A 58,697-nucleotide genomic window follows, 5' to 3' on the forward strand; every position below is an offset into this window, starting at 1 on the left:
AGGTCAAACCTGCACATTTTGTATTTGGGCTGGCTTGCCATGATACCTTTTTCCTATGCTTCCACTTGCACTGTTCCTTTACAAGTTACTAGGTAAAATTGACTGTCTTTCTTTAATTAGATGCAGCATCTTCCATCTGAAATGCATTGTTTACATTTATATATAACATTATTTCGTATGTAAATATGTCACAGAGATTAGCTCTCCTTGAATCCTCGATGTCATCATCATCATTGCCATAACAGCCATCATATAGTTACATTCCATGAAACGGAAAACTTTAAATTTAAGCTGGCCAGGTGACAACCCACAGGCAGTTCTGAGCTGAGCTTCAGTGTGGGTGAGGTTTTGGCTTCATATTCTCACATCTGGATCAGATTAGACATTCCAGTTCAGGATGGCTGAAGCTTTGTTCCTCCCTCATTTCTGCCCCAACGCCTGAGTGGGCAGACAGCAGTGAATTCCAGGATAAAAAAGAAGACTCATTCTTTCCTCATATCTGCAAATTCAAGAGAATTGGTGTCCTCTTCCACCGTTTGCACAAGTCTGTGCAGAGAAGGAAACACCATGGAACTTTGGACTCTGATGCAGCTGCTGCTCCTGGGGACACAGCTGGGTGCAGGTCAGGGACAAGGAGATGAACTCAGCTCCGAAGAAGAACGAAAAGCTCTGATGCTCAAGGTGAGAAAAACATTGTGTTTGCCCTGGGATCTCTGACATCAGCGGGGCTGTTTACCTAATAATTAGGCAGCTTCTTGGGCCAATCAAAGATGCTTCCTTGCTTGCTAGAAAGAGTGAATCTTGAGTTGCTTTGTAAGTAGCTTAAATAGGTGTCACACCCAAAAAAGAGAAAAGAATGATTTAGAAGTCATTGAACCATCCCAGGAGATTCTGCACTGAAATTAAGAAGAACCAAGTAGTCCTAAAATAAACTTGGCCGACTCTGGCATAAAGATCTTCCTCATCTTTGCTTGGCAATAGTCTTACAAAATTCATGCAGCCATTTTATGTAACAGACTTTCCTTCCTAGCAAGTTACACTTTACTATAATATCTGGCAACAGGAACAGGCATCCAGTCTCTCCAGCTCCTCCAGTTATGTTTTTTCCCAACTTTTATCAGGAAAAAAAATTGGAATTTGCAGGTCTTTTGTTTCCTTTCCCACATGTGTGGAATGGTGGCTAATGAATCTCCTCTTTCAGACTTAAATTCTGGCCAAGCAATTTGACAAGTACCTCTTTAAACCTGAATCAGTCCTTGTGACACGCTAGTCTTTGGCAAGGAAAAACTAAAAAAGAAGCCTATTAACAATATTCGAAATCACATTGATATAGCAGGGAGCCAAGGAAACAAGAGAAGAGCCTGAAGCAGATTCTTCGAAACTGGGGTCCTCACACAATTTCTAGCCTTTCCTTGAGTCATAATCTCTGTACATTTTGAGGCCAGCAGGTTGAGAATATTGGCAGACGCGGAGTGTAGGTGCTTGGGTTGTGAACAGAGGAATCTAGCCAACCTTCCCTTCTTCCTTCCCTCCCTCCCTCTCATACAAAGAATTTTATTTTGGAAGAAAATTAAAACTAGAGCCCATGAAAAGAGGGGGCACATGCTTTTCAATGTCATATATTTCTAAAGCAGTGCTTATACAAATGCATATCAATGTAAGTTTTTTGTAGCTGCTTATCCACATATTACAGCTCTCCTATAATTAAGTACCTTATCTCAAGACAGAGGTGCCATCATTTTTGGCAAATGTGAACATGATCATGAGTAGATATTGGCCTTAAATTTTGGTCACTCTAAACCAGAAATGATAGTACTCAGATTTAGGCAGCTCACTTAACCATAGGTAAATCACAGAAAAATGTCATGTTTTGTGAGGAACAATGCAAAGGATTAAAACGGTGGCTCATGCCTGGAAAAATGTAGCATTATTGCTGCCTTTATCAAAACTAGGTATGCAGGCCAGGTGCATTAGCCAAGTTATCAAAGCTCTTTGAAATCTGATTGGGTGTAGAAGGCTCCATGTGAACTATTTTTAGGGTCCCATCATCCAAAATCTGAAGCAAAACTATGATTTTGATTCCTCCTCCACATGTGTTAACAGAATATTAGTTCATCCTTTTTGAGAATTCTTAATCTGTATTTGATGCGTGCTAACAATGTGCCCAACTACAAAGCTGAAGCCCAAAGATTTTTATATTGAAATCTGAATAAACAAAAGCTAACATTTCTAACATTTATGTAAACACTGGATACAATTCTATTCTTTTTTCCATCTGTAATATAGATAGATTCACAAGCACAAACCTCATTTATCTCTTCCCTAGATCACCATATTTAAACTATGTTGTAACCTCATTGTTATTTCCACACTGCATATAGGCACACACAAATAAAAATATTGCCACGAGTACCACTGACTATATTTTTGGTGAGGGTGGATGTATAGTATCTACGGCAACAAGAAAGAGGAAGTAGAAACTTGGGGGAGCATCAGTGGACTGGGATTGAAGAGACTATGCCAAGTTTCTAATGATAGTAGCCTAGGTTCTCCTCTCAAATAGTTTAGTAATATGGTCAGGCTTTTTTCCACTTTGTTAGCATCATAACACTGTAAGAAAGATTTTCTTCATTCTTAACAGACCAAAAGCATTTGCTTGTTTTCTATTAGGTATGTGTATACTTATGGAAATATGATAGCAATATGTGTGTCAAGTAATATATTCATTTATATTGCATCAGGAAATCACGCCATACCTTTCTTTACAATTCTTTTAATTCTACCTTAGTTCTTCTTTGTTAGTATTTTCCTATTACAATTCTCTCTATTGCAGTGCTGTGTGTGTGTGTGTGAATCTGCAGTGTGTGGGGGTATGTGGGTGCACCTTCAGTCCACATTGATTCCTGCTGACTCCCTGGATAAATTGTCTCCTTTCTAGAGATTAGAGAAAGTGACTGGCTCAAGGTTTTCCAGCTGGCTTCATGCTGAAAATGGGCCTAGAACTCAGTCTATCTGTTTCTAATTTGGTGCTTTTAATCATTATACCAAATTAGATCTCAATAAAATTACCGTGCCTTACATACCTTTGCAGAAATTTGGGGTAGAATCTTAGAACTTGAGTTCAGATTACTCAGTTCAACAACTTTTAAAGATGTTGGCCTAGAAACCAAGAGACTATTTATCAACTATCAAGGAGATCTCACTTAAGCATGAAAACCAACTGGGTGACTTTGAGCTGGTTGGTCTCTCTCAGTCCAACTCACATCACAATTATTGTTCTGTGGAAAATAGAAGGTTGAATTATAAGGTATGTTTGCCACCTGGAGTTGGCTATACCTATATATTACTAACATTCTTTTGATTGTTTGTTTGCACCACCGGTTAGCCAGGAGGAAGTCAGAAGTTGCTCCTACTTTAGTATTATGCCACAATAATTTTGGAATAAAGGTTAATTTTAAAACCAAACTAATAGCAATACATAATATAAATTTAACGCCCATTCTGGTTCATAAGATTGCATGACCTTTTGCTCAAAATATGATCAACAAGTCACAGGTTGTCTAATATAGATAAGTGTATGTATGTAGGGAAGTGTGAGTATATAAATGTATCTGGGTGTGGGTGTATAAAATATATATATCTCTTTCTCCCTTCCGCCCTCTCTCTCAATTAGAGGAACCAATTTGCTTGCCTACTAAGCTGTAATGTTTAAAGGAAGGGCATTTTGATCCCTTTTCTTTCTAGAAAGGTGTTTTCACATGAACAAGACCACGTCTTGATTGCTCACTGATAGATGCCACAATGTTCATTCTATTCACTGGTTGAAAATGAGAATAAATTCTGGATCTTTGAGTCCTGTTTAAATAATTTTAAATTTGTTTGCATTCTTTTGCATTTATTTTTTGATGCTAGGCTTATTGTTTTATTACAGAACAAATACAATTGTTTAAATACCTAGCACTTTTAACTGGGTGAATTTTAAACTTATGATATACTGAATGCATCTATTAAGTTTTTTAATCATAGTACTCCATGTTTCCACAATTGACAACACAAAAAGTAAAAGGACCATAGTCATGAGCATTGTGCATCAGTTTTCTGTTTAGGTCCCTGCCTGGCAAAGCAAAAATTGGAAAATAGTTCAGTGCTTGACACACAGCAAGGTGTGGTTTCTAACCACGTTTTAAAATTCGTAAATAATGCAGCTCTATGTTGCTACATAAATCAATAGCAGAAATGCACAGAGAGAAGTTAAATAATGTAATGCACTGTTTCCTAAAATTAACAATTTTAAGAAACCCCGGACTTCAGTTTCCCAGCCAGATGGGAATTAAGATTTACACATCTTAAAGTTATCAAGTTTGAGAAACACTGGTAGTAGATGGAGGTGATAATACTGATAGTAGATGGGATGGGCTTCAGGTTATATGCAAGACTAGATAAATAATATTTTTCTTTTTAGAAAACAAGTATTTCTGCAAAAGCTACTGTCCCTTTCCAGGCTAGAGGAGGCTGGTAGAAGTTTCTTTTTTCCAGTCAAAATTGGCAGTGGATTCCTGAGAGTAGTAGGAAAAGCTGAAGGAGCAGATTTTTCCTGGTACTAAGTTCTGAAAGTACTAGAATTAAAAGTACAGATTAGGCAGGAAAAAATATAAGCAAAAGCGTAAGGATTTATTTTATTATATTTTCAGCATTGTTTGATTTTGCTCTGTAGATTTGCCTTCAATCCCATGGTTATCCCTGTTTCTAAGTTTGTCTGTTTGATTGATTGATTTCTGGTACTTGTATACAGTGTGGAATAATTTGGTTCAGCTATCTAATCCCCAACTGTCTATTTTGTCGCATTTACTAAAATAAAATGCATTTATTAATTGTTCTGCTGGCATTGGTTTATACAGTAGTAGTACTGCATACTCCAAAACTACTTGTAAACAACAACCATGAAAGAAGGGGTATCTCTTGTTCTGCCTTACGTAGATTTAAGGTAAAAGGGAAGGAGGGCTACATCCACACTCAAGAACCGATAGTACAAATTTAACAACTTAACCCACATAGAAGTTTAGGAAGCAACTACATCCAGAACTCAGTTGGGAGGATGCAAACCTCACAATGGCAGTTCTGAGTGTCCAATCAAAGCCAAGCCTTTTTAACAGGCCTATATAATGGGCCAGGCTTCAATCAGATAGTTATATTGTCATGTTGACATTTATTGATAACCAAGTCAAGGTTGTAGATGCCCCCTATAAAGCATGGGGGGGGGGAAAGGATGGGTCACATTAATTTTTTTGTGGACTCTCTATATAAAAAATAAGCACGCACACACATATGTCAAATAATTGATTAAAAATGTGTGCCTAATTGATAGCCAAATCTCATCCTAGGTTCTGCCTTGGTTTATTTTTCCAATACGCAACCAAGTCGGAAGATCATTTAGAAGCAGCTTATTAGGGTACCCTGATAAAGTGGGATCTCTCTATGGAAAGAGAGAGCCCCAAGACCCATCTTACATTCCTTTTTATAGTTAATACAAAAAAGAAAATGAAAAAGGAAAGTTGATTGGAAAGGATAAAAGTAACAAGCTCTGAAACAGTGGAAAGAATACAAAGAAGAAAAGCAGAAGCTTCAATTTTTTTTGATCTTCGGGATCAGTGATGGCAATTGCCTGAAATGCATGTCAAAAGTGGCATGCCATGTGTTATGTCCCTGGAACTTACCAAAGTTCCCAACCAGGTCCGTTCTTACTGTAGGGGCGTTGACTGCTCCTCATTGGCTGACTCACCTCAGCAGCCGGCTATAAAAGCCAGCTGCAGGGTCAGGTCAGCCGCTGTTCATTGGAAGCCTGCTCCCAGCAGCGCTGACATTCATTGAATAAAGTCTTGTTGCTTTAATGCCCTGGTCTAGCCTCTCATTATTCAATCCACAACACTGGCGACAAAGGTGGGATGGCTACCAGAGGCAAGCAGCAACAGCTGAAATCACTCCATTGCTGAGCCGCAGCCGCGCCGTTGGAGAGCTCGGCCAGCAAAAGCGAAAGTAAGGAGCGTCTGTAGCCGCGCGGTTAGCAAGCTACAGGGAAAGTGAAACGCTGCAAGCCGCAGCCGAAAGTGAAGCGAAAGTAAGGAGCGTCTGTAGCCGCTCGGTTAGCAAGCTACAGGGAAAGTGAAACGCTGCGAGCCGCAGCCAAAGTGAAGCGCTGAAGCCGCAGCCGCTCAGCACAAAAAAGAGCGCGAAATTCAAACGGCTGTCGTTTGAATTTCTTGCCAGAATACAGCGCGGTGCTGTTACTCCGAGTCACTGACGCCACGCAGGCGCGAAATTCAAAACGCTGCCAACGGCCGTTGCAGCAAGCCACGTTCGTTAACCCAGAGAGAGAGAGGTTCTGTGGAGCCTCTCCAGAGCTGAAGCACTAGTCTGGCAAGCGCTGTAGCCACAGCAGCCACGCTCACCAAGGAGCACACAGGGTTGTTTACCCAGAGAGATTTAACAGCCCTATCACTAACCCGGCAAAAAAAAACAACGCTGCAGCAGCAGCTGCCTCACTCACCTGGAGCACACAGGGTTGTCACCCAGAGAGAATTTACAGCCCTGAAACCAACTGAAGTCACAACATGAATTCCAATCCAGCCTTCCCACCGTTCAAGCCTGATGAAGAGAAGTGGGAGTCGTACAAAAATCGCTTTAACCACTACATCGATGACATTGGCCTGGCTGATGCAGGAGAGCACAGGAAGAAGTCATACTTCCTCAGCTACTGTGGAGCCACAGTCTTTGATACCGCCACAGCACTCGTCGCACCACGTGAGTTAAAGAGTGTGCCCTGGGCAGAGTTGCTGGAGACCCTCACCAATCATTACTCCCCCAAGCCTTCGCAGATCGCCAGACGCTTCGCATTCCGGATGAGGAAGCAAACTGGAGGGGAAACCATCAACCAGTACATGGCTGCCCTGAGGACTGCTGCCCTCCACTGCGAGTTCAGAGACTACTTAGATGACATGCTCCTCGACCAGCTCGTCTGCGGGGTCAAGGACCTTCATCTCCAAAGGCGGCTGCTAGCCAGGAAGGACCTCAACCTCTCCCAGGCCGTCGAGGAAGCCTTGGCTGCAGAACTAGCAACCCAGTCAGCTGCAGAAATCCAAGGCCCAGTCTCCAAGCCCAGCTGTGCCACCATCCACTCGGAAGTGGTAATCAACGAAGATGACCCCAGCGATCAGACAGACGTCCACCGCCTCGCCCAAGCCAAGCGATCACAGGCGGCAATCAGACAGGAAAGCAGCGGGGCGCCCAAGCACATCACCTTGTGCCTATCCTGTGGCGGACCTCACGCGAGGGCCTCATGCAGATTCAAGAGTGCCACGTGCAACAATTGCCACAAGAAAGGCCACATCGCCAGAGTCTGCCAGGCTGCGCACAACCCAGCACCAAGGTATCCTCCTTTTTCCCATCCTGGCTCGCAAAGGCAAGTACTAAATTGTCGCACTTGTTTCCATGCTAACCACACCTGTCATTCTATCAGTAAAATCACACTTTCCATTTTATTAGAAGGTAAACCTTGCCGCATGGAGGTTGACACGGGGTCAGCGCTCTCAATCATTTCGTGGAACACACTCAAGAAGATCCAGCCCACACTATCCAGAAACCAGCTCCAGAAGTGCCAACTCACCTTGAGGGACTACCAGGGGAAGGACATCTCGGTACTTGGCAAAGGCAAGTTCCTTGTTAATTTTAAGGCTTTCAAAGGCCATCTGCCTCTAGTGGTAGTTAACGGCAACCTCCCCAGTCTCCTGGGGCTTGATTGGTTCCCCTATCTCGGCCTTGAGGTAACAGGGGTCCATGCTGTCTCGGCCTCTGACACTGACTCCTTATTCACTGACTACTCCGACGTATTCAGCAATGAGTTAGGGTGTTATAACGGAACCCCCATCTCATTTTCAGTAGACCCCAAGCAGTTCCGTGCGGCGGTGAAGCCACGTAGGTACCATTCGCCATTCGGCTTAAGCTGGACGCGGAACTAGACAAACTGTTAAAGCAAGGAGTCATTGAACCCCACAGACTTCGCCAAATGGGAGACACCAATTGTCACTCCCCTTAAGAAGGATGGCAGTCTGAGAATTTGTTCTGATTACAAGACAACAATTAACCGTTTCCTACAAGTCAGTGCTTACCCAGTTCCGGTTATTCAGCATTTACTGCACACTTTTGAGCCTGGCACCATTTTTGCCAAATTGGACATGTCGCAAGCGTATCAACAGTTTCCTGTTGACAACCAAACAGCCGAATTACAAACAATTGTGACCCACAGGGTGCATTCAGGTGCAGGCGTCTCCAATTTGGCGTAAGTGTTGCCCCAGGCATATTTCAGTCCCTGATGGAACGTATCCTACAGGGCCTCCCTGGCGTGGTACCCTACTTCGACGATATATTGGTCTCGGCCAGGGACAGACCCCAACTCTTCCAGAGAGTCAGAGCAGTGCTAGACAGGTTCAGACAGCATGGTCTCAAGTTAAAAGGGAAAATGTGCCATTGCCACTAGACAGGTGGACTTTCTAGGCTATAGAATTGACGCATCAGGCATCCATCCCCTAGAATCCAAAGTCAAGGCAATCCATGAGGCACCCACTCCAACCTCTAAAGCCGAGCTACAAGCCTTTTTGGGATTATTAAATTTCTATGCATCGTTTCTACCTCACAAAGCCTCAATAGCAGAGCCCTTACACAGGCTTTTAGATAAAAAATCACCATGGCACTGGGGACACAAGGAAGACACCGCATTTCATGCAGTCAAATCGCTACTCACATCAGACGCTGTCCTCATACAATTTGACCCACGACTTCCTTAGTATTAAGCCACAGACTATCCAACGGCTCCGAGGCACCAATCGCCTTCTTCTCCAGAACACTCTCAGCAACAGAGCGTAATTACAGCCAAATTGATAAGGAGGCTTTAGCCGCAGTCGCAGCGGTAAAGAAATTTCATGAATTCCTTTTCGCCACGACTTTCAACTCATCACAGACCATAAACCTCTCCTGGGTCTGCTTTCCGGAGACAAGCAGACCCCCAAGTGTTGTCCCCAGGATGACGAGATGGACCTTGTTCCTGGCGGCATACTGCATAAACTCATCCACCGCCCAGGAAAACTTTGAGCCACGCTGATGCCCTCAGCCGCTGCCCCTGCCAGCTCCAGCTGAGGATCCAGCCCTGTCCATGCCATCTTCGATGTCACCGAGATCAACCTTCCCGTCACCGCCCTCGACATCGCCACCAAATCTAAGGCTGACAGAACAATCGCCCAGGTACTGGACTGGGTGAGGAGGGGGTGGCCGGGCACTAACCTTGAAACCAATTCACACCTTTAAGACCCGTCAACAGGAACTATCTAGCTTACAGGGCTGCCTGTTGTGGGGCACCAGAGTCGTTATCCCGGCCGCACTGCGCACGCCAGTCCTAGAGGCACTGCATGAGGGACACCCGGGCATCGTCCGGATGAAGGCGTTAGCTCGGGTTACGCCTGGTGGCTCGGCCTGGACCATCGACATCGTCAAGTGGGTAAGCTCTTGCCAGCCCTGTCAGGAATCCAGACCAGCCCCTCCAGTCACCACTCCCACCAAGTGGGAGAGCGCCAGTGCACCATGGTCTAGGCTTCACATCGACCTAGCCGGGCCAATGCAAGGTAGAACCTTCTTGGTGGTTGTAGATTCATACTCCAAGTGGATCGATGTGGCCCAACTATCCACCACCACCACGCAAGGAGTTACTAAGGCCTTGACCCAGCTATTCGTGACACACGGTCACCGGACACTATAGTCTCGGACAATGGCCCCAGTTTGCCTCAACGGAATTCAGCCGCTTCGCCACCAACCTTGGCATTCGACACATCCTCACGGCACCTTTCCACCCTGCCAGCAACGGATTGGCAGAGAGAGCCGTTAGGTCCACGAAGGAAGCGCTAGCCAGATTCAACAAAGAGGACTGGCATCACAGACTCTCCCGCTTCTTACTGAGCCAACACTCAACCCCATGCACGGTAACCAACAAGTCACCGGCTGAACTCCTGATGGGTAGGCGCCTAAGAACTGTGTTGGATAGGCTACACCCTCACTATTGCCCTGACACCCCTCTTGGTTCAATGGCAGGGGTCAGAGATTTTGTCTTGCAGGGACGTGTCTTTGCAAGGAACTACGCCGGAGACCCACTGTGGATACCAGGGGAGATCGCGGCCATCACCGGTCCCAGGTCGTACTGAGTCCAGCTGGAAGACGGCCGCATCTGGAGAAGGCACCTGGACCAACTCAGGAAGCGCCAAGGTACCCCCGCCAGTGTTGGGCCATGGGCACAGGTCAGCTCCCAGGTACCACACCAGACCCTCATCGGAGACCATCCCAGGGGTTTGTCACCTTCACCACCCGAGCCGGGAGAACGGGCTACAGACCGAGACTGCCCGGTGGATCCGCCACCCGTGCCACCTAATGGAACCACGGCATCGCAGACCGGAAGCTCGACACCGGCACCAACACAGGCCCCCGAGCAAGACCACACTCCATCACCAACCCTACCCGCATCTTCGAACTCTGGGTCACCCGGTAGCTCGCCCGGGTTACGGCGCTCGGGACGCCAGCACAGACCACCCGCTTATTTAAATGACTATGCGTGTTCGCATCTGGGGGGAAGGGGTGTTATGTCCCTGGAACTTACCAAAGTTCCCAACCAGGTCCGTTCTTACTGTAGGGGCGTTGACTGCTCCTCATTGGCTGACTCACCTCAGCAGCCGGCTATAAAAACCAGCTGCAGGGTCAGGTCAGCCGCTGTTCATTGGAAGCCTGCTCCCAGCAGCGCTGACATGTTCAGTCCTTTATTCATTGAATAAAGTCTTGTTGCTTTAATGCCCTGGTCTAGCCTCTCATTATTCAATCCACAACACCATGAAGTTATGGGCTACATGCCAGCGTTCACCAAAACCTGACAAGAACTATTTTTCCTGTTCAAGTTACCAAAGAATGAAAGAAGCAAATACAAGAAATATGCAAACCTGCACCTCTCCCCCAAAGCTTAAAATGGATTCTCACCATCCATATCAGCATGTGATCTATCAATTTCAGAACTGTGATTGGTGGTGACATGAAAGAGAGAGCAACTTGCAAATGTGATAGGAACATGGCAGCTGCACAGTTCAGCCATCTTCCTATTGCTTCAGGAGACAGTTGTATGCACAGCAAAAGCTCATTTTCAAGGCACAAGGGCTGAGGATATTTGCAAATTCAGGCTCCAAAATGAGAGCACTATCGATGATCAAATGACATCATCTTTTGTTTTGGTGAACAAGAAATGTTTTGAATTATAAATACACATCTAAAGAATTGTTTCTTTTTTGTGTGGGAGGGGTGTGTGTGTGTGAGGGGGAATATTCTAGCAGCCATGTTAAGCATTTTTCAAATTTTTGACACATCAAGCCTAAAAGATTCGCTGTCACTGGTCCAGATCAAAATTTCTCAACCTTGGAATTTTAAGATATATGGACTTCCACTCTCAAAATTCCCCAAACAGCATGTGTTGGTCCACATACATCTTAAAGTTGTTCGGGTTGAGAAAAATTGCCCTAGATATTGGCCTAACTTGAAAAGGTAACTGGTTTTAGGCAGTTGTTTTCTAGGAGAGGAGATGGAAGCTACCCGACAATGCCAACCCCATCTCATACATTTTTTTTTGATCTTCACTACATTAGCATATGGCCTGACAGTAGTTAATAAGTCTAATTTCTCCTGGGTGTAAGTAAGGCCCATTTTTTCCTAACATCAATGTGTCTTTCATTGTGCAGAAATATGATTTAGTTAGTTATGAAAAAAAAAATAACGTACAGCAAAGAGATATTTTTAATTAAAAAAAACCCCAAGTTGTAGAAAGCAAATAGTACGATCAGAGCTACGGTAACAGAAGAATGGTAATTGCAAAATAGCAACGAATATTGGATGTGAATTCAAATATGCACCCTGGTGCCAGCCTGTCTTTTTTTAAATAGAACTTTAGAGCTAAAAACCTGAATCAATCAATAGAAGAATGGCTGTATCAATTGCAAATATTATTAATTAGAATTTTGTGTTAAAGTATGGAAGTATATGTTTCATGTTAGAGCATGTAAATCCTAGCGGTATGAAGATTCCCTCCCCAAATTGGAGATTTCCCCCTCTTTCTCTTTCCTTTCCTTTCCTCTCCCCTCCCCCTCTCTCCCCTCCCCTCCCACTAAGTCTGAACAGTGACCCAAAAGAAATAAAAAAATATTGTTAAAAAAAGGAAAAACAAACTCTGGATTTTTTCCTGGAGTTTTTTTCCCTTCTGTTCTGTTCCGCCCACCTCCCATGACTGTATTTGGGAAAGAGAGCAAAAAGGCTGGAGAGGGGGAGGGGGAGGAGGAGAGAAGGGGAAGGAAGGAATGGTGTGTGTGTGTGTGTGTGTGTGTGTGTGTGTTTGTGTGTTTGGAATAAAACAGAATACACAAGTTGAGAGACAGCCATCTTTACCTTGTCCTCCACCCAGCAACCAGCTTTACCTTGTGCCCTTGCTGGATTTCCGAAATTACTTCTGTAACTTTTTTTGTGGATCTTGTTTCTGAAGCATTTGCAAGAAGTCTTGGAGTTGTCCGAAATGACTGACCAGGAGGTTGCCCAGGAGGTGGTATTGACCGAAGTGAAGGAACCAGATGGCAAGGAGAAGCTGGATGAAGAGACCAAGAAGGAAGAAGTTGAAGAACAGGTTGTGCAGCCCACCCAGCCAGGGCTAGCATCTACAGCAGCCCCATCGGAGGAAGAGGATAGTTTCACTTATGTGTGTGAGTAATGCTTAGCAGTGAGGCCACCTCCCTTGTCTAAGACGACATCCTTTCTTTCAAAGGGAATATTTAGTGCATTTTGTCCCAGAGGATGCAACAGGTTTCTCTCCTGCTTTTGAAAGATGATGGCATATGTTAATGAAATATAAATCCTATACACTGTGGCACTGAAATGGAACTTCCATGTTTAAGAGCAGAATGATTTCCGTTATTTTACATGTGAAGCAGAAAGGGCAGTTGCCAGGCAACAAAAACAGTGCCCATTCAGAAATAAGAGAACATTATCAGTACATTTGGGGTACTCTGAGATTTGAAGAATTACAGGAAACTTTGATTCTCCAAAATACAGGTCTCAAGATGGCTTGATTGAACCATGCTTGAGGCTTATAGAAACTTGGTTAACTATCAAAGATAGAAATATAAAACGAGGAGGGAAATGAAAGATAATGGGAATAATGAGGCCTAGTTTATGCTGTACCATTGCATTGCAGTCGCAAGTACCATTCACTGTAGCTTGTCGGCTTTATATACAGGTTGTCCTAAACTTATGACCACAATTAGATCCAAAATTTCTGTTGCTAAGAAGATAATAGTTAAGTAAGTCAAACCCATTTTATGATGTTTTTTACAAAGTTGTTAAATGAATCACTGCAGTTATTAAGTTTGCCATGCAGTTAGTAAGCAAAATCCAGCTTTCCCTCTTGAAGCAAGTTGGAAAGGCCTCAAATGGTGAACACCTGAGCCCAGGATACTGCCAAGCACCCATATTTTTGTCATGTAATCCTGGGGATGTTGCAAGGGATGTAAATGCCAGGACAGGTCATATGACACTTTGTTCAATGCCACTGTAATTACAAATGGTTGTAAATTGAGGACTACCTGTAATCCAGCAAAGTTTCACCTTCAGAGTCAACATGGAACATTGATAAAGGCAGAAATCACCATGAATCAGTATTCTTATTAGTCAGCCAATCAGAGAATGCAACAATCATGATTCAAACAGTGCTGTGCTTCCTGAGTTAGTATAGTTGCTGATGCAATAATTTCTCCTTAGTCCTGCAACACAAAGAAATCAAGGGATTGAGGAATGGGCTATTGTATTTTTTTAAAAAGAAAAGTACACCTTAATTGTTGGTATAATAAAAAGCTGCCTGAGTATCAAGAAATTATCGCTGGAAACAGTGCTCATTGACGGTTGCATGTTTTGCAACCAAATGCTTTCCTTGGTGGTTATAGCCATAGATATGGATTTGACTATTGTATATGGTAGTTTGAATGGTGGGCTGCAGAATATTTCATTTGATCTCAGAGATGGGAAATAGGATGAGTCAAGAGTTTGATAACCATTGTTTATATACCTGAACATTTTGTGTACAGCTTGTAAAACTGGTTCAAAGATTGGAGACTGGATTTGTTAATACTCTAAAAGTCCCTGTTGATATTTATTGGAGCAAAATGAAAAAGTACAGGTGAGAGATTACAGATGACTCACTAGCAGGGGTGTCTGCAGAGGGCAGGCAAAAAAGTCAAGCAACAGCTGCAACCATATGATTAAGTCCCACCCCTTCTTTAACTTTACCTTTGACCTTTTTATCCCTTCCTCTTGTTCCTGCGCCATCACCATCCCTTCTATGGCACCCCAAACTCTTTCAGCATAGGTAAGTCTAAATACGTGCACCTTATTTGTTGCAACTTTTTGGGTCAGGGAAATCCATGGGGCAAATTATTCTTCAAATGTTGTGGTTGTTAAAATACCCAATTTAATTTTAAAAGTTTTGAAATCCTCTCCCAGAAGAGAACCTGGCCACATCTAATTTTGGAATTTGATCCACATCCCTTAAGTTAACAGAAGTTGTAGACTGGAGAGGCTCAAGATTGGAGGTGACTGGTAAGATCAGGCCACACTTGCTATAAATCAGAATATGGCTCGCTCCCGAGCCCTGCAGAGCTCCAGCATTGCCAATCATAAGAAGGTTATTAGAAGAAAACCAGCATGGCTGCCAGAGCGAGGTGGCGTTGTGGAAACATAGCAAAGTTGCCAAGTTGGTGCAAAGGCAGACTGATGGGTCTTCAGAACAATCTCATTCCTGATTGGTGTGGACTTTGACTGTAATGGCTCCTCTCAACCTTGGCAAGACTACAGTATTGCAGGATGGAAGTACAGCAGTTGCCCTTCTGTCTGAAACATCTGGATAGCATCATGTTGGGAAATGCAGTTCTATAATTGCTTAACTTCAATGTGAGCTTTTTCTTTTTATTAAATAGGAGATTGTACAGTATTATTTATTTAAGCATCCTCTGCAGAATCACTGGATTTATTCCAAAGAGAGCTGGCTTTGCATCTCAGCTGAACCATGAACTGATGTGAGAACTGCTACTATGCCTTCCCTTAGCAGCTATTATGAGTAACTAAACACATCTACTTTCTCAAGCTTCTCCTTGCATTTGTCTTATGTTTCCAAATGATGAATTGATATTTTTCAAAACCACCACTTTCTGGTTTCTTCCTTGTGCTCAGGCATATGTGATAATAACATTTTGTTCAAATCAGGGATTGCATAGATCTTGAATTCTTGGTTTTGCCTTGGAAGCAATAGTAAATCTACAATCATTCCTTCTTTCACTTTACAAAAAACCCTGAGCTTTGGGCCATTTATTGCCAAATGAGCCTGCACCTCTCTAGGTTCAAAATCACAACAGTAGTCAAGAGTTTTGATATCTCTCTAGGAATAAGATTTGCTTGTTTCAAGGAACCAGCAAAAGATGCCTGCAATGATTAATGAGAAAGGCAGGAGTGTGATAGTATTCCATTATCTTTTTTCCTCGCCATTTGAACAGAGTGTGCACTGAAACCCTTTTGTTTCAGACATGCTGCCATGCTGGTGTTTCTTTTTTTAGAAATGCAATTGCAACTTGGTTGGCAGCATGCAGAAGAACAACACAGCATCTTCTGTATTTTTAATGCAATCAAGCAGCACACATCAATATATAGTATGGCAATGGCTGTAATTCCTGAGAGACACTTGAAAGTTGAGTGTACTTCATTCTTGTTAGGACAAACATGCTAGGAATCAGGAGAAACAGAAGGTCATGTTGCTGTTTCAGATTCCTCTAAAAACATTTCCAGTAACTGATGTCTATCTGTCCTGCTCTGCTGGGTTGTTGATTTTAAATACGGCGGAGCATAGTACAGCATTGTAGTTTCAGGATATTATTGCCATATCATTTTGCTTTCTTTTAAACACACTGGCAAATTAGTTTCAATTATACAAAGGCATTTGTTTCAAAATAAAATATATGGATAACATACCACAAATCACACCTGCAAAGAAAGTGTGAGATTAAGTTGCCATTTCAGAGTTTTTCCTGAACTACAATAAATTGGGTGAAAATCAACAGAGTAATAGAGAAGATTAGAAGCTGGACTGATAACCTACAACTTTATTAAGACAGGGACCACCCACTTCCATATGGTTATCAAGAAAACTGAATCTATCCATGGCATTAAATATAAGTTGAGGGAGATCTGACTTTATTTTAAGGGCAATTATGCATAGCTGTGTTGCTATATTGCTACACAAAGCAAGTACTTGCAAGTACCACACTGATACACAAAACAAGTACAAAAGGGAAAATATTTTTTTAAAAGAGTATAATATCATGTATCATGAATTCTTTCTGTAATGTAGACAGAACAGTTGTCATGAAGCAAGTCTATATAAAGATTCGTGAAAGGCATGTTTACCTGGACAAGAGACGATTAAGAGTCAACATTAAGAGGCTACATGATAGCAGTCTTCAACTGTCCTAACGATTGTTCTGTAGAAGATGAAACATATGTACTACATCCAGTATTGCTCAAGTTTGGCAATTTTAAGCTGTGTGGACTTCAAATACCAGAATTTCCCAGCCAGTGGTGAAATAACAAGAAATACTGGCTGGTGTATTCTGGGAGTTTGAGCAAAGCTTGAGAAACTGCTCTGGATAGTAGGGCAAAAACAAATGGTAGAAATGGTAAATAAAAAAGCAAATTTCAATTAAACTCCAGAAAACCTTTCTTAATAATAATGCTGCTTGAAACAATTCATCAGCAGGTAATGAATCTCCATACCTAAGATAAGAAAAGTAGTTGAGCTGAGCTGAGATGAATGGAGTTAAATTGAGTAACCGGTTCAGAGCAACCATCTTTTTCTGACACTGCAGACGCAACATCATGGTCTTGAACAAAGGTTGGACTGGATATCCTCAAAGACCCCTTCTGACTCTAAACATCTGTGAAATAATCCCAGAGTGATAGAATAAAAGTGCAAGTTCCTGTGCTTGTAGATGAGCTTGAAGAAGAGATATCTGTCGGTGCTCACTTCAGCAAAAGTAGGGATGAGGCTCTCTTGCTCAGTAGATGAACAACTCATACAGATGCCATCCACTATCTGATCCATGGCAGTTCTAGATGTCTTTAACGTCTGCCTGCTGTCTCAATTCAGCCTGCAACATAAAGTGATGTACTTTATCTAAATTACAGGCATTTTCTACGTTTCTGTTTTGTAATTCAAATGTTTTATTATGTTTGAATGCTATTCGCACCCCAAGGAATTCTACAAGCCCCAAGATCCTAGACTGGCTGTGGCTAATACACTCAGATCTTCCAGCTGGGCATGATCTCAGACATCATAGGCTAAAAGTGCAAATGGTTTGACAAGGTACATGTTCAAAAGACAGAACTCTCCTCATTATAATAATATATTGGAAGGCAAAACCCAGAAGGCTGTTTCTGTCAGCATGGATTGTCAATGGAGAACAGGTGCTTAATTTTTTCCCCACCACAAGCTTTCATCTTCTCCCCAAACTCCTTTTCCCATCAGTGGTTCCAACTCTTAAAACGTATGTTTACAGTATAGCCTCCACAGGGTTTATAAAAGCCATGAGAAAAAGCTGTAGATAAAAGCAATTGATGCCAATAAGCAGGGATGATTTTACCAATCTAACTCCCTTTTTCCAGCTAAAACTTTCACCAGAAGAAATAAACACTGAGGCCTGTCCTATCCTTCCTGTCTGAAATGAGACATTTGAAGCAGTGGTGGTATTTGACCGGTTCTGCCCGGTTCTGGAGAGCCAGTAGGAGCGATGAGCAGTGGTGACTGAACCGGTTCTCTCCACTGCTTTGCTGTTGGGCCCACCCATCTGCCCAGACTCCCATACTCACCTTTATCTGCTGAATTTGAAGCGCAGCCGCTATGTGTGGCACAGAATAGCGGCGCATGGCAGCTGCTGAAGTGACCAGGATTGTGCAGATCCCAGTTCGAACGCCTCTGCGCCTGCACAAATGCCTCTGCGCCTGTACAAAGTGCGCATTTGGCACATGTGTGCACGCAAAGTGTGTGCATGCACGCAAAGCGTGCCCACCAAACCACGCCCACCAAACTGGTGGCGACAATATTTGAATCCCACCACTGATTTGAAGTGGTTTTGCTCTTTTGGGGTTAGTTTAACTGCTGGGTGAGGGCAACAGGTAGAGCAGCACAACAAAATGGACCATCGAGCACAGCAGAGACAGACATTTCTCATGGTTTCTGAGTGGGATTGATTTTTTCTTTAAAAAATGCTGCTAAGTCCCTTTTAAAGTTATATATCAGTTTTGTGAGTTTGCTGCCTCAGAATTGTAAAAAATTGAAATGTGATACAGCTCTATTCCTTCCTCGTATGAGAACATCACCATAACTATCTCCATTTCCTGTGGTTCAGTGATAATCAACATAACCAAAGGATCTCAGAATACCGAATGAGGTGCGTGTATTTGGCAATGGCTCCTTCCCTGCAATCGTGAACTACAGTCTCCAACGTACTGCTCGTAAGGGAAGAGATGAATATGGAGCAGAAGCTCAACGCTTTGTAGAACACGACTTCTACATAGACGACAGTTTGAAATCTGTAGCTACCCCAGTGGAGGCGATAGACCTCTTAAAGAATACACAGCAAATGCTAGGAATGGCTCACCTCAAGCTACACAAGATAGCGTCCAATAGTGAAGAAGTTCTAAAGGCCTTTAGTCCCAAGGACCATGCCAAGGGATTGCAACACCTTGATTTCGCCAGTGAAGCCCCTTTCATTCAACACAGTCTCGGCTTGTGTTGGGTCTTGAAGAAAGACCTCTTCATCTTCAAAACCCCAGCCCTAAAGACTGGCTTCCCGAGGAGAGGGGTATTATTGACAGTTAACAGCCTGTTCGATCCTCTAGGGTTTGCACTCCTGTTACCATTCAAGGCAGAATCCTACTGTGCATGGTCTCCAAAAATACCAAAGACTGGGATGCACCGCTCCCACCAGATCAGAAGCAAGAATGGGAGTCATGGTGCAACTCTCTCTGCTGTCTCCAAGATATTCACCTACATCGCATGTATGTTCCCATCTCACCCTCCATGGCACACAGAAAGGAACTACATGTTTTTTCAGATGCCTCAACAAAGGCAGTAGCCACCACGGCATAGCTCAAAGTCTACAGCGGGGAGAGCAACGTATATGTCGGATTCATCACGGGAAAGGCAAAACTAGCACCGCAAAAATGTCATACTATACCATGGCTGGAACTTTGCGGAGCTGTGCTGGCAGCAGAACTATCAGACATAATAACAAAGATGATAGATCTTCCCTTAGAACCCACCACCTTCTATACAGACAGCAGAGTGGTACTGAGTTATATCTACAACGAGAGTAGACGCTTATACATCTATGTGAGCAACAGACTTGAGTGGATCAGGAGATCTTCTAAACCAGCGCAGTGGCAGTATGTTCCAACAGATCAGAACCCTGCAGATCATGCGACAAGGTCTATTCCTGCATCCCAGTTGTCAACTTCTACCTGGCTCACAGGCCCCAAGTTCTTGTGGCATACAGACGCCTTGGAGCTGGAAAAACCCAATTTGTATGAACTCCTAGATCCAGATAATGATGGAGACATTCAACCCCTAGTCAAGAAGGTAGAACCGGTCATCCCTCCAGTCGTCTGCCTAGCAATGAACTTCCAATGTGAGAAGATAGGCCCTTTAAAGCCTGCTTGCTTTGAATGCTTCTCCTGATGGAAACCTCTCGTACTGGGAATAACTGTGCTCATCCACACAGTTGTCCATCTCCTTGGCCATCAGAAAGGCTTCAAGTCATACTTCCCAGACCACTACGCTCATGCTGAGAGACGAATATTGAGAAATGTGCAACAAGACGCATATCCATCAGAATACGGATGCCTGAGTGCAGGGAAGCCCATTCCACAATCCAGTCCACTTCTGAGACTGAATCCTTACCTTGACGAACAGGAGGTACTGTAAGTAGGAGGTCGCCTACACAAAGCAGAAATGGACTAACCCAGCAAGCACCCCATCATCCTTCCAGCTAACCATCATGTAATGAGGCTGTTAGTACAACAACACCATGAACTAATCCATCATCAAAGTCGCCACTTCACAGAAGATACCCTCAGAGCGAGTGGACTCTGGATCGTAGGCACCAAAAGATGTATTTCATCTGTTCTGCAGTCTTGCTTCTATTGTTGCAAGCAACGAGGCCAGACTTGACACCAGATGATGGCTGACCTACCACCCGAGAACCTGAACTCCAAACCACCATTCATCAATGTAGGCCTCAATGTATTCAGCCCTTGGTCTGTGCATGCCCAATGGATCGGGGCGGTCAAGCTAACAGCAAACAATGGGCAGTACTCTTCACATGCCTCAGTATCTGAGCGGTCCATATCGAAGTCATCGAATCTATGGATGCCTCTTGCTTCAGCAACGCCCTGAGAAGGTTTCAAGCCCACAGAGGCCCAGTCAAGGTATTCAGATCTGACTGTGGAACGAACTTTGTGGGTTCTTGTAAAGAACTACAAATTGAAGAGGGCATTTGCCCTGACTCACCACTCGACGACTACCTTAAAGCCAACAAATGCACATGGACATTTAATCCTCCCCACATGTCTCACATGGGAGAGCATGGGAACCCATGATTGGAATAGCTCTTTGGATCCTTGATTCGATGCTGGCGAAAGCACCTAAACTGACACATGAGACTCTATCTACCCTTATGGCAGAAGTCGCGGCCACTATAAATGATCGACCTTTAGTTCCGGTCTCTTCAGACCCTGAGAATCTGACCATTCTCACTCCAGCTGCCTTGCTAACTCAGAAGATGGGTGATTGGCCCGCACCATTAGGGAACTTTGATTCTAAGGACTTGTACAAACAACAATGGAGACAAGTTCAACAGCTTGCCAACCCCTTTTTGGAATCGTTGGAAGCAAGAGTACCTGTCTACCCTACAAGACCACCGTAAATGGAAGACCAAAGAACCAAACCTTGAGGAGGGACACCTTGTCTTGCTGAAAGACAAGGATGTACATCGTAACATGTGGCCTATGGGACTTGTGTCTCAAACCATGCCCAGCTCTGATGGACTTATCCGCAAAGTCAAGGTCCTGATGGTGAGGTCACTAGATTCCTCCTGAGACTATCAGACCTTTACCAAGAAGCTCTACACCAGGCTAGTCACCGACCTTGTGCTACTGTGGAGAAGGGCCGAACCTGAAAATTGAACCTCAAACTTTACATGCTTTGCTTTGTTTGATGCTTTATTAATGTTTACTGTTTCTCTTAGTTATATAGCTAACTGTTTATCTTAGTTATATAGTTATTTGCTATTCAGTTAGTATTACTGTCTACTGCTTATCTTAGTTTATATTATTTTTTTTCCTCTTATTTTCATAGTGAAATTTACAATTCCAGGCGGGGAGTGTGCTGTCCAGCCAGTGTATGGGAATTGGATAGTTAAGTAGCAATTGTGAGCTGTCCCCTTAGGGGAATGCATCATGGTAAATGCAGTTAAGGTATCCTGGGAAATGTATGGTCCATGTCACGTGACCACATCTGTAATCCTGATTGGTCACTAAATTGACCCTCGAAGAGTTGGGGGAGTTTTCCTTACTCTTGGCTGAACTCATGGTAACTCTTCTACTTCTATCACTACAACATGAGGGGAAAAGGATAGAAGATAAATCATCTTTTTACAGATACAAGACAGATATACAAAAGATTGGTCATTAAAGAAGAACATCACAAATGTGAGTTATGAGGATACCTGATGAACTAATAAATGTACTTTGTTATGGATGTTTTGTGGAGTTATTTATCTGCATCTGTACAGGATAAAGAACAGATAGGGTATCTGCAGGCTGAAAGTATCAGCTGAAAAGCTGCATATAGCCATCGCTATAGCTTCTTAAATTGTATTTTAGGAACTGCCTGCCCTTAAGAATAAGTTATGTGTCATTTTGTCTCAGTAGATGAAAGATATACAGAAACATGAATTTTGAACAAAGGAACTTCTTTCTTTCTCTCTGTGCTCATAGCTGTTCACCCGGGACAAAGGGGAAGAAAGGGTTTTTTTAAAAAAAAATCATTTGTGATTAAAGTTGTCATCAGCACCTGCTTTCTTCATGTCTATCCATGTGTGTGTGGAAAGCAACACAGAGTTGAAGTCCAAAATAAAGAGGGCTAAGGCGGTTACGTTCTTCTTTTCCAACATTTCAGTTCATGCTATGCCTTTGCTTTGTACAATGCACACAAACACACAAAACATCAGCTATCAGATCTGAGCTACCAAAACCCCCACTAAATGAAAACAAGGAAGTTTGCTTTCTGTATTTCATTTCTGCCAACTTGAGATTGTTCAATTTTTAATGGTCAGGTCTGGTAACCCTAACAACATGCCCCACATATGCACTGTCAGAAGGAAAAATAACATTCAGAGTTCTGTTGGGTTTAAATCAGCCTCTAATTTTTTTAAAAGAAGCATGCAGAATATATGAAAAGGGTGTGGATATAGCTATTTAAAGGGTTTTTTCTTCTTCATTTCTTTTCTTTTTTTAAAGAAAGGGAAGATTATTACTCATGGTAGATTCGTTTTTTAAAAATACTGGCTTCTATAAATTTCTTATCCAGGGTACATTTTTCAGCATAACATGTACATAAGGGGAAAACACAATATGCTTAGCTGTATATGAAGCAAATTTTAACTCTGAATGCTGTACTTAATAGCTGAAATGAAAATTATTGTAAGAATATAATGACCAAAGAAAAGGCATTGTCTCCTGTTTTATTTCTGCCCAAACTCCCTTGCAGGGCTTGAGACTGCCTTCTTATAAAACAATGTATTCAGCCTTCACTCACGATGGATAGAAACCCCATGAACAGACCTTTGTGTTCAACTGTCAATTGTATTTTTAAAAATACAAATAATTGATTGTGAACCCAGCACATAATTAGGACATTGCAGTCTTGCAAGCATTTCACCAATATTAGCTCAATATTTCTATCCACATCTCTACATGGCAGGTTAGTATTATTGCTGTATTTCATTTAAATAATTTCATTTAAATCTCAAGATAATGTGTATGATTCCTATTGTCCTGGTTCCCATTATCTGGTCCATATTATTCTTACAGAAATCCATTGAAGTTAGGTAGCAAGAGAGTGAATATCCCAAATTGTTGTATTGGCTTTCATGGATAAGGGGGGATTTGGATCTTGATCTGTCCTACACCAACCTCATATTTTTGTGTGTGTGTTTGTGTGTGTGTGTGTGTGTGTGTGTGTGTGTGTGTGAGAGAGAGAGAGAGAGAGAGAGGGCAGAACCCTAACATGTATTCTAGTAAAACTGTAACTATCACTTAACATTAACAAAACTTATGACTAACTTCACATTTCACAATCAGCAGAATTTATTTGGTTTACTGAAGAAACCACAATTGCCTGACATGAACTTACTAATGATAAATCAAGCAGACCAAATTATGACTTGGTATAAGGATGAGACCCTGGAAATCTTTGAATGTGGCCATTTCCTTCCAGAAATATTCTGCAAACCATTATTTTCATTTAAAACAAAATGGATAAGTGAAGTAAGATTTTAATTTTATTAATGAAATTTGGGTTTTATCTTGCTCTTATTTAGTTTGTCAATTTAAGAATGTCTAGTAATTATGAGTGGATCCTGGATCTTTATCCCCAAATGTACATCTTCAGGACTCAGTGTGTTGTGAAGCTTAAACCAAGCATAAATGTGTGTGTGTGTCTGTGTGTATGTGTGTGTGTGTATGTAGTATATTTCTATATAAATATATGTGAATAAGTGCAAGGATAGTTCATCTGATTAATCACTTTCTTTGCTATTATACTGCTCAAACCTTTCATGGTGAAAGATGAGACTTAATTGCAATAATCCAACCCTAATCTAAATTCCAATAATATTCCAACCCTAATCTAAATATACAAGGTGTAACAGAAGTCAAGACATAAGCCAATCAAAATATGTTTTATTATTTAAAAAAATAGGGAAAAGATTACCATACTTTGAAATATTCAAAGATTGTGCATCAAATATTTAAGTTTTTTTTTAAAAAAATGCAACCAATTTGAACATTTAATGTATAGTTTATAGAATAAATACTCAAACAAGCTAACAGTAAACAACAATCTAATCAAGGAACTGCCAAGACCACTTCCACAAATACTGACAGGACAAGCCACTAGTATATAAAATGAAAGTAAACTCACTCCATGCTAACACTGATTGTGTTACCTAGTTTGGTAATGAAATGCCTTCAAGAAAACAAAGAAACTCGGAGAGTACTAAGGACCCCACAGTTCATAGAATAAATTGTCTATGGGGTATGATTTGGGGTATGTAAGCTGTTGATTTAAAACCACAACTGGGACCAGAATTTTCATTGCTAAGCAAGGCAGTTGTTAAAGTGAGTCATGCCTAATTTTACAAACTTTATTTTTGCCATGGTTGATAAGTAAATTCCTTCAGTTATTAAGTGAATCATATGGTCATTAAGTGAATCTGGCTCATCCCAGTGATTTTGCTTGTTGGAAATAGGTTGGGAAGATCACGAAGGGCAAGATCAAATGATCCTCGGAAGCAGTAATCATTGCAAATACAAGCCAGTTGCCAAGTGCTTAAATTTTGATCCCATCACCATGGGGATGCTGTGATGGTCATAAATGTGAGGACCAGTGGTCATTTTTCTTCTTCTGCCATTGTAACTTTGAACGGTCCTTAAACAAATGGTCTAAGTTGGAGAGTCTCAGTCTTCCCTACTCCCTCAACTGTCTCATTAAAAAAAAAAAAAACCAATGGCTTCTTTATTATGTTTGTGCACTACTGGGAAATACACAGACATTATTCCTTAGAGCAACCTAATCATGCAGTTAAGGAAAGAAAAAAACATGGAATTGGGTTGCCCTGCATTTTGCACTAGTGCTCAAGTTACGGGGAGAAAAAGGAACTTCTTGATGAAATTGGCAAGCAAGCCCACTTTGTGATTCCAGATATATTTTACCCCTCTTATTCTTGTTTAAAATTTGTAGTTCAAAAAGTGAGGAGGTAGTGACTTTCTCCTGTAATCTGAGGGCTGCCCATAGCTAGGGAGCTCATCTGCATGCTGTAGGTTCCTGCAAAAGCAACTGGTAAATTAAGCTACTTAGGGTGCCAGTGCTGCATCTGTCCTAATCCTGATTTGATTTCAAGCCAATTACAATAGTTAGTGAAGCATTTTAACGAAATTGTCTGAGAATGGAACCTTTCACATTTTAGATTTATGTATGTTGAGGAGATGGAAAGATTCAAGGATAACACCCTGTAGCTCTTTATTCCTTCCTTAAGTTAAAGGTTAATCATTTTATGACACTAAAGGCATCCTGCATCTAATATGCACATTTATAAAAACATGAAATGCTGTGGGGAGGGAGTCAATTATTGACCCTGGAGAGAGAATGCAATCCTTTCCTCCCTTTCTGTATCCCTAAAGATATCAGAGAACAAAGGGAAGGATCTGATTTGGATGAACATTTTTTTTACTGACTTTCCCCCCCCTCTTACTCCTGCTCTTGGTATTCAATTACCCCTCTCTTTTTATATTCCTGTTAACTATCCAATATATTCAAGATAAAATCGCCATGGCATCTAGAACTCTCACATATCTTGGATGTCCTATGACTGCCTTCTCTTTCTCACCTATTGCACAATGAGGTATATATAGATACAAGTATCAGCTAGGATCCTTTGTTAGCCAGTGGACCTTCCTGGCCTACCTGCTCAACTGGAATTGGGCTATCTGTAATGACAATTTGACCACAGCACAATCTATAGCTTAGTTAAGGCATATTTCACTGGTTATGTGGAAAATGGACCTCACTTTCTTAACAGTAGACCAATTTCTGTTAAAGGAATCTGACTCAAATTAGTACAGACAATTTTCACATATAATTTATGTAGGATAATGAATCAGGATATGCCATAATTTTTGAGCTAAGACTCACACTTTTGTCATTAAATTGCACAAATGTAGGACAGGAACTTCTGGGTAGGTTCCCATCCACATTGGGTCACAAATATATCATGGGGTAAGTGAAGTGGCAATTTTTTTTATAGATAAGGAGTTGGTTTGGCTACATGGCAGCAGCTACCTGGCTCTCTAAAAAGTTAAACAGGGATACAATTATAACTTGGATGAGAGATCATCATAAATAAATTAGTCAAAAAGATACTGGTGGGCCCTGCTTAATTATCATTTATGACCAAAGTTACAATGACCACAAATGGGTACTTTATAATCTGTAAAGTACCCCAGTCATCATAAACGGTTGTGCTGCCCTCTCTGTGGCCACATGACATCTGGCAGGTCAGCTTTATGACTGGTTGCAGTATTCTATGGTCACATGACTCCAATTTGCAACAGGTTTTGCCAGTTTCTGGTTTTCAAATGAATTGAGTCACTCAATGACAATGGTATTCATTTAACGACCATGGAGTTCACTTAGCAACTGTAGTATTCACTAATAACACTACGGAGTTTTAAAAGTTATAAAAAACCAGAGAATCACTTCTGATCACACGAATACTTCAACTTATGACTTCAATGACTTACCACTATAATTCTAGGGTCAAATACAGTTGTAAGTCAAGGTCTACCTGAATCCTGGAAGAAGGCAATACCTGCTTTGGCATCATTGCCAAAAGAACTAGATGGATGTGTCTGGGATATCTGTAACTTGATAATCTTGTCATGTAATGATTTTACAATGGAGGCCTGAATTGTTATATGAAGGAAGGCTAAAATGTAAATTCACATGCCTGAAATTATTCAAGAGTTGCTAATGTAGTCCCTGTAGTTAGCTGTCCTTATGCCACTTTCTCTTATTATGTCCTCCTCCGCTGTTTATGCTGTATTAGACAACCCGTGACCCCTTGACCCATAGTTTCAGAGATCTGTTTTTATCAGATTCCTCAATGCCTTCAACAATGGACTAGAAAAATTCTTTAAAAAACAGAGAGATATTTGAAGATGTATCTGCCTTGAAAGTAAGAGATGTTGAACTGTGTAGCATAGTCAAGCATCAAATGTTTTATCATATTTTCTACTATGTCTTTATAATTTTATGTCATAAAATGTTTTATAAAATTTGCCAAATTTCAATTTTATAGGAGTTTTGCATCTTAGATTTTAGATGCATTCTGAAAATTAGTCCATTTTCACTACTTTGGTTCAAAGTATTTTGACCTATGATGCACCTTTTCACCCAGTTAAAAGTTACTGGAACCTGAGGTTTAGTATTATATGTTGCACTGCAATTGGGTTTCATCGTTTTCTGATTATGTATATGATTTTTGTAGAAATTTCAATCATGCTGTCCAAAGCTTCCTTAAAGATCATTTAGCTTTATTAATGCTGGTGATTGTAGACACTTTATAGACACTCTTTTTCCTTTAAAAAAATATCATGAGTATATGTTTCATTGATACATTTTCCTTTTAAAGAACATAAAAAAATTTCCATGTCCATCTGAGCAGCATATAGTCTGGGCACAATTAATTTTAAGTAAAGATACAACAATAACCAAAGCCATTGTAATAATCTTATTAAACATATCACAGCATAATACTATTAGTTTATCCATCTTGCAAAATTTCCAATACCAATTTTTATAATCTTTTTAGATTCTGTTTCGTTTCTAACCTCTGTTTTTGTTAGTTAATCATTGGTAGAATAAATCCCATGTTAAAAAATATTGTTTCTTCCTTTTATCTTGTCAATCTATCCATTTTAGCACATTCTAATATTTTTTTAATTACACTTTCATGTCGGGACCTCATCATTTTTCCATTGTTGTGCAAACACTATTCTTGCTGCCGTTACTACATGCAAAATTAGGTATGTATTCCTTTTATTACACTGTTCTGGTAGTATACCCAGCAAAAAAAAATCTGATTTCAAAATCTATATGTTATTTTATCATTTTTTTCTAACCAAGTATGTATTTTAGTCCAATATTTTTGGACTAAATATTGGCCTTTGGACATGTCCACTGCATATGATAATATGAATCTGGCATCTTGCTACACTTCCAACATTTAGTTGATAAGATTTTCAAACATCTTTGCCAACCTCTCCGGTAGTAAATTCCACCTGTAAAACATTTTGTATAAATTTTCCTTATAAGCCATTGACATTGTTAGCTTACAATTTCTATCCCACAATTTCTGCCATTTATCTAATTCTATTGAATAACCATTCTTTTTCCAATGTTATCTGGGAAAATAGATTACCAACAGTACAACAAAATTATTTGGTTGGTTTCAGAGAGTGATTTTCCCTCCCCTTAATAAATATCTATTTGGCTGTTAAAGAACTGGAAAAGTGGATATGGCCTGGGACTTAATCCAGTGCATAAACATTTCTCATCTGATCCTAAAATTCATTAATCTTTCTTCCTATTTCCCATTTTTCTTTAGTGTCCCTCTCCCTTATTTCTGTATTCTGATTCACTCCTGATGTATTCTCTTCCCTAGGTAAGATGACTCTAATACCTCCTGGTTTTCAAATCCTTAAAAGTGATAATTGCTTTCTTCCTTTTTCCCTCCTTTCCTCGATGCACAAACAGTATCACGACTGAACAGTCTTGAGGCAGCGGTCCACCGTCTCAACGTGCAATTCTATCACATGGATGTGCGAGTGTCACAGTTCTCCCAAGATCTGGCCGAATTGAAGGGGGGCCTGGCTCAGACTAGTGAGTCACTGGCCTCTCTTAACGAAGTTGCCACACACAATCAGAAAGAACTTGGACGCATTGATGGTGAGGAAGGAAAGGGGGAGTGGAATCCGTCTTCCTCCCCCATCATTCTATAGCAATGTTTTTGAATTTAAGCAATTTTAAGAAGTGTGAATTTCAATTCCCATAATTCTAGCCAGCATCTTGGCTGGGGAATTCTGGGAGTTGAGGTTCACTCATTGTGAAGTTGCTGAGAAACACTGTTCTATAGGATCTGAATTACAACCCAACACTTAAAAGCCCAGGATGGAGGAAAATTGCACTAGCGGTTTCCTTGAAATTAATCCCAGCAACAACAAAGATAGTCAAGCTGAGCGTAAATCTCCAGAAGCATAAATGTCTTTGATCTCCAACCTTCAAGGAATAGAGGAGACTGTCCAGAATCTTTGGAAATTGGAGATCACCCTGAGAGCTGTTTTCAGTTGCCAAATCCCTCCAAACGGGAAAGCTCATCATTTTATTTTTCATAAAGCAGATATCCTACTTGAAAGAGTCAGATCGTAACATACTGCTCAGGGCTTGCTGATCTCTGCTATCTGCTGAGACAAAAAGATCAAAGGAAAGGTTATTCCAAAGGTTGGTTGAAATAAGCCATGAGTTGAGAGAACTAAGAGGAAGAATCCGGTTTTCAAGGTCATTCCCCTGCTGTTATGTCACTGTACTGTGATGCAATTGTGAAATATTGGACTAAAACTGATTGTGGAAAAACAGGTTCAGCCACAGAAAGTCACTTGGGGTCTGTCATCCCCTTTGCCCAACCTATTTCACAGGCATCTGTGTGAATAAAAAGAAAGCCTTATAAAGAAATAAATCTATCAAATAAATTAATCATCGCTTATACATTTTTCACAAACTTTTATAAAATTCATAGAGCAGGGATCTGGCCCTTTGCATTCTGTATACCTCCAGGCATTCTGTAGCTAGTGATGGCATACAAAACCACTAAGACCCATGGTGGTACAGTGGTTACACTGTAGTGTTGCAGGTTAACTCTGCCCACTACCAGTTTGATCCTGACTGGATCAAAGGTGACTTAGGGCTATGCTTTCATCCTTCTGATGTCAGTAAAATGAGGACCCAGATTATTGGGGGCAATATGCTGATTCCATAAGCTGATTAGAGAGTGCTGCAAAGTACTATGAAACATATGTAAGTCTAAGTACTATTGCTACCAATACTAATCACTATCTTTGCCCAACCCAGGTTGCTTGAGGGGCCGGCGCACACAAACTAAATGCTTCCTGATCTTCAAGCATTTTGAGACCTACGACATAGCCCAAAAACTTTGTGAAGCCAGAGGAGGGCATTTGGCTATGCCAGCAGATGATACTGAGCTGACTGTCCTGCGCCGCTATCTTTATGATGCTTTTCAGCCCTACAACTGGCCATCCTGGGTGGGCATCCATGACCGGCGTTCTGAAGGGTTGTGGCTTTTTGAGAACGGCCAACGCGTCTCCGTCTTTGATTGGTACCGAGACCATCTGGTGACTCAACCCAACGGTGGTACCCGTGAGAACTGTGTCTCCCTCAGCTCGGATGATGGGAAATGGTGGGACAATGATTGTGAAAGGCGCATGTATTATATCTGTGAATATCGCCTCTAATGTTGTATCCTTTTTCAATGCTCAGTTCCTGGTGGGTTTGGTTGCATTGGTGCCCTTTCACTACTAGCCTAACGGGTGCAGTGACAGCTAAAAGTTCTGGACATTCCACCCCTCTCCAATTTTATACATGGATCCATTTGCTTCTTCACCTGCCATACCCCCAGTCTAATACTCTTCAAATATAAGGAATGGCAGCTTCCTGGTATTTTTGTCAGGATGAATTTTGCTGCACTAGGCAAGTTTCAGTCCCAAACAGACAAGCATTTCACACAGAAAGCAGCTGCACCCTAGAGTGCAGAGAAAATGGGATTATTATCATTTTGGATTCTTTTATTAAAGTAGGTATCATGTTCAATGTCTAAAAGGGTTAACCCGTGTTTTGCTTTGAAAGTCTCTTGAAAAAAACTAAAAAGGACACTTAGAGCCCATCCTTCTTTGGTGACATTCCTGAATCACTGGCACACACCCTGCAGGCCATGAAAGATACTTTTTTTTGAATGCTGGGCTCCTGCTGATGGTAGTGATGGGGAATCACTTATTTAGCCCTAAGTAAAAGGAAAAGATAAAGTGCCTCTTGCTTCTTCTTTAGTGCATAGTAAATCTGCAGTACCAATTGAGTTGGAAATCAGTATTTGTTACATGCCAAAGCCAGGAAAAAAGCCTAGAGTTCACATCTGTACTGAAAAATCCTCTTTTTACAATACTGTGTTCACTGATAACATGGAGATAACAAAGTCCATTCATCATTGAACCTCTTCAGGGACGGTGGAACTCACACTAATTTGGGATCATTGTCTTGTGAAGTTTTAGCCCTTTGTCCTTACCCGAGTTAACTGATCCAGGCACTTAATATTAGCATTGGAAGAAAGTGACCTTCTTGTGTCTTTGGAGAGCTTCTTTCCTACAGTCCTGCACTTGTAACTGCAATGGGGATGAAAAAGGTCTCCATACTGTATGATTTGGATGGGTCATCGGACAGTACAGGACTGCATGCAGCTCCTAAGCCCTTTTGGAAAAGCTGCATCCATTTCAGTTTTCTGAAAGTAGGATGAGTAACAGATAACTTGTTTCTAGACATTTAATACAATACCCCAGGAGTAAAAGCAAAATTGTGTTGGGGTTGAACACTTGATGACTTACTTGGATGCATTAATGTAACTGACGTTGGCCATTCCTATTCCACCCCAATGGTTTGCTGCTGTCTTCTACTGGGATATTTTTTCAAAGTTCCTGTCATTCAACAGCCCTTGACTTCCTAGATGACACCCCCCTGAGTATTAAGTACAGCCAGCACTGCTTAGCTTTCTAAATCAGCCAAGGTTGGTTAGGCACTGTCACCTGCTGAGAACCATATTCTATTAGCTGTATCAAGTCAGGGTCATATGAAGGAAGATGTCCAACAGCTGGTGAGCCCTCATATCACCCACCAGATGCTACCAACTGCAACTTCCAGCAGGAGTAGGGCAATAATGGGACACACTAAGAGATGCCATTCAGCAACTTGTAAAAAGCCTTGTTGTGTACCACCCCTGCAGCTTTAGGAATAGTATTTGTCCTGGCTTAAGCATCAACTCCCTTGTGGCATTAGCTTCTATAGGAAAGCTTGACTTCCCTTTTGGCACTAATAAAAAAAAGGCTATTAACTCCTGATTTATAAAGAGATAGCCATGAACAATACACCAGATGTGATCTGCAGACAGGCTATTTTTGGAACTGCTAAGAGGCAGCTCCATAACTTCTATTATTCCTAGCCAATTTGAAGAAATGTTGGATGAGAGTAGCAACTAAAGCCAACAGAACTGGATTATAAAGTCAGAGGGTAATGTCTTATTCACATCAAACAAGGTCAGAGGGGGGTGTTTTCTATAGTTTTTAACTGTACTGCATCCTTGGGTGTTGGTGCCCTAAAGAATCACCACTCCTATTACAATCTGGAGAAAATTTTCTTCAGTTTCCTCCCCCCGCCCCCCCATCCTAGTACAAGCACCATCTTTTTAAAAAATAAAACGTCTCTTATTTTCTTGTTGCTCTTTAATTAATTTTATTTAACACCCACCCAAATTGAAAATTTGTTTTAAAGTAGAGAAGAGGAAGGATCCTGTCTGTATAAACCTGTCTTCGGCTGTTCCTCTTTCCTGAACTTTTTAATGTGTGCAAACAGGACGGGGTATGACATAGGAGAGAATAAGGAATGCATTGCATGGGGAAAGACATGACCAAGAGGCAATGAACAGTCTAGTGGTTAAGACACCAAGCTAAGGGAGATTGAGAGTTTTCAGCTCCCTACACCAGTTTATTTACCCACCTCCATTTCTTTTCCCTGTTACAAATCTATCTCCCTATGGTAGGCATGGACTAATCCGCTCCTATTTCTCTTTTTATGTCCCCACTTACTCTTAATACATCATTTCTGTCCTCAAATGATCTCTCCTTCTGACCCATACATGGTTGGTTCCCGCCCTTTGTGGTATCTCTTTTCTGAGAGGTGAGGTCTACTGCGTAGAATAGCGGTCGCCAACTGGTGGGCCGCAGAGAAATCTCACCCCCAGAGCAACCCCCCACAAAGCAATAAATTCAGGCTGCACAGAAACAAGGCTGCGCAGCCCACATGGACAACAGGAAGCCGCCCCGCCCACTCACTCACTCCTAAGTGGCAAACTTGCCTGCTAAATTGCTATGGGAGATTTAGATTAGCTAGGAAGCAAGAAATCATATTTCTTGCTCTCTAGCTAATCTTTAGATGTTCATCTACCCTAGTTTGGCTCATGGATTCTCCTTCCCCCTCCCAACATCCAAGTGATTTGTTTTATTCCCTTCTCCAAAACACACAGACAGTAATTGCCCTCTGGTCCTTTTGGCCAGCCTACCTAAGGCCAGCCTAAGTAGATACTGGGCACATGGGAACTTTTCTCTCATTTCAGCCTTTTGTGGTGGAATGCTCTAGGATTCTGCAGACAGACGCCACCCAAGCCTGCTTTCTTTGTGTACTCTAATAGAGCATTGCATGGTTGCCATGGAGGAATACAAGCATATCGACATGCTCTGGTGTCAGGGCTTGGCGCTTAGTGTGGATGGCATCTCCAGTGCTGCTGAAGAGCCAGCCAGCAGGCACTGAGGTGGCAGGCACTCCTAGGAGCTTGCGGGCTGCCTGAGCCAGTAATGGGTACTGGGTGTGATGGATCTTCCACCACTGCAAGGGTTCCTGAGTGAGGGCGGACGCTTCGTTGACTTGGAAGCTCGCTACCTCTTGCTCGGCTTGCTGATGGGCAGAGTTGATGCCTGGGCCACCACGTATGCTGCAGAGATCTCCCAGCAGGAATTCAATGCCTGTATCTTGCTTTGGCATCTTGGAAGGAGGCGATGAGGAAGCCGCATCAGGCAGGCTGGAGTTTAAGAAGGCAGAGGCCTCGGCCAAGTGGGACACTTCGGTCTTGAGCAAGCGCAAAGTTTCCATCCGATCAGAATGGCTCAAGAAGTCCAGGCAATGAAAGCGGGGGTCCAAAGCACATGCCAGATTGAGGACCTGGTTAACTTCAGGCCTGGAGAAATGGTAGTTAAGTTCTTTTTGAGCTGCTTCTTTGGCTTCAAGGGCAAGGGCAGAGTCCCATTCACTGGCTACCAAGTGCTTGTAGAGGAGGCTAGTTAACACAGGCTTGACTAGGGCAAGACTGGAAAAGGGATGTTTGGTAAATGTTGAGGTAGCAATTGCCATGGGCTTGAGAACTTGGACTGTGTCCTTAAGGGCAGCCCAGTCCTGCGGGTGCAGGATTGCCTCCCCATCAGGACCGAGCCCTGACAGAGACTTGCTATACTTTAGTAAATCCTGTAGGATTGTGTAGACAGTGTGCCATCTGCTCCCATCTCTGAGGAAGCGACTGAGGAGAGTTTGCAGGAGGGGCTCCTGGAACCATAGTTTTTCACTGCGACCTGTCCCGGTCAGTGCCCAAGAAGCCAAGTGACGGAGGCTCTCCAGGGCACTCTGGGCCACCGGCTGGTTCAGCACTGCTTCCATCGCTGCTCGCAAGACCTGCCCAATGCAAGGCAGGGCTGTCCACCCCAGGGCTGCAGCTGCTTGCTGGAAGACAGGGCCAATGCCTCCCATAGTGTACAAAGTGCTCTCGTGTACTCCCCATTCTTTGGTGGCCTCAGTCAAAGACTCCACCAGGCTTTCAGTGCTGGGGTTCTCAGGAATAGGGCGGCTTGAGAGGACCCTGGCCTGGGGTTCAAAGCAGTCATCCACATAATGCGCAGTGAGTGTGAGGTAGGTCAGAGTGCTGCTGTGGCACCATATATCCAGGCTAAGGGAACACTGGGGCAGGGCCCGGACCAGTTCCCAGATTTTCCCTTTCACCTGGGTATACATGTCCTTCAACACTGTGTGGGCGAAGGCAGCAGCTTCAGGAGATTTGTAGTTGGGGTCCAGGACCGCTAACATCTTCCCGAATCCCTCACCTTCTACCACCTCCATTGGCATCAGGTCCAACACGATAAAGTCAGCGATTGCCTGTGTCGTTTGGCTAGGGACTGGAGGCCGGGGAGTTCCAAACTCGCCTGTACCAGCTATTCCTTTGTTGCGGTTGGCCACCTTAAGAACCTCGATGTACTCACAGCGATGCTTGCAGAAGAGATGTTGACGTAAGCTGCTGGTGTTTCCGTTGTAGCTCAGCTGGACTCCACAAATCTTACAGATGATCTTGCTCTTGTCGAGGATGCGTCCATAGGCATCCCCCTGGAAGCCAAAAAAAGTCCAGTAGTGGCTTTCAGCCTGGCTCAAAGCCACCACATTTTGTGTCCCTTCAAGCAGGGGAATTGTGCTTCCTCCTACAGGAAGGCCTGGCTTGTGGAGGGGCAGGAAAGATGAGGTAGTGGCATCTCCACACTGATACTGGGTACAAGAAGAAGAAGTATGGGGAGCTGGAGGTGGTGACTGAGTCTTGATATGCAGTTCTTGAAAGAGTTTCATCAGTAATTCTTTTTCGCCAAATTCATATTTGAAATGCTCACCTGTGGGGGAATGGGAGAAATTGCATCACAGGGACAAGACCCCTGCCCCTTATATTTGAAGGGGGGGGGTTTCTTTTCCTTAGCATCAAAAAGTAGTAGTATCAATTCAATAGACATATATGTCCTTCCTCCCACAACATCTCTCAAAGGCTGAATTTCCCTCCTCGTTTGTGTACATTTGGAGACATGTGCAGTTTTTCAATTGTGAAACCTTTGGTGGGTAAGCAGGGCAGATACCTGGCTAGAGGAGATATAATGGAACACAGCAAGGAGGTGGATTCTCAGGAGGAGGGAGTGCATTACCGAGGAATAAGAGGCAATTCAGTCCGAAGAGTTTGTGAGAGAAAGAGGGTGAATGCTGCCCCTCCCTAATAGTTGACAGAGTATATGGTATGTGCAGAGAGCTCAGTCTGGCAAGAATTTGTCTACAGGTGTGAAATAATAAAGAACGCTACTTGAAAGAATGACCAACTGTCGTTCCAACTTTTGGGCCTGACATGAATCTAGTTGTGAGGAGAAGGAAAAAGACAGGGTGGGAAAGGGGAAGAGAGAGGGAGGGAGAATGGACGACCCCACCAGCGATTGATTCTGACCTTACCCACAAGTAGGTTAAGCCCCAGTGGGAATTGTCACTGGCATGACTACAAGTACCCTATGCCTACAACAGCCCTTAGAAAGCTCAGATAGACTTCCCAAGTTAAAGCAAATAAAGACAAATGTAAAAATGGCTGAAAACTCATGATAACCAAATCATGCAAAGAGCTCTGCTTTCTTATGGGATTTTGTAACGTCAACTAAAAAAAAGAAAAGAAAAAAAAAAGGGGGGGGGGTTGTCCAGCAACACTGTGTTATATTCATTGTCTATAAACATAGCAGATACCCAGCCCAATAGAATGTGACCCCCACACAAGAAAAAAAGTTCTTCATCTTGCTATATAGCAGATGGCCCCAACCCTGCTATATATGGATACTGGTCTGTGGCCTGTTAGGAATGGGGCAGCCCAGATGGAGGTAAGCAGCAGGCAAGCAAGTGATACCAAAACCATTGCCCTCCACCCTGGAAAAAAATGGGACTTTCCATGAAACTGGACCCTGTGCCAGAAAGGTTGGGGACCGCTTTATACAGAATTAGGATGCTAAGTCTATCAATGTAAAAGGGAAGAAGTGAGGCAGCAAAGTTTCCATTAGCCCGAATTTTGTTTTAAAATTGGTTACATTTTTGTTTGCAGGTGCCATTAGCCAAAACCAATCTACATATTCCCCAATGTATCCTGAAATTCAGACAATTGAATAAAATTGAGCAAAATAGTGTTTCTTAACCTCAGCATGCTGACTGGGGGAATTCTGGAAGTTGAAGTCCATGTATATTAATGGTAGTAAGATTGAGAAACACACCATGGAAAAGTACTGTCATCTAGTAAGCTTGTTAAATCAGGGGTATGTGAGCTTCTTCTCAGGGAGGGTTGCATTTTTTCAAGATATATCTTTGTGTGTGTGTGTGTGTGTGTGTGTGAGAGAGAGAGAGGGGGGGGAGGGGGGGAGAGAGATAGATGGTGAGACTCAACAGCCCTGTTTGGATAATGGTGCAAACTTTAAGAAAAAAATCCTGTGTCAATTGATACAGAGTTGGCATTGTTTGGAGCTAAATCAACCTTCCTGTCAAGTAACTTCATGAGTGTTATGTGTATTTATTACAGAAGTAACTCTCCTAATATCTGAACTATAGAAGAGTGCCCTTTCCCTTTAAAATTCTGATGTCCATGATTGAGATGAAGCCTAAAGAGGTCCTATTTTTTTGCCTTTTACAGGCAAAAAAATGAAAAAGGGGCAGAAATGATCGTGAATATGATTTTACTTCATCAGCTGCACTGTCCAATCCAGCTGTACTATTTTATCACCCCCAGAGAGGAAAAAAATATTATAGGGAGAGGAAAGTGACAATCTGCTTAGCTCCGTTTTGGCAGCTGAGAAGACTAAAAAGAGGCTGTTAAATCACTATTTGAATAATTAAGGATTGTGAGCACTGAGCACACAAAGATTAATCACTTAACTTGGAGAATAATTGGATCATTCATGTCATGTGGACAAGGTCATTATTTTTAAACTTATTTTCTCTCTCGTCCATTACAAGCAGCAAGGAAGAGACAAAATGTTTTTCAGGGACCTCAGCTGATCTCTTTCGAAAGCTTGCAAGTTAAGCAGAGTTTGTCTGTTCCTATATTAAATATACTCTTGGCTGAACTGAGGGGCCATTGGATATATTTGAACACAATTACTAATAGAGAAATAGAGAAAAATATTACATTGTCAGAAGATCCTGGTGGTTTTTCTTTTCCTTTTGCTGAGATAAATTACTGCAGAAGGCAATAGAAAACCACTGCAATATTATTTTCCTAGGAAAATCATAAATGGCTGAAAACAGGTAGCCTATGGCCTCTGATTCCTGGGAGGCTTTACACAGTCCATGGGCGCAAAAGAAATCCTAAAGACAAATAGCTCTGATGTTTACCTATCTCTGATATATCACTAATAGTGGTGAACTGACATGCAATATATGCTAATACTTGACAGGTATGAGTCCAAGGAACTGTTTAGTACTGGGGTGTAAAGCTTGATTTCATTGAGGGCTGCATCAGGGTTGTTTTGTCCTTGGGGAGGGGGGACAGGGGTGTGTGGCTAGCACAATGTCACTTGTGTGAGGGCCCGGGCGCTTTGCTAGAGAAAACGGGCTCCTGAGCTCCATTTTCGGCTGCAACGGCCTCCTACAAACTTCTGCCAGTGAAAAGGGAGCTGGAGAAGGCTGCATGTAGCCCTCCTGAACTCCGTGTTCACTGCCAGAGGCACCACGAGTCAGTCCTTTGGTTTTTACAGGTTGGCCCCATGGGCCAGATCTGGCCTGTGGGCCTTGACTTTGGCACCCCTGATTTAGTATGATAGATAATTGATAGCTAGATATACATAGTGAGACAGACAGCAATCTTCCTTCTCTCCTTTATGGATGGTTATGAATCTTCCTTAATCTCAGATCCCTGACTAGAGGCTGGGAGTTTGAGGGTTCCGCGCAATATCTTAGTTGCTGCTAGCACTGGACTCTTCTGGGCAGAGTTTTCTGATGTTGCTCCTTGGCTCTGTTAGAACCACTCTGCCACCTTAGGAATCAAAGCTCCAATGATCCCAGCTCCTACCACTGCTGGGGGTCACTTTGGCCATTATACACTTTTTTCCTAGCATTTTCTTAGTGCAAGGTCTGCTTTTCCCCCCTATAGTAATAATTCACTGGCTGCAACAGGAATTGACCAATGGTCTGTCACTGAAGCCTGATGTCGTGCGTTAAGAGAAACCATGACAGGCCCAAAGACACCTAGTTGACTTTCATGCCTAAGGTAGGACCAAAACTCAGTGTCTCTTGGGTTTCTGGGCTGGTGCCTTAACCACTGGATCAAACTGTCTAGATAGACAAATTTTCTTATTTGGTTTCACTTTTTGTTTCTTTTGTTGTTTGAATGTGCGCGCACATATATATTACAAAACATTGACTCTACTCCTTTAATCTCCCCACTTGCCAAGCTGGGGTTTGCCATGGCCCATACTGCATCCACTTGGAAATTTAAGCTCTGACCACTCCTCTCTTTTTTTTGGTCAAGGGATGAGGAATAAATCCTTTGTAGTTATTTACTCAGGATGCACATTACTAGGGTAAAATGTAATGCTGTGGTTTCTGCTACAAACCGGAATCAAAACTTGCTATCTTGTATGTTTCTTTCACTTTGTGAGTGTCTAAATATGCTTACTTTTTATTCTTGGAAAATCACAATTTTGTGAGAGATTTGGATCTGGCCAAGCCCTATATTTTGATTCTACTCCTGTTGATCCTCTTGTTTTATTGCATAAAAAACCTTCTATCTCAACTAACTGGTCTTAGTTTAGACAATATAACCACTGGTCTCAACCGTGGCAACCTGAAAAAGTCTGAACTTCAGCTCCCAGAGTTCCCCAGCCAGTATGGGGAGTACTGGGAATTGAACTCCACACAACTTTAAATTGGCAATGTTGAGATAAATCCAGCATCACAACTTGCAACCTACAAGGATGGGGCAAAATCAATGCCCCAATTGCGACTTTTAACATGATAGGGAAAATTATCAAGTACAGATCTGGAAAGCAATCAAATTAGCTACATTTAATTCTAAATATAACAACAGCTTTTATTTTAATGTGCAGTGTTGCTTTGGGGGAATGGTACAAAATATGGTGTGCTCATGTCCTCAGTTGTTTAACCCAGGTGGCGTATTCTTTTAGAAAACCTTAAATGGCTGCTAAAAAGGAGAATCATGTGGGCTTGCCATTAGCTCTCTTTGCCTCTCCTCTTTTACTTACCCAAATGCAGTCCTACAGTGCGAGCATATTCCTCTCCAATCCAGACCAGCAGCTCTGTGTCAGCAGGTATAATTTGGCAGACCCGGTAGTAGATGGAACCCTGGTATTGGAATACAGTTAGGTTCTGCTCATGCTCAGCAGAGGCACATGCCACATATCTGCATGGAGAAAAGGAATGATGAGTCATTAGAATTGGGGGAGGCAACATATTTTATTTCTTGGTTTTTATACTAACAGTAATTGCAGATTACATCTCAAGAGAACTACAGGCCTAGGATTTAAGGACTCTCCTATGACTAAGAAAACAACTTCTTTGGGATCATTTAGGAGTCCCCAAGGAACAAATGTGGTATTATTTGGATTAAAGTCACAAGGGTGAGGCAAATATGTGGTTTTATGCCATAACTCTGCCATAAAAATAAGGGTATAACAAAATGAGAATTAAGCATTCCCATTTCTTTCAATCTGCCCAGTTCTCATTTAGTAGACAATTAAAAAAACTAAAATCCCATTTATCCCTATTCTTCCATGTTCTCTCATAAATCACCAACATCTCACATGATTCAAGTGAGATCATATGCAATATCTTAAGACAATTTGACTAATATTTGCTTTCTCTCTATGCTATCTGATGGTGCCAAAGTTCCATGGATCCCAGTTTCTGCAGATGTCATAACAAATTGAAACAGTGTTTATTTCCCCTTATCAGAGTATCTCTGATAAGATGCTCACCTCATCCAATTGGATATGGAATCATCAGAAGCATCAATGAAAAAATAGGACCCTTTGTTCTGAACCTGCAGAGAGAATGGAAGGAATAGAAAGATCCAATCAATCTCACAAGTTCTGCCTTTATTTTAGAATTTGTTTGGGATTTTAAGCTGGTTGTAGATAACAGCCAAGGTTTAAAAAAAAAGGGGCTCATGAGGTAAAGAGTGCCATCTGCAGTGGATCTGAAAAACTCCACCTTAAGGCAGAAATAGGGAAATCAGACTGCTGAGAGGAACTATATATATTTGTGTTATTTATTACAACACCAAGGTTCATCAACAAAACTATGCACAGAGTAGTGGCCAAGGGAAGCAAAGGTAGATCTGAAATGGCAGCGTGCAAGCGTTCAGAAAACTGTACCACTCCAAGTCATCACAACATATGCAGATACAAATGAACATGTAACAGAGATGAGAGAATCTCAATAGTGAATTTGAGGAAGGGAGGAAGAAACCATTTTGTTCTTGCAATTGATAATCAATTGCAACACTGAACCCTTTGTAAATTAAGTTCTACCAGTTACTGGAACCCAGCAGAGTTTCAGCCCTCCCCTCACTTCATTATGAGCTTTTGTCTACTCATTCAGCTTATTGGGGAAATTGATTTTGTATTTGTTACTCACAATCCCTGAATCCTTCTTCACAGCTGTACTTATTTGAAAGAAATGCCATAAATCATGATTGATCAGAGTCCATTGTTTTCTATCTGGGAATATGAGATTGTTGGTACTTGTCAGCATCCCCGCCCCCCTTCTGAACTGTCATGAACGCTTGCAGTATTTTTTTTTGGGGGGGGGGGGAAGGGCGTGGACCTGCTAATGACAATACAATACAATTCTTAATATCCATCTGGTATATCTTTTCAAGCTCCCTCTTCAAAAGGCAAGACAGCATGACAGGGTTTCCTAATGTTTGGTTTAAATGGAAAATCATGTTTGCCTGCATTTTATTTTCTTCTTCGTCTTATAAAAAAACTCCCCTCTTCCTCTTGAATTCTACATTTTTAAATGGGGGGGGGGAGCAACGAAAGAAGGGTCTTCTCTGAAAACATAAAACTTAATGTGGCAATGTGGTATAAAGGAAAAGCTATGAACTTTGGACTGGGAATCCTGGATTCAAAACCTCAAACTTTTCTTCTTTTCCAGAATAAGTTGTGTATTCTTATGATTCTCAATGCAACCAAGCAGAAGACACTAAGCGACTATTGTCTCTTTCACTCTATAAAGGGTAAGGGGGAAAAAAACGAAACAGAGAAAGAAAAAGAGGAGAAATATATGTAGAAAGTGCTTTGATTGGCAGGATTCCTCTGTTAAATTCCTGCTCTTCCTCAGAAGCTTCCTATCTTCCGAGGTTGTTGAGAATCTAAGGTAAGAAAAGGATTGAAAAAAGATACCTTAGGAAGTCAGGCTGATCACTTTTTGGGGATAGTCTCTACAAGCTGGTAGCCTGGTGATGTCATTAGAGGGGATGACATTGACATTTTCAGGCAAAATGGGTACTTTGAGCTGCCCATACCAGAGGCACAGAGCCATTTTCAGAAGGCTTTGGGGCTTAAGAGATCCATTTTATATCTTGAGGCCCAAATGTTTACTCCCTTCAGGATATGCTTTGAGTAGACCAAAAAGGAGCTAGAATGGCTTATGGGCTGCATAGTTCTGGGTGTATAATAGCATAAGGGCTTCATACAACTCACCAAGAAGTCAATCATGGCCCTTTATCCTCTCTTAAAATCTGCTGCCCACCACCACTAAGCCTTCAAGCTGTCTAGGTCCACCCTGTCCTAACCTGTGTCTATGACTATGTGTGGGTGTAAACATGAGAATAGTAGTAGAGGCTCTGTTTGCATATTATTTTAAATCAGGCACTTTGGCTATGTGAATGGTCATTATAAAAGAGTGTGTGCATGTTTTAAAATGTATGAACTAAGTAACTTAAAACTTATTAGTAAAAATAAAAGAGGTAGAATATAAGTAAGTAAAAATAAAAAAACTCCCATTTTTATCTCTCATCCATTTTAAAACAGTCCTCTATGCCCTGTCTCTTCCTTCCCTTCCCTTCCCTTCCCTTCAACAAAAGAAGGAACAGTTACGTTTGTCTATTCCCTGCATAAACTGATTGATTACTGCTGAAAAGAAAACAAGCTGAAAATGCAGTAACATTTTTCATGTAGCACAGCAATGGATTCCCTCCCCCCTCTGCAGGGATTATTTGATAGGGACTCTGGGCAAGCAAAGGACATGACCAAAGGCAGCAATAAAAACACTCCAAGCTAAAACAGCATTTTTCTCCCTGACATCTTTTTGTACATCTGTCTTTAAAACACCTATTTCTTTCTCTACCCTTTTCTGCTAAGAGACAAACAAGTTATTTTTGCTCAAAGTCTGAATCAATCCTTTGCAGATAGTTTGAAAATTAAATTAAGAACTACAGATTCTTGGGAGGGTTGTGTGAACAGAATCTTGGGAGTGGAGAAGGAATCTCAGTTCAATATAAAGTGCCAGCGGGAGATCTTTCCTCAACCTGATTATCTTCAAGCACATTGGCCATCTGCCTATGGATGGCAACTGCAACCCAGCATCTCTGGATCTAATGTTAGTTTGGAGAAAAGATAAACTCTTATATTTTTATCCCTTACTTTGACCAAAGGGTTCATTAGAGCAGATTCAACATCATCCACCACATAAAAAATCTATGAAAACTTATTAAGGTGATTAGGCCTGGCTCAGGATCCAACTTCCCTATGTATAGGAATTTGAATCTGGAGTTCTCTGGCTTAAGTCCAACAATAGCTTTGATGCCACACTGGATCTCTTTTGTAGTGGATAACATACTAGATTGCAATTACGAACTGATCAGCTCCAATTTAGGGCAGTTTGTAAAGCGATCTCCTTGTGGACATTTCAACTTTAATGCATGTCCCGAAGAATAATCTATGTAAATGCACACATTATCAGCCACAGTGGTGCAATAGTTAGAGTGCAGTGCTGCACGCTAGTTTTGCTGACTGCTGGCTACCTGCAATTTGGCAGTTCGAATTTCACCAGGCTCAAGTTTGACTCAGCCTTCCATCCTTCTGAGGTGAGTAAAATGAGGACCCAAATTGTTGGGGGAAACATGCTGACTCTGTAAACCACTTAGAGAGAGCTATAAAGCACTGTGAAGTGGTATATAAGTTTAAGTGCTATTGCTATTGTATTTCCGTGGCCAAATCTGGGTTTGAGAGAGAGCTCTGGAAATATTGGCTAATCCCTTAACTCCTATTTCCTGTTACAAACCAGTAGTTCACTTTTGGTGGCAGCAAGTTAGATAGACTCTTTACGAGACACATGTAAATCTCTTGTTTTTCATTCCAATATCTCAGTTAAGGTTGTGGGAAACAAAAGTTAGAGAATGACTGAAGCCACTTGCTGCAGGAAGTAAGGCTAGTGGGTAAATTGGGAAGAGAGATGTATCCAAATTGGCAAGACCCCACACACCTATAGCCAGAATGGCAATATTACTTTCCACTTCCAAATACTATTTTTTAATACAAGGCATTTATAGAAATCACATTTTATCCAAGAACACATTTTTTTTCAAATAAAAGGATTTTCAAAGTTTTACCAGATGACTTTGATAGTGAAAAATTATGTGATTAGTCTCTTTTCATTTAAAAAATTGCTGAGGTAAAACTAAAATCAAAAAGGGGTGAGGTGAGCATAGATTAAATTGATGTCAGTGATACCTGAAGCTCCTGGAATTCTTCTGTGAACAAGAAAGAGAAGTTGCACAGTATTTTAAAGTTCTTGTCAGGAAGTGCCAGTCCATTCATCTCCCAATTTTTTACACAAGAAGTCCTTAATTTATAACCACATTGGAACCTGCCATTACTGTCCTCAGTCATGACAATTTAAAGCATGTCATCACATATTAATGTAATACCAAAGTATTACATTTTTTTCTGGCACTTGTTAAGTGCCAAAGTGCCATTCTGGTCATTAAATTAATCTACAATTGTTAATGAATGCCACAGTCATTAAGCAAACCAATTGTGTTTTTGCTGAAGACCAGAAGTAAATGCTAGGTTTTGGCAAAAACATTTTAAATGATGGTCATGTGACTACAGGATGCTGCAGTCATAAATGTACCTGAAGTGTCTTGTGATCACAGGGGGAAGCTGTTGGAACTGGGCTGTAAGTAAGGAATTGAGGAGGTGACTTTTATAATATCAAATAGGAGCTCAGCAACTGGTCATACGTTGAGGACTAACTGAACTGAGGCAAACAAAGCCAAGAAAAAATGGGCAAATCGCTTTCATTAGTCAACAGTTCCAAAATTCAGGGAAAAAATTCATGTATTATCTAACCATATTCACTAAGAGTTGTATAATGTGGTGGACTGGTTGGTGTGTTGTGTATCTGGGTGTGCCTTACCGCCCAAGAGTAAAGGGTGCAGTCACTAAGTTCTTGGACCACTTCCCCCTCATAAGGCCCAAAGATGCAGCCACAAGGTAGGGTTGGGAGTGCACTCCATACTCCTAAGCCTCCTTGGGAACGCTTCTTGATCTGAAGTCCCTCAGGCAAGGACAGCAGTGCCCGTGATGGAGCTCTTTCTGGAACAGGTGTGTTAGCCACAAAAGCAGGGGGTCCATGTTGTGGGCAGGAGTCACGGAAATAAAGACGACAGATTTCACAAACTGTAAGAGGAAAAAAAGATAGGCATAAAAATGAGGTCTTGAAGCATTCTGTGTGCTGGGACAAGCTCAAAAATAGCAAAGACATTACATCATACAGTACAATCTGGGTCTGCTATAAGACTATTAAAGTATATACTTACAATACCTACTTTTTCTGGATGTTTCTCCTTTAAATCACAGGTCAGCAGTCTGTGGCCTATTAAATGCTGAGTTATGATTTCTCATTTTCTTGCATAAAATAAGGAACAAAATGTTTCAGTCTTCTAGATTTAGCATAGGAAACTTAGGACTTAGCTTCATTGCTATTTTCTTCATCCCAACTTTCAGCTGACCATTTAAAATTTTTGAAATGTGTACCCCTCAATAGCTGGTAAGTTCCTCACCATCTTAAAACTATTAATCTAAGCAGCAGAGCCATGGTGAACAGACAGGAAAGACTATGCCTGATTTAGGAAACAAACAAATGCAAATATTCACTAGATTTCAAGAGGATCCTGTTGGATGATGCCTGCCAGATCACCTGATTTTACAGAAGATTTGGAAAAGGAAATGGCCTAAAACCAAACTTACCCTTAGAAAATCTTGGGAAGGAGAATATATCTTGTGCATCAACTTGAGGCTGTTTAGGAATAGCTTCCTGCTTATAACCATATAAGATGGTACTTGAAGGATGTCCTAAACTATGCTCCATTCCCTCATTCTCTGCTGGCATTCTTCACCTGTAAGCCTTCTCTATCTGTTAAAACTATAATTCTCAGAATTCCTGGCATATCTAAAGGATAGAAAAAGACGGACTATGGCTCCTATATATTTTGTATATTCCATGTACGGGAAGCATTGTCATTTGTTACCCACTTTCTTTTGTACAGGGCAAATAAATAACTATCTGTATGTATTTGTCAGCATATATGTATAAGATTGTGAACTTTTTGTTCATTGTTTTTAAAACGAACAAAAAAACCCCGACTCAGATCTCATACAAGGGCAAGCACAGCATCTCTCTTCTAGTCATTTAAACAACAAATCATGATTGTAATGCAAGTCTGAAAAAATAACTGCTTTCAAGAGTCACTTCATTTGTTAATGTGCTAATTAATAAAACTGCATTTTGTTTTCAAACTTGCCAAAATGTCATTCTGCTTTAACAACAGCAGAGCGATGTTATGCTCACATGGATTTTGTAGTATTTTTTCCACATCTTCAAAGTCTACACAGCCCAACTATTCCCCTCCCCATCATTACCTAGAGATGATGCAAAAGCAGAACTAGCAAGTGTGCAAACTAACCACTCACCTAAATTCAATCGTAAGTCAGGGGTGGTTTTCAAAACATGACTGTTCTTGTTTTTGCCCCCACCCCAATACAATATGGCTAATTTCATGGGTAATTTGGTGATTTGTGGGAAACAGCCTGTTATTCAATCACTGAGACACTAGTGAATAAATACACTACTCTGGTAAATACTGTGTAGTTCTCTGTTAAAAGAAATGGTCTGCAGATACTCCGAAGGTGTTGAAAATAATTTTGCATGTAACTCACAGAGCAGTTCATCTTCCAAATGGGTGCAGGCATCCTCAGCCTCTTGCATGGTGTGAAGGATTGGGGAATCTGCAAAATAATGAGATATATTTTCCCCATTTCTTTCCTTACTCGTGCAATGTCTTGAACAAAACACTGAAATAGCCTTACTGCATTCCTACATCAGGCTGGAAAGCCATTTTTCCTGGCAGAAACACAGCTTGTTCTACCTAAAAGTAATATTAGACCCAATCCAATCTCTGTTAACTGATACAAACTTTTCTTTTTCATGGAATTGCAACCCTCCGCTCCTCTAAAATGATACATTTATCCAACCTTTCCTCCTTCCTGCTCCATTTCTTTGTCAGTTACTATCATTGTTAATCCTTCCCTTCTAACCTATTTTATCTAACCCTGAAGTTCCCCAGATGTATTGGATTATAGTTCCCATCACTCTCAGCCAGCATGACAATACCAGGTAAGCCACCCACAACCCTAAATATATTCTAACCTCTAACTTTTCTACGTTTTAAAGTCCACTGCATCCCCCAACCAGATACAAATCCACATTAGTTCATACACCCAAATGGCGACCCCCTCCTCTACTTTTTACTAAGAAAAAATAGACACCACCACCCCCCTGCAAAAAAATTAGCCATATCAATAACTCATTTCCCCAAGAAAGCCCGAAAGTATTCGACGAATACTTGGATTGGCAATTGCCAGACACCTGCTGGGCTCAATAGGCACAGTCCCATCCTATATATCTTCTGCCATCCTGCCATTTAATGCTGAATTCTTCTCAAACGTTACCCGCCCTCTTCCTCAACATGCAAAATTCTAGGGTCTTATCCCCAAACTGCCGCTCTCAGTTGTCTAATCACTCCTGCTCATGCTAGTTAGGGATGAACTGGGTTTGTACTTCACGCGCACAGAATTGGAGACAGTTGCTCTCTCTCCTCTACGCCCGGCACTTGCAACATTGGTCAAACAAGCCATACGTGTCTCCCCACCCCAAGGCGGGCAGCTGTTGCTATTACTCCTCTCCCACCCGCAACAGCCCTCCTCGCCGCCCTGCTCCTTCCCAGTGTCCGAACGGAAAGGAAACCCCAACAAATTGAGACGTGCAGCTCTTCTTGCCCAGTCTGGGGGGAGTTGGATGGACGCCGCTGCGGCACCCCCTCCCGGCGGGCACCCTCGTGGAAAGGATCGCGGCGTACCGGTGGACGCGCACTCCGAGGAAGTCGGTGGGTGGGTGGGAAGGCCAGGTGACCCCCACGCGCCGTTCTCTTCCCTCTCCGTTCGAGACTGAGATTCTGCTCGCCGAACGACTCCAGACCAGCGTTAACAACCTATCGTAGCTAGCATAGGCGCCACCACTTTTCTTCTGTTGACAGTTCAACCTCGCCAATCAAAACTCGCTTGGGGGCGGGTGTATCCAATGAGAATCTCGCCGGAGGTTTTTGGGGGGAGGCTTGGCTTGGCCAATAAGGTACTTTCTCGATACCAAGATCGACCCTGGCAGGGCGGGTTGTTTTGAGTTGTATCCAATGGATTCACTGAATTGGAATAAGGGGAAATGGTGGAGCATTTGTTTCTCTAGAAGGAGACATAGAAGCGTTTGGGACCAATGGGAGGTAAGAGTCATTAAACGGCGATGCCTCGTGCTTTGTACAGTAATAGGTTTTTTATACAGTAGCTGGTGTTACTCAGTCGAAGGTGTTTGGGCTCAAAGCCGGTAACATTTGGAAGGACAGCCCTGAAATCACAAATATGTTGAAGTTTTTTTTACTATTTTTTAAAGATGTGTGTCCATGTAGTCAGCAGAGCTGGATTGCTGTTTAAGAAGACAACTTCAAAGTAATAGCATCTGAGAGGATTGGCTAGAGAGAACAGATTTGGCAAAGGTTTGGCTACGTTTGCACAATATACTAATCAACTCAGACTGATCAATAGAAGTATTGCAAAAAATGTGCAATTGGTGACAGAGCCCTCAGGGTAATAAAAATACATTCCTCACATAAAAACAAAACCCCTGATTAGCTCAGATGCTGCTATGGCCTTGCTATACTATTCTGCTGCTGTCTTCACTTAGCAATCATGGTTGGGACTAGCAAATCCATCACTAAGCAATATGGTTAAGTGAATCATCATCCAACTGCAACGGACTTGCAACCACTTCTGCTGTGGTCACTAAGCCAATCATCCACAGTCTTTAAAGCAAGTTGTCACATGACCGTGACTTGCAATTTTACAGCTGGCTTTGTTGTTGACTCTGCTTGTCAGAAGCCTGTTGTGAAGCATGCAGATGGCAGTCGTGACCATGTGACATTGCAACAGTCGTAAATGCCCACCAGTTGCAAAGTACCTGAATCTGGATAGCTGGACTTTGAGGATGTGGCAATAGTCGTAGTGCAAGGTCCACTTATAAGTCTCATTTGTCATAACTCTGAACAATCACTAACCTGTCCTTAAGTGAAGTTATCTTTGGAAATGAAGGTTTCAGAAGTTGCAGAAATATCATTGGTGTGCTGAAAGGAAAAGGGAGCCTTTCCCTTTAAGAAAAAGGCAGAGCTCTCTCTGTGAATTCAATTTTTTTCCAGCTGGGACATTCACTTGCAAAATTGGAAGCTGTATTGGAAGCCAGAATCTATTTATTAATAATTTAGTTTAGTGTGTCATTGCACCTTATACAACAAAATCAAACACCATCTTCAGTGCACATCATGACCATGATCATGAAAATAAACACAAACACACATCCTTCACCCTTCACACATCGAACCAGAAACCAACACTTCACTATACAGCAGAATTCAAAGAGCTACTGCCCTGGGATAGAAGCTGTTTTTCAGCCTAATTAATAGGAAGGCAGTAAGAACAGCGTTCCTCAGACTAATCTAATTTTGTAAGTAGAAAAACCCCTTTCTTATATCCTTCAGGTGCTTTGATTTGAATGTGAAGTCTTTGATTTTTACGTGTGAATCCGTAAAGTCTTTGATTTGTGATGAGTTTTTTATGGTGTTTGAATCCTGTCTCTTGAGATTGGGATCTTTTCCTGGGATCTTGGTAGGAGTAATTGTTTTATAGTGCAATCTCTGTTTTTCCTGATCCTTCATAGCTGCTTGATCACTATAATTAATCAGTTTGCATTGGGTTGCAATATCCTGAATTTTCTGTTATGCCTTTTGCTTTGCTATCATGGTTTTAAATCTTTTTTCCTGCCATGTTTTTTATGACTGTGTTTTGATGAGTATTTCCTTTTCTCATGTGTCTTGATCCTTTTCCTTTTGGAGTTTGCTTTTCACAAGTTTTTTTTATAGCTTGCCATCTATTTGATTTCTCTGGGAAAGGCTCTTAGTTAATTTGTAGGCTTTTTCTGTATCCTATGCATGCAATTTTAGCCTTTCTTTGTTCTGTTGCAATATCATGACACATCAGTAGGAAGTCACGTACACAGAAAACCCAATACACATACAATACACATATAGGGCGACACTATAGGAACAGCAATGTGTAAAACCTGAGTCAGCTATAGCATAAGGATTAGCCATAATGGCAATATTCCCTATTCCTGTCTAACCTCATGTGTAACCTAACCCCCCCCTGCTTGCTGCACAATAAAAGAGAGGTGCGTAGTACTATCTGTGCTTCCTCTCACCAAAAGAAACCTTTGTGTCGCTGTCATCTTTGCCATCAAGAGGAGCCCGCCCAGACAGTCTGCCTGGGTGCAGGTCGTCAGCTGATTCATCCTGGTACTGGGACCCGCAACGCATCAACTGGTGACCCCGACGTGATCGTCTCAACGATACGTCCCCGACAAAGCGTGATTCTTGTCTAGGAATACGCTTTCTTCACTCCTGTACTACGCACCTGGAATAGGCTCGCGCATCGTAAGTATGGGCTCCTCACTTTCTCAAGTTCAGCTCAAGCATAGGGATGAACTTCTCTCTTTAGTGAAGAAGGCAAATTATTTGCAAAAGGCTAACGGCACTAATGTATATCCTCTGTCAAAAAGTATTTGAATGATTTTTTGAGTTATGTTCAACAACACTGCCTCTGCGTATCCCCATGAAGGCACTCTTAAACGCTCCTCTTGGGAACGGATGGGGAAATGGATGCATGAACCACCTAGGGCTCCACCTCAGATTATTTGTTCTTGGCGTGCCATTATGGCTGCCCTTAATATTCTCTTTCCTGATGATTCTATCCAGTCTTCCTCAGACCCACCTTCTGCTGAACTCTGTCCTGTTGCTGCCTCGGCACCTCCACCCTACTCCCCCCCCCCCTTGACTCTTCTCTGTTGCCTTCTTCCTCCACAGTGACAGATCCTCCTGTCCGTAATGCCTTTCAATCGGCTTTGGCGGAAGGAAAGCTATCTGCAGATGATCTTTCTTGTTTCCCTATGATTCTTCAAACCCCGCTGCTGGGGGTAATCCTGTCCTCATTATACTCCATTGGAGTGGGCTTTGCTAAAGGAATTAAAAACTGCTGCTTCTAAGTCATGGCATTCCTGTTGTACAACTCTTCAGACCTCAGCCCAAAAAGCAGAATTAGCAGCTGTCCTCTTAGCCTTGGAAAAATTTCCTCACATCCCAATCAATCTTATCTCTGAAAGCTTGTATGTCACTCAAGTAGTATTTCACATATATGGCTCTATCTTTCCCCTCCGTGGAGACTTCCTTTAGCACCTCCCGGGTTACCTCTCCGAGGGAAATGTCAGAGCTGATACTGCTTGCCAACAGGTTTTTTGCTGCTCAAACACAACCTGCCCCCTTAACGGCAGGAGAAAGTCATGCTTATTTTCACCAAAATAAAAAGGCTCTGGTCAAACAATTTGGCATTACCATGGCTGAAGCAATTGCTATCATCCAACAATGCCCCACATGCAGTCTCCAAGCTAAAGCTATCCCTCAAGGGGTTAACCCCAGGGGACTTCAGGCATGTGATACGTGGCAAATGGATGTTACTCAATACCCTCCTTTTTCCCCATGGAAATATCTTCATGTTACTATTGATACTTATTCAGGATTCATATTGGCCATGCCCCAAAGGGGCGAAAATGCAAAACAGGTAATCAACCTCTGTATTCGAACCTTTTCAGTGTTGGGATGTCCAAAAATACTAAAAATGGATAATGGACCTGCCTACACAAGCTCTGCTTTTTCGGAGTTTTGCCATCATTGGTCCATTAACCACAAATTTGGAATCCCTTTCAATAGCCAAGGGCAAGCTATTGTAGAAATGGCAAACCAAACGCTTAAACAAGCCCTTGATCGGTACACGGGGTCAAAAGGGATTAGCCCCCCAACCTCCCGACACTGCAAAATCTGTTAAATGTCTGTTTGTATACTCTTAATTTCCTTAACCTCACTGGAAGCCCTCCCTCGCCTGCTGTGTCTCATCATTTCACTAAACCTCTCTCCCCATTGCAAGACCACTTGTCTATTACAGGCAACTCCCAGATCCAGCTTGGAAGGGTCCTGCTGAACTTATCACCTGGGGGCGAGGCTACGCTGCAACCAGTTACCTTAAAAGTTTCTGGATTCCTGGTCGCTGTGTGCGCCTTGCCACACCTCCCCACCTGATCAGCCACAACCCAACGCAGACCCTCTGGATCTCCACTGGCTGAAGCTCCATGATGAATAACTGCTTCCTCTTCCTCACTGCATTATTTTCTTCCTTTTTCCTCACAAACATTGCCTGCAAACCCCTCAATCTACACCAGCCAGTGAAACAAACTTGGACAATATATGATGCCTACGATCGTGTCTTATTTTCCATCAGCAATACCACTCACCCATACACCTGGTGGCCTACCCTCAAAGCTGACATCGGACAGATATTGGTAGGCCTCACCGCCTACACCAGCACGGCCGAGACACCCACACCTTCTCCAGGATTCGTCCATCGCTATCGATTTTATATTTGCTCTGGACATAAGCAGACTCGCGAGAATATTCGCGTTTGCGGAGGCCCCGCAGACGCCTTCTGTGCTGCTTGGTCATGTCTCTCCACCGGTTCTATCTCCTGGTCGCCACCGATCAAAGACGATTATATCTTTGCCTTTCAAAATGGTTCTTGGCATCAAGCTGATTGCCCCTCAGGGGGCATATGGACTCCATGTAATCCCATGTATATTCTGTTTTCAGCGGGAGGGAAAAGGCTGACTACACGGTGGGAGGCGGGTCTTACCTGGGGAATCCGGATTTATGCTGATGGGTACGACTATGGCAATACCTTTACCATAAAACTCGTCATTGAGCGGCCCGCTATCCAAGTAGGTCCCAATAGAAACATATCCCTGGTAGAATATCGTTCAGGCCATACAGTTCCCCAACCTTTGCTACGGTTAATAAACTCTAGTTACCTCCTCCTCAATGCCAGCAACCCTGCAATTACCAATGATTGTTGGCTGTGTCTTAATGCAGGCCCCCCTTACTATGAGGCCATTGGTAGCACCACCAATTTCACTGCCCAAAAATCACCTTCATCTTGTCGTTGGTCACAAGGTACTCAAACCATTAATATTGCTCCTATTGCTGTGTGCCATGGGCCCTTGTGTATTTGGGAAAATAATGCAATTCCTCAAAAACGACTGGCCATTATTGATACTGAGATTACCAACATAAACATGCTTGTAAGAATAAGGTCCGAGATCAACACTCCAGCAGAAAAAAGGTCTCTACTGGCATTCACTTCGGACTCAGAGGAGAACGAAGATGAATATCCAGAAAAAGGAGACGGCCCTCTCATTCTAATATGCCGGCAGGACTTGGACTCGGAGGAGGACTAGATCTCGCAGCATAAAGAATAGAGGTGTATCAAAATAATAAAAACAGAGGAGATGTTGCAATATCATGACACATCAGTAGGAAGTCACGTACGCAGAAAACCCAATACACATACAATACACATATAGGGCGACACTATAGGAACAGCAACGTGTAAAACCTGAGTCAGCTATAGCATAAGGATTAGCCATATATGGCAATATTCCCTATTCCTGTCTAACCTCATGTGTAACCTAACCCCCCTGCTTGCTGCACAATAAAAGAGAGGTGTGTAGTACTATCTGTGCTTCCTCTCACCAAAAGAAACCTTTGTGTCGCTGTCATCTTTGCCATCAAGAGGAGCCCGCCCAGACAGTCTGCCTGGATGCAGGTCGTCAGCTGATTCATCCTGGTACTGGGACCCGCAACGCATCATGTTCTTAAAAGTAAGCTTCCTCCAGCTATTTTAATGACCCTACTTGACAAAGGTGGGGGCTGAAAGCTGAATTCCTGCTTGTGTTTCCACTTCTTTCTTTTAGGGGAATTTTCCTTCCCATTTTAATATTTTAAAATTTCTTTTTCTTTTCCTAGGAGAGGAGTGAATCATAACTTCCAACAGGTGGCGAAGTGGCACAGGAGAAGAAGTATAGGAGCCGGAAAACAAGGACGATTTGAGATTTCTCACAAATGGAAACATGGACCAGATTCTGCAAAGTTCCAAACCTCTGCTTTGTCCTGGTTTCAAATAAACTGAAATAGGGAGGTGGAAATGATTCAGCTTTCAAAATTGGGATCAAAGTACTCTGTAGGCCTCTTGACTCAAACCAGAGCCAAGACCTTATGTAAAGGTGCTCTTAATTAAAAGAATTTTTTTTCCTTTTCCTTTTTAAGAACGTATAAATAGGAAGAGTTTTTCTTTCTTTAGTAGCAATATGAAATTTCTCAGGTAAGCAGATTGTTGTTTTTAAATAGGAAAGGCTCCCATAGTAGCTTGTATAAAAATGTGGTCTCTGATTTAGTCTCTCTACCTTTTTTCTATCATACCCTAAAACAAATTGCAGCAAGGATTAGTGGCTGGAGGATGTAAAAAAAAATCATTTGATATTATTTCTCCTCTTCCCAACTTTCAGATTGTTATAAGCCAGATGGAATCATTATGTCAGTGTTTCTTAACCCAGAAGTGACTCTAAGACACACAATGTCTTGTCAGCAGCATCTCTAATTCTTGTTCACAAGAATTGTGAAATCATAAGGACACAAAGCCATACATTACAGGCAGTCCCCAACTTACAACAGTTCATTTAGTGACCATTTGAAGTTACAGCAGCACTGTGAAAAGTGACTTATGACCCTTTTTCACACGTACAACCGTTGCAACATCTTCGTGGTTACATGATCAAAATTCAGAAGCTTTGGCAACTGACTCATATTTATGACGGTTGCAGTGTCCTGAGGTCATGCGATCTCCTTTTACGACCTTCTGACAAGCAAAGTCAATGGGGAAGCCAGATTCACTTCACAACTGTGTTAGTAATTTAACAACTGTGGCAAGGAAAGTCATAAAATGGGACAAAACTCACATAACAAATGTTTTACTTAGCAACATTAATTTTGGGCTCAATTGTGGTTGTAACTCGAGGACTATCTGTACATTAAAGCTGAAAAGATGGGATAACTCTGACATCTAGTGGACAAATGGAAATATTGTGGTCTACTAAAAAAGCAACAATACAATCCATTCATTTGATAGGATGGGACTGAATACAGAACAGATAAAGAATTACAGAGTTGGAAAAGACCTTAGAGGTCTTCTAGTCCAGCCCCCTTCTCGAGACCGTAGACCATTCTGGACAAGTGGCTATCCAATGTCTTTCTAAAACCCTCCAGTGAGGGAGCATTCACTACTACTGGAACCAAACTGTTCTACTGATTGATTGTTTTCACTGACAGGAAATTTATCCTTAACTCTAGCTGGATCTCTCTTTGATAATCTTCCATCCATTATTTCTTCTCCTGCCCTTAGATGCTTTGACTAAGCAAGTATGGGTCTATCCAGTGGATTAAAGACTTAGTCTCAGCTCCATTTCTTTGAGATTTTAGTTAGTTAGGAAGGTAGGTAGGTAGGCAGGTCACATAAATATTTCTAACTAAATGTTGCATTTTTCAATGGTTTGCATAGAGACATGCATTTAATTTTTACAGAGTTATACCTACAGACACATTTACTTATTATTTCAGTTCCATCTCTCTCTCTCTCTCTCTTTCCTCCACCCTCTCTCCCCACTCTCTCGACCTCCCTCCACAATTCTATTTCTCCCTCTTTATTTTATTTTTTATTTATTTTTTATCAAGCGATTATATGATAACAGGTATAAGTATAAGCGTTATGAATACATGAAATGGATACATATAAGGAAAAAAAGAAACAATAGGACAGGGGTGGTAGGCAAGTTGGTGTGCTTATGCACACCCCCTACAGACCTCTTAGGAAAGGGGTGAGGTCAATAGAAGACAGTTTAAGGTTAAAGTTTTTGGGGTTTGGGGAAGAAACCACAGAGTCAGGCAGAATATTCCAGACATTGACCACTCTGTTGCTGAAGTCGTATTTCCTGCAATCAAGTTTGGTACTGTTTACCTTGAGTTTGTATCTAGTGTGTGCTCTTGTATTGTTATGGTTGAAGCTGAAGTATTCATTGACAGGTAAGACATTGCAATATATAATTTTATGTACTATACTTAGATCGGACCGAAGGTGGCATAGTTCTAGTTGTCTAGGTTTAGAATTTCAAGTCTGGTGGCATAAGGTATTCTGCAACGAGTAGAGGAATGGAGAACTCTTCTTGTGAACTATTTCTGGACTTTCTTAACTATATTAATATCAGATATGTAATGCGGGTTCCAGACTGATGAGCAGTATTCGAGTATTGGTCTAGCAAATGTTTTGTGTGCTCTAGTTAGTAGTGTGGTATTACCAGAGAAAAAGCTACACAGGATTAGGTTAACAACTCTTAATGCCTTTTTGACTATGTAGTTACAGTGGGCTCTAGCACTTAGATCATTAGAGATGAGTACTCCAAGGTCCTTGACAGAGTTTGGATCATCAACAAGGTCTTAACTATTCAGCTTGTATTTTATTTTCTGATTTTTTTTGCCAGTATGTAAGACAGATCATTTATTTGTTGAAGTTGCCATTTGTTTGACCATTCTGATACATAGTCAAGATCTTTTTGAAGGGTAGCAGTATTGTCAGTGGTGTTGAATAGCTTTACATCATCAGTGAAAAGAACGCAGTTGCTCTTAATATGATCACAGAGGTCATTTATGTAGAGTATGAAGAGAGTTGGTCCTAGAACACTGCCTCAGGGGACACCACTGTTGACTGGTACAGAATTCGACAGGACGCTCCCAATTTTGACCATTTGTTGCCTGTTTGACAGGAATGCTTCTATCCAGTTATGCAGGTGTCCAGAGATACCATAAGATTTTACTTTTAGGAATAGTTTGTTGTGTACCACTGAATCAAAGGCTTTACAGAAGTCCATGTAAATTGCATCTATTGCTTTGCCCTGATTGAGTTGTGTAGTCCATATGTTTTTGCAGTGTAAGAGTTGCAGATTGCAGGATAGTGTTTTTTTCTGAAACCAAATTGTTTATTAGAGAGTAGGTTGTTTGTCTCTAAGTGGAGGATGATGGATTGGTTAATAATTGATTCCATGACTTTACAGATGACGCAGCATAAAGCGATTGGTCTGTAATTTTCAACTAGGCTGGGGTCTCTCTTTTTGAAGGTGGGGATGACCGTGGGCAGTGATCATAGTTTTGGCAAGGAGCTGGTCCTGAAAGATTTTTCTTTGTTCTTTTTTAGTTTTATTGTTTTTTAAGATAAACATAGACAAACAAAACATAAAAACATCAAGCCATCTTCCATATATATATATACATACAGTGTGTCAGTTGGTTTACAAATTGTTTTGTGCTTCCACTTTGCAGTCTTCAATTACAATCACATTGTATATATTCTCATATTGTCAATCAAATATTCCTAAATACATTAATATCATTATTAATCAATCGTTTGACTATACTATTATTCATTCATGTTTCACAAGATAATCCATATTTTATTTAATTTGTTTTGTGACAGTTCATATTATCATCTCAGATCTATTGTACAATCATTTTGTAGATATAATAAAAAAAATACATTTTATATATTCATTATGTTCTAAAAGTCTACTTATTTCATTACCATGTTTTATTGTCTAACCATTGATAGAATAGATCCCAAATTTTATAAAATTGTTTATCATTTTGTTCTCTGATTTCAAATGTCAGTCTACTCATTTCAGCACATTCCAATATTTTCTTAATAATTTCCTCCTGTGATGGTACTTTCTCATTTTTCCAGTTTTTGGCAAATACAATCCTAGCTGCTGTTAATACATTTACAATCAGATATTTCAATTCTTTACTATATGTTTCAGGTAAAATTCCCAGTAAAAATATCTCTGGTTTTGAAAGATTTTTCAAAGATTTTGCTTAGAGGTTCAGCTATGGCAGTGGATAGCTTTTTAAAGAAGTAGGCACATATTCCGTCCGGTCCAATAGATAGAGATGGTTTTAGATTGCTTAGTGCTTTTTCAACATTGTCTTCTGTAAAATTGATATGTATTATATCATTGTAGTTGTCTGTGGTTCGACTAGGAAATACTGGGCATGATCCATTGCTGTTTACAAATACTGAGCCAAAGAATGTGTTAAAGAGGTTGGCTTTAATAGTGTCGTTGTTGCAGTCTTTACCATTAGGTCCTTTCAGGGGTGGGATGGACCTTGAGTCTTTTAGTTTGTTGTTTACAAAATTGTAGAAAACGTGGATGGAATTGGTGCCTAGAAGGTTTTCCTTTTGTTTAATGTGATAATTGGTGCATTCAGTTTTTATGTGGTGGCATAAATTTTTGTATCGGCTTTTGAAGTTGGCAACATGACCAGATTTTTTTTTGA

General features: G+C 41.7%; 2 protein-coding genes across 2 annotated transcripts; one reads left to right on the top strand and one right to left on the bottom strand.

Moving 5' to 3' along the window:
• Positions 1-380: 380 nt before the first annotated feature.
• Positions 381-31,150, top strand: CLEC11A (C-type lectin domain containing 11A). Its single transcript, XM_026710806.2, has 4 exons — positions 381-681; positions 12,605-12,818; positions 28,808-28,999; positions 30,179-31,150. The coding sequence occupies exons 1-4, from the start codon at positions 568-570 to the stop codon at positions 30,577-30,579; spliced, it is 921 nt and encodes a 306-aa protein (XP_026566591.1). The 5' UTR covers positions 381-567; the 3' UTR covers positions 30,580-31,150.
• A 1,456-nt stretch (positions 31,151-32,606) lies between these two features.
• On the bottom strand, positions 32,607-48,332 carry LOC113442840 (E3 SUMO-protein ligase ZBED1-like). The gene is made up of 6 exons (XM_087917750.1): positions 48,144-48,332; positions 46,945-47,013; positions 45,143-45,405; positions 40,693-40,757; positions 39,961-40,118; positions 32,607-35,583 (listed from the first exon to the last, which is right to left on the bottom strand). Exons 2-6 carry the CDS (start codon positions 46,991-46,993, stop codon positions 33,569-33,571), a joined length of 2,550 nt encoding a protein of 849 aa, XP_087773876.1. The 5' UTR covers positions 46,994-47,013; positions 48,144-48,332; the 3' UTR covers positions 32,607-33,568.
• Positions 48,333-58,697: the final 10,365 nt, after the last annotated feature.

Source organism: Pseudonaja textilis, chromosome Z, assembly GCF_049901715.1.
Source record: "Pseudonaja textilis isolate UNSWEBS1 chromosome Z, rPseTex1.2, whole genome shotgun sequence".
Taxonomy (NCBI): domain Eukaryota; kingdom Metazoa; phylum Chordata; class Lepidosauria; order Squamata; family Elapidae; genus Pseudonaja; species Pseudonaja textilis.

Excerpts from the sequence above, each read along its gene's own strand:
- CLEC11A (XM_026710806.2), top strand. The coding sequence starts at position 568 with ATGGAACTTTGGACTCTGATGCAGCTGCTGCTCCTGGGGACACAGCTG. Across the intron at positions 682-12,604 it reads GAAAAGCTCTGATGCTCAAG|CATTTGCAAGAAGTCTTGGA; the intron begins GTGAGAAAAACA and ends TTGTTTCTGAAG. Across the intron at positions 12,819-28,807 it reads GGATAGTTTCACTTATGTGT|TATCACGACTGAACAGTCTT; the intron begins GTGAGTAATGCT and ends ATGCACAAACAG.
- LOC113442840 (XM_087917750.1), bottom strand. The coding sequence starts at position 46,993 with ATGCAAGAGGCTGAGGATGCCTGCACCCATTTGGAAGATGAACTGCTC. Across the intron at positions 40,119-40,692 it reads TCCATATCCAATTGGATGAG|ATATGTGGCATGTGCCTCTG; the intron begins GTGAGCATCTTA and ends TTCTCCATGCAG. Across the intron at positions 35,584-39,960 it reads CACTGTAGGACTGCATTTGG|GTGAGCATTTCAAATATGAA; the intron begins GTAAGTAAAAGA and ends ATTCCCCCACAG.